The sequence below is a fragment of the Nicotiana sylvestris genome, chromosome 8 (assembly GCF_000393655.2).
Source record: "Nicotiana sylvestris chromosome 8, ASM39365v2, whole genome shotgun sequence".
NCBI lineage: Eukaryota > Viridiplantae > Streptophyta > Magnoliopsida > Solanales > Solanaceae > Nicotiana > Nicotiana sylvestris.
In genome coordinates, this window is record NC_091064.1 from 12417047 (window position 1) to 12489135 (window position 72089).

The 72089-nt window shown below is 37.6% G+C and overlaps 2 protein-coding genes and 3 non-coding genes across 5 annotated transcripts; 3 read left to right on the plus strand and 2 right to left on the minus strand.

The window, feature by feature from the left end:
* The first annotated feature begins 1637 nt into the window (after positions 1–1637).
* Positions 1638–1829, plus strand: LOC138876723 (U2 spliceosomal RNA). The gene has a single exon (XR_011402060.1). It is a non-coding gene; the product is annotated as a U2 spliceosomal RNA (small nuclear RNA).
* Positions 1830–23825: 21996 nt separating this feature from the next.
* On the plus strand, positions 23826–24021 carry LOC138876718 (U2 spliceosomal RNA). The gene has a single exon (XR_011402055.1). It is a non-coding gene; the product is annotated as a U2 spliceosomal RNA (small nuclear RNA).
* A 10232-nt stretch (positions 24022–34253) lies between these two features.
* Positions 34254–34448, plus strand: LOC138876721 (U2 spliceosomal RNA). Its single transcript, XR_011402058.1, has one exon. It is a non-coding gene; the product is annotated as a U2 spliceosomal RNA (small nuclear RNA).
* A 448-nt stretch (positions 34449–34896) lies between these two features.
* LOC104231318 (pentatricopeptide repeat-containing protein At1g03540) lies at positions 34897–37365 on the minus strand. The gene has a single exon (XM_009784291.2). The coding sequence runs from the start codon at positions 37319–37321 to the stop codon at positions 35528–35530; it is 1794 nt and encodes a 597-aa protein (XP_009782593.1). The 5' UTR covers positions 37322–37365; the 3' UTR covers positions 34897–35527.
* Positions 37366–38775: 1410 nt separating this feature from the next.
* On the minus strand, positions 38776–40986 carry LOC104231319 (syntaxin-124-like). The gene is made up of 2 exons (XM_009784292.2): positions 40213–40986; positions 38776–39316 (listed from the first exon to the last, which is right to left on the minus strand). The coding sequence occupies exons 1-2, from the start codon at positions 40722–40724 to the stop codon at positions 38884–38886; spliced, it is 945 nt and encodes a 314-aa protein (XP_009782594.1). The 5' UTR covers positions 40725–40986; the 3' UTR covers positions 38776–38883.
* Between the last annotated feature and the right edge of the window lie 31103 nt (positions 40987–72089).

Sequence of the window (72089 nt, forward strand, 5' to 3'; positions counted from 1 at the left end):
GATGTTACTTTCTTCATTTTCAGGTTAGTATTCTCATTTTAGGTTGTTCAACCGTTTTGATTTAGATGGGTGGGTCGAAATAGTTAGGGTTTATTTGGCTGAAATTGGTTCCTTTTAATATGAAGAAGATGAAAATGGTTGCTTTTAATAAGAAGGAGATGAAGAATTGGGTGTTAGGGTTAAGAAAATGGGCCCAATTCCAGTAATTAGCCGTTGTAATTTGTCAAGTGAGGCAGAAAATAACTTTTCACGCGCCGCATTGGTCGTGTTTCACACGTCCCAGAGGCTGGTCAAAAGTAGTGTGTAATTGACACACATTTGAAAGGTTTGTTGTGTAAAGTTATACCCGTGGTCAACAGGTGTGTAACAGGGATTTGAGTGTAAGTTGGATGGGTAAACTATGTATTTCGCCTTTACGTTTTGGGAATGACAGTATACTTTTAATCTTTTATAGTTGTATCAAAGTTTCATGTCGTGAAAATAATTATGTTACACAATTAGGTCACTTATAAGATAATTATTGATAAATTTCTATGATAAAATGAATCTGATGACATGATAAAAATGATGAGTAATATGTTATAATACATTAAACTACATCGGTCGTGCAAAAATTTAATAGGAGTCTTAAATTCTTCAAGATTAGATATGTTTACTGACTACCTAGTCCTTACATATTATGTCATCTGTGTACCTAGTCAGGGTGTGTGTATCTTCTTTGTTGTAACTATTGGTTGACCAAAAAATATAGATCTTGGTTCAAATAATTAAATTTAGGTAAATAGGGATTAATCTTTAACTAACAATAATATCCTTAGATGGGTTTTTAAAGAAGCAATAGACACTGTGCAAGTACGGTGGACAGTGGCAGTGGTATGTAGTGAATATTCCACAAATCAGAAATAACAACGTAGCATTTGATAACAATAAACAGTAATAACGCTAATGTTGAGAGTTTGTGGTGCCTGAGATGCTAACCATTCTGATACAATTTGTAAGGTTTAGATCGCGCAAGAACTCTAATGTTGAGAGTTTGTGTTGCTCTATAGTCTGCAGCATTTATCTCGAACTCACTTAAGGGAAGACGGCGAGGAGGAGCTTTCGACTGTATACAATCAGGGAGAATGAGCTTTGTAAAAAATTAAAGATAGTCAATATTTTGCTACACAGATTCTTCATAATTTCCTAGATGACTGTTTATCAAACTCATAAGGTACTTCCCTATTTCCCGGATTTTTCTACGCATGGTTATTTGATTTTGGTACCCAAAGGAAGGCTTCTCCTCCAGTTTGAGAATCATTGGTCAACTAAGTTCTTCAATGGAAGCTTGTGGAGTGCTAAATGTGCTACATATAGTATAAAAGAGATCATTTTAAGTCTATCCTCAAAGATGATAATGGACTGTTTTGTGTCTTTTCTCTTCTATTTACATCAGCACCTAGTAATAAGAAATAATAGCTGTAATTTTCAACAAGCTGCAGTTTGCCCTTTGGTATCCTTCAGAGAAAGCAAAGGAGTTCCTTTCTGGGAACTAAAAATAGTAATATAATAAGGTTTGTCAATCCCACATCGATAGAAAATGAAAAACAAAGAGTTGAAAGCAGTATAAAACAAGAGGCCTATGTACGAACTAAAGCATACCTTTCTCGGCCTTTTGGCTAAGATCAAGTGTAGTATCTGTTCTTATCAGTTTAATATTTGATATGTGAGTCATCGACTCACACGATATTAACTCAATTTTTTAAGAGGGAAGGCTCATCATGGTAGCTTGCTACTTGGGCATTCGTCGCCCATGTGTTGCACTATTGCATGGGCCTGGCGCACTCCACCAAATTAAGTTCAAACACCAGTACAAGCAAACTATTAGTAGTTCAAAGGGATAGTAATATGATTATGAAATTGAAATCTAGGGCAAGGCAGCAGAACACCCTCTTGTGATTATCTAATGCAAAATCAACGTGTAGAAGGAATAAAAATGATATGAAGATTATGAAGTTGTTTTCTTTCGGAAATAGCATCTTTACTCCCGGTTTGTTGTTGTTGTTGTTGTTGAAAGTAAGGAATTGTTTTATGGATCTTTAGATGATAAGTCTGCTGAAGATAGTAGATTGAATAATTCAGTTTCTGAGGAGGAAAATGAAAAAGCCCTCCAAGATGAATATATTGGTACCACAAGGGCATCCTTATGCTAGGATTTTGATGAGAATTTGATTGGAACGAAGCTTTTTGCGTAGAAAGTGGAGAATGAGAGATATGGATGAAAGAGTTAACTAGATTGAGGCTTCTGATTTTGATTGAACCTGAGATTGGATGATTGTGGTATGTTGGAATTTGGTTACATTGTAAATTTGCACTATTTCCATATCATAAAAAAATCCTGTTCTCTGAGCTATTCAAATAATCTCGAGCTCAATGATTAAAGCTTCACATAGCAGAGTACAATGCAGTAATACATGATTATGGAAATACTAACAGGCATGATCTTCCTGACTTGGTTATTGGGCTCTCATGTTTCTTGGAGCTGCAAATGTGCAGCCAAGTTGAACATGATATAGTAAAAGAGGGCTACGAAAGGCTTCACACCCCCCCCCCCCACACACACTATATTTTTTTAACATCAGCAACTATTAGGGGATTGTTTCGTTGGGAAGCAAGTTATCCCAAGATTAATTATCCTGGATTAGTTATATAGTTCAGAAGGATGTAATTAAAATCTGGGAAAGACTGGCAAAAATATGGATGAGCACCTTCTTCCTGTTACTGTGTAATGCTTTGGAATAAGCATGAGTAATCAAAGCTTTGATAAGACTCGTGTTGTGACACGCAAAATATTCTGAGGTGAGTTATTTAGGAGAGAAATAGGATGGTTTATTTACATTACAAAGAAAGCAAAGGAGTTCCCTTCTGGGAAGAAGTGTAATAGTATTATAAGGTTCATCAAAGCCCAAATATAGCTTAAGACTTCTTTTTAGGCCTAATCATGATTATTTAAGACTTTTTAACCAGAAAAATGAAAGAAAAAAAGGACTTTTTAACGTGTCAAAACTTGCTCCAAAATTCATACTTTACCCAAATCAGCTTTTTCAGAATTTTTTTTGAAAATCTATGTTTAAACGGTCCTTAATCTTTCCTGTTCAAGTTAGGCTTATCGACATATGTTCAAGCTGTTTTGGTGGAGTATACCTGCCCTTGTAGTAAGATTTGATGCAAATGTTCACATATATATTGTCAGAGGCCGGATCTAAACTTTATGAGTTCAACCTTTACGGTTCCTATTATTGAACCCATTATTTTTTAAAAATTATGGGTTCATATCTACTATTTATTGCAATTTTAGTAGATTTTTACTTGTACATTTCTACTTTGTGCCGAAAGTACTGAGTTCAAATGAACACGGTATCAATGCTCTACATCCGCCCCTGTATGTTGTCTAGTAAAACTGGTACAAATTGATAGAGTTGTTCTCTGTTGCAAAACAGAGAACACGCACGCTCTGGCTTTTTGTTAGACCTGTAAATGTGCAGCCAAGTTGAAAATGATAGTGGAAGAGGGTCTTAGGTGCGTGTTGCGACAATTAAATGTCTTCATTCTCATGTTTAGGTGATCAAAGGAATCATTACACTTTTTAATATCAGGAATGAAATGGTTCAGGAAGAATGAGCTTTCCAAGAAATTAAAGATAGTCATTAGAAGTGTACTAAGTTCTTCAGTTCCTCAAAATGGAAGCTTGTGGTTTTGCAGATATGCTCCACTTTTGGCTTTTGCACCTCACTTTCCACTAAGATATCATGGTTTATGCTTGAGAGTGCTAAATGTGCTCCATATAATATACTCCAAGGGATCATTTTAAGGGCCCGATTGGCCATAAATTAAAAAACCCACTTTTTTCAGGTAAATTTTAATTTTTTTTCGAAATCAACATTTGGATATGAAAATTTTAAATTTCACTTGAAGTTGAGTTTCGGAATTTTTTGAAAATTTAAAAAATTCCAAACGAATAGCTACTATGTGTCTTTGTCTTTGATCGTTTTTGCGAAGAGAGTAATGTTAGTAAACTGTATTTGTAAAATAATTCTGGAAAATATAAATGAACATAAACAGAAATGAAAAACAGAAACAGAATTTGAATCCGAGGCTACTAAATTCACAGTGTTTCCTTAAGGAATTTAATCCCCTCCTAGTACCCAAGGTTATGAATTATTTCCTCCCAGGATAGAACGAAGGTGTAGTGGTACTTCAAACCCCAGTGTTTCAGCGAACGCAAAGTTCGGTAGCAAATCACACTTACTGTTGCTTTGTTTGATGTTAAAAGTATGCATAAGAAGGAGGAGAAACTCAGAAAATCGTATGGAAATTCTGAGCAGAATAGACTTGTATTTATAGCCAAAGTTGGGCTGAAATCTGAAGAGGTGCAACTTTTCAAAATGGTTGTTTATGCAAAACGGCCACATCATAAATGTCATAACATAAATGGCTATTTACTCAACAATAAAGAGGGAAAATAAAGAGGAAATATTGAAGAGGATAGTTTAATTTTCAGTTACACAACTGAAAAACGGATTGGAGGATTTAATATTAATATTTATTTTAATATTAATATTCTGTTATTAAACAAATATTTAATAATATTTTTGTTAATATTTTACTATTAACAAATAAATTTGGTCCAAAAAATTAACCAATCAATCGATCATTTGACCGAATCTGAATCCGAAGCCGAAGTCGAGCCGAGCGAGCGACGACGGCGACGGCGCAAGACTTGCCTTTTTCTCAACTCTTTAAGAGCTAGAAGAAGAGCAATTGCTTATATACCCATAAAAAACATCTTCCTCTTCCAATATGGGACAATGTCCCTTTGCCAAGGAGGGATCTGAATCCGAATCTGAAGCCGAAGACAAAGCCGAGCAAGCGACGACGACGACGGCGCGAGGCTTGCCTTCTTCTCAACTCTTTAAAAGCTAGAAGAAGAGCAATTGCTTATATACCCATAAAAAACCTCTTCCTCTTCTAATATGGGACAATGTCCCTTTGCCAAGGGGAGAAACTTAAAATTTCACTCAAAAATTTCATTCCCCTCAATTTCCCATTTAACCTCTTTTAAGTATTTAATATACTTAAATACATAAAATCCCAACAATCCCCCACATGAATGGGGAATTACTATATCACAGAAACATGCATGGAAAATTGTGTGATTCGCAAGCAAGGATTAATTGCATCTGGATAAGTAAGTTTCCCTTTGAACTTTCTATAGTGAACTTATGTCGGATATACTCGATCAATCGGCAGATTTGATATCTTTGAACTGTCGAACTTTTGTGTATACCTAGACAACCACAAGTCACACAACCAACCCTTAACTGTCTTTGGTTCTCATTGTTGTGTTCGTTTCAGCCATGAATACCGCCTGGTTTCATGAGTGCATAGAGAACTGGCCTTGCAAGATTCTCCTTGAAGCGGCTAACACTTCACACTTACATAGGTGATTCCTAAACGTGTCATCCCGTAGATACACTATTTGATATACCCCGTATCAAATTTAGAAATCATTAAAAAGCCTTAATGCTTTATCCTTGGTACTGAACATTGTCTCATCACGAGAATGGACCAACAATTTAGTTGATAATGTTGAACCGTCATTAATGACTTTATTTGATTTCCTTAAACCTAGATCTTGGGATCTCCAGTCTTCTAGGTAGAGTTACCGCCACTATGACTTGTTCTCGGCCATAGTCTCATTCTCCTTGATGACTTCTCAACTACCTCTCTAGTTAGGCCTTTTGTAAGTGGATCCGACACATTATCACTTGACTTTACATAATCAATCGTGATAATTCCTCTAAAGAGTAATTGCCTAACGGTTTTATGTCTTCATCATATATGACGAGATTTACCATTATACATAACACTCTCAACCCTTTCAATTTCCGCTTGACTATCACAATGTATGCATATTGGTGCCAGCGGTTTGGACCAAATGGAATATCTTCCAAGAAATTTCGGAGCCATTCAGCTTCTTCACTGGCTTTGTCTAAGGCTATGAATTCAGCCTCCATTGTAGAGCAGGCAATACAAGTTTATTTGGATGACTTCCAAGATACCGCTCATCCACCAATAGTGAATACATATCCACTTGTGGACTTGGAATCAGTTGATCCGGTGATCCAATTTGCATCACAGTATCCCTCAATGACCACAGGATATTTACTATAGTGCAAAGCAAAGTCCTGAGTATGTAGTAAATACCCCAAAATTCGTTTCATGTCCATCCAATGAGATTAACCTGGATTGCTCGTATATCGGCTCAATTTACCTATAGCATAAGCTATATCTGGTCGTGTACAATTCATGATGTACATTAAGCAACCCAACACACGAGCATAATCCAATTGTGATATGTTTTGGCCTTTGTTCTTTGCTAATGCAAGATTTACATCAATTGGAGTCTTTGCAACTTTAAAGCCCAAGTACTTGAATTTTTCAAGTACTATCTTAATATAATGAGATTGTTGTCACGCCCCTTTTTTTTACCAAACCTGTACTTCACCCCTCTTAAAAAAAAATAAAAGAGATTTGTAAAGCTCGAAAGGGGTTTTCAATAAGAAAGTGACAAAAATTTGTGTTCAAAAGGAAATAACTCTGAGTCGCCACCTGACATTGATTTCGGTGTGCCAGGCCACCGTTTTTTTTTTAAAATGATTTTTTCCTTTAAAACACTTTAGACTCCAAAACTAAATCTACACCAGAGATTCATGTAAGAGGGTTCATTTGACTAGGGGAGAAGGTGTTAGACACTCCCCAAGTCCCGTAACTACTACGGTTGCATACTTGATCAAGTCGGCTTTTAAGATATTCAAATTGAGGTAATAACACACAAAAAGAAAATAAACAATCAAAAGAGGCTCGAGGTTGTCCCCACCTAAATGAAAGAAAAATTAAAGTTCTAAATTATCCTACGCTATTTCTTCTACGATGTTTGCCACGATCTCCAATTACATTCACTTCGGGGCATGCCCCTACAATAAAATATATACAAATCCCTCGGGGCATTCCCCGGATAAATTTAACTAAGGGAACGACCCCTCGTCTCGAAACTAACAAAATCCAAAGGCTTGCCTACCCGAGTATGGTCGGCCTAAGCATGCTACTAGCAATTTCAAGCAAACAAGATAAAACTATTAACGTGATGAATTTAATTTCCCATTCTATATGTCCAAAACCCCATATTCAATACAGAACTCCAATCAATCTACTTATATATGTATAATTAATCCTTTTGTCATCTAAATAGTAACTGTAACAATTAAATATAGAATCAAAACTCACTCTAACTATCAAAATTCATCCAAACATATTAAACTAAACAGCAATAAAATGACATTCAAAGACAAAACAATAATAGATTAACCAAATAATAAGAGCATGATGTTAAGCAAACAAGGAGTAGAAGGGAAATGAGAAATCGACCTCAATGAACCTGAAGTTTCATTGTATGGCAACTTCACAATGCAAATGCCGGAACCGCAGACAAAAACTCGAATCGGCGTCGGAATCTCGAAACCAAAACGACTTCCATCAAATTTAGTCAGATTCCATGGTTTCAAGATCAGAAATTAGACGAAGAAGCTAAAATCCAACATCGGACTTAGGACAGAACTAAAATAACGACTAGTTAACTGACGCAGCCAACGCTTCTATTTTCTTCAGGATATGCTGCAATGATGTAATATTACAATAAGTTTATCTTTTGTTGTTCACTAATCTTACATATGTGACCAAAGAAAATGGCTGTCCAAGGTTGAAGATGAAGACAGATGGTTTTTTTAGATTTTGATCTCTGATGGCTTTTTGTTCAGCTATTGTTGATTCTTTTCATGTTGAAAAAGAAGCTTGGGTGGTCGTTGATGGCGTTAGGCTGGCGGGCGGCTAGCTAGTTGACTGGTTGAGAGTCGCCGGCGTTGTTGTGGCTTGGAGATGAAGAAGAAGATGAAGGAGTGGCTGGCGGCGGTTTCCGGCGAGCTGCTGGTTCAGTGAAGGTGGGTGGAGATGCGGCTGCTTGTGTCTTGGGTTCAGGGGTCTTTGTAGTATGCTCAGGGGTTGAAGAAGGCAGTCATGGGTCCTAAAGTTGTCCTCTAGGATTTTGTCTTGTGTAGGTTATGAAGAAGAAGGGTCTTGAACTTGGGCCTTTGGTGGTGGATTTGAAATTGGGCTCCATTTGGACAAGAAGAACTGAAAATTTCATTAATAAATCCAAGTTTCTTCCAAATTAGCATAAAATATTTGTAAACACATAAATCACTCCTAATTGATTAATGTAAGAATTAAAAATTAAAAGTGAAATATTTTTTTTGGTATTTTCAAATATTATAAAAGTAGATAAACATAAGTTAAAACATAATAAACTAAAATAGTACTACTACAAGAATATTAATGATCTTATCTTAAATATAAAATAAGACAAAGCAAAACTATTTTTTGTATTTCGAATTTAAAGTAAAAGAGTCAAAATTAGTTGAAATAAATATATTAGGCCTAAACTAAATATTTAAATACTAAAATATGTAAAATCTCGAGGAGGATCAAAAATCACATGTCTACAGCTACCCCTCTTTGACTAGAAATACGAAGTATTTTCAGACAAAGAACGACTAGACAGGTATTTTGACCCAACCCTTATTTAAAGAGACCAAAAATTTAAAAGAAGGAGAATGTGACCGAGCCCTGGTATCTGAGCTGCCTACATATCCTCGGAAATAAAGGAATCAGGCCACGTGTAGTTCAGAAGTAAATGAGGTGACGGAGTATACTGAGATGGAGAGCCGATTGAGGTGCCGTTCTGTCAAGGTTCCGGTCCGCGGTCCTGTTATTACATCAAAATCAAAAAATAAAAAAGACTAACTAAGCCTGTCAGCTATGAGTTACAAAATTCTTATCTATAAGTCTTCTGAAGTTTGATCTTGAGTCTTGAATGGTTCTTCATGCAGACTTTAGATTTGAACCTTGACGCTCGCTAATTGCAGGTGCTAATTCATTCTTCTTCAGTTTTTTAGATCAGAACCGGACACACCATGCTTGTGACTTTAGTCATGTCTTGATCAATCCACCTCTTGTCTGCTTCTGCATTTTGGATTCATTTCCCTTTTCTTTTTTTGTTTTGTTTTTTCTTTTTTTATTCTGGATTGAGATTACTTCTGTTGATCATCTCAGACTGTTGACTCGCATTCTTGCCACGAGCTTCTGCTACTTCTAAGTTGAATTGGATTCTGAAATGACTTCCCTTGTTCTCCAGGTGGGTGCCTGCTACTGACTTGAAACTTGAAATGACTCTGAAATGAACCCTAAAATGTCTTCCCTCGTTCTCTATGTGGGTGCCTGCAATCAAAATAACAAAACAAATAAAATTTCCTGCCCTAGTTTGCACTAGGAAGATTTGTAAATTATTAGCAAAACTGTAAATCACCTATGTCATTGATGCAATGATGAGAGCAAAACTAAAAACATGACTGGGATGTGCATCTCTTATGAGTAAAACCAAGAACATTTGACTAGCAAATTCATCAGACTAAGTCTTCTATTTTAGGAGAAAGATTCATCAGACTAAGATTTTGATCCTAGGAGAAAATTCATCAGAATAATTCCTTTTTCTTTTCTTTTTTTCTTTTTGTTGTTATCTTAGGAGAAAGATTCATCAGACTATGATGTCGATCCTAGGAGAAAATTCATCAGACTAGGTTTTCTATCTTAGGAGAAAATTCATCAGACTAAAATTTCGATCCTAGGAGAAAATTCATCCGACTAGGTCTCTTATCTTAGGAGAAAGATTCATCAGACTAAGATTTGATCCTAGGAGAAAATTCATTAGACTAGGTCTCTCTTAGGAGAAAGATTCATCAGACTATGTCTTTTTGTTATCTTAGGAGAAAGATTCATCAGACTAAGATTTTGATCCTAGGAGAAAATTCATCAGACTAGGTCTTCTATCTTAGGAGAAAAATTCATCAGACTAAGATTTTGATCCTAGGAGAAAATTCATCAGACTAGGTCCCTTTTTTGTTATCTTAGGAGAAAGATTCATCAGACTAAGATTTTTGATCCTAGGAGAAAATTCATCAGACTAGGTCTTCTATCTTAGGAGAAAAATTCATCAGACTAAGATGTCGATCCTAAGAGAAAATTCATCAAACTAGGTCCTTTTTTATTATCTTAAGAGAAAGATTCATCAGACTAAGATTTTCTATCTTAGGAGAAAAATTCATCACACTAAGATTTCGATCCTAGGAGAAAATTCATCAGACTAGGTCTTCTATCTTGTTATCTTAGGAGAAAGATTCATCCGACTAAGATTTCGATCCTAGGAGAAAATTCATCAGACTAGGTTTCTATCTTAGGAGAAAGATTCATCAGATTAAGTCTTTTATCTTAGGAGAAAGATTCGTCCGACTAAGATTTCGATCCTAGGAGAAAATTCATCAAACTAGGTCTCTATCTTAGGAGAAAGATTCATCAGACTAAGATTTTGATCCTAGGAGAAAATTCATCAGACTAGGTCTTTTATCTTAGGAGAAAAATTCGTCAAACTAAGATTTTGACCCTAGGAGAAAAAATGTGAAGAGCAAAAGCAACATTTTATGCACACTAGCAAAACAGGTATGAGAAAAGATTTGAGAAACTTCCCTTTGTCGATTCTTCTCTTTTTTTTTCTTTTTCTTTCTTTTCTTTTTTTTCTTGTTTTTGAACCCACTTACTTGCACTGCTTTGTTCCTGTTTCAAACAAAGAAAACTTGTGAGTTTAAATGTGGTGGTTAGTTTGTGGCCTTGACCTTGAGAGCGGCTGCTTCTACACTTGCCAAGATAACTTTGATTTCAACTTGGACAACCTTAACTGTTATCGACTACCCATTTTCTTTCAACCCTTATCACAGAAAACACCTCTACTCCATTCGATCCCAATATCCTCTATTTGTTGTATTTTGCTTATGAATTGACATTTATCGAACCCTTGCATTTCACATGAATCCCAAAGCATGTTGATTGTTACCAACTCAATGCGCATACCAATTTTCCTTGACTTATGCCACTTTGATGTGCTAGCTAAATTCGTTTTGTGCAATTAGAAAATTGATAGCAAATTTTGAAGTCATTTCTCACTTGTTCTGACCAAACAGACTCAAGAAGGGACTCAAACAAAATAAGAGGAACAAAATAAGGGACAAGGGAAAGAGATGATACCTAACAAGAAAATTACAAAGTAGAAACTTATCAGATGGATACCAACTCTAATGACCATGACATGCACCTTTGAATTAAATGGCCTAATATGTCAAGCAAGTCTAATGTTCAACTCTTGTTGTACCTTTGAGCCATGAAACTGGGCTTCAGCGCTTCAATTATCCCATCTGATCCACAATCCTCAATTGACTTATAGTGCCCTGAAGGTTTTCACCATCAAGTCTCTCTCATTTTGTTCTTTTCTCAACTCATCGTCGCCTTACGGTGCCCATGAGGGTTTTCACCGATAAAACTCTCTCATTTTATCATTTTCCCTCTTTATACTGAGAACAAGGTATTACCCATGATGCAAGAAGGTCATACTTTCGCCACACACTTGATTTGACATCCTCAAAAATTAGTCGGAAGGTCTTTCTTTGGACCGTAATGTAGGCTTTTGGACAGGGTTAGAAAGAAAGGGTGACATGAAGTCTCAAAATAATTTAAGATGAAAGGGTTCAAAATTAAAACTTTTGGAATCAGGTCTTTTGGCAAAATTAAAACTTCTGCCCCCGTTTCTTGGAGTATGGGGATTTTTTTTATGAGATTTCTAAGAAAATCTGCCCACTCTTGATTTTGGGGGATTATGAAATATTTTATTTGGTGTGACGGAATCGTAAGGTTGCCGACGTATCTTGTAGTGACAAGAATCAGGTCGAACGTAGTTCAAACACAAAAATAATTTTTTTTCTTTTTCTCCTTTCCCCCCCCTTTTTCTTTTTTTTCTTCTTTTTCTCTTTTCCCTTTTTTCTTCCTTTTCTCTTTTTTCTTTTCTTTTCTAGTTCCTAACTCTATTTCTGATTCCATAAGAGGGGTATGAAAGAAAAAATTAGGGCTCAAAAGGAGGTAGCAAAGGATAAAAGTGTTTGGGTAGCAGAATAAAATGTCTTCATCGTACCGAACTTTAAAAATGCCAGGTACAAGCATGAAATTAAAGATAAGCAAAGAAATCATACACAATATTTATTGATGGCATCAACACAAACAGAAAGCGCCAACGGGCAATACCTTTGTCTCAATGAATGACACTGGCCAGTTCGAAGCAGACTTGACTCAACCTTACCTTGATGTGAAAGAATGCATTTCAGCAGTGACTGATTTATCTCAAACTGCTTGAGAGACATTTTCTTGTTGCATGCTCTTATCAACCTCTTGATTTCCAAGACTTACTGCCTCAGTTTTACTCAATTCAAGCTTCAAGTCATCTAAGAATGCGTGAATCTTTACATATTCCCTCAAATGCATCCTTTTATCATATTCAAAATTGTGCCATTGCATCATGATTAGACTAACTTTCAAGATCAGGCTGAGAATTATATGTGCGTGTCATGTCACTAGAGTCAGCATGAAAAGAATTATAAAAGAGAAAGTGACCTAAATAAAAACTAACTAGAACTAACAGAAAACAGGAGATTGCATTAGACGGATGTTGAACAGGGTTTGAACAAAACAAGCAAAATAGACATGGGTTACAACCCTGGAGCAATCCTAGATAACACTAGACTAGTTGCTACAACTAAACAAACTAGGCAAAATAAGAAGAAGAAGAAGGGCTTGGGTCATAAGACAATATCCGGATTCCAACCCTGAAATAACCCGGACAACAGAAATGACAACAAAATAAACTACCAAAACTCCTTCCTGGCTAGCCAAGAAAGGAGTGTCTTTCCAATTACTAGGCTCGACATCTTAGCCACTGGGTTGCACATCAAAATTACTAGGACCTTCACCAATTTCTATCACGTTGACCTTAGCAAATAGCTTTTTGGTCCCTTTTGCCAACTTGTCCTTAAGATCAACCTCTATAACCGAGACTGATAGCGCTGAAAACTTTGCAGTAAGTGGCCCTCCAAGGGATTCAGAAGTGTTCTCATATTCCTTTTCCACACAAATCATGTCCACCACATGCGGCTCATTATGAACAAATAATGGACTTTGGCTAGTATCTGTTGCTTTTGGATTTGTACGGTAATGTCACCTGCATTAATAATCTTCTAGACTGCTCTTTTCAGATGCCAACCCTTTTCTATGTTGTGCCTCGGGGCATTAGAGCAATATGCGCACCTTTGAGAAAAATCAAAATTCTTTGGAAGGATCTTCGACATTTTTATCTGAATTGGCTCCAACATGTCCAATTGCCTCAGCCTTTGGAGCAAACTAGCATATGATTCTCCAATAGGAGTGAAAGACTTTTCTCTTTGCTGTTGCCTTCTTATTTTGTACTCTGGCCTTTGTTGGAACCTCTTTCGGGTAGGGGGTTGATATGCTTGTAGAGGTGGGTAAGACATTTGTGGAGGCGGTGCAAGCCGTTGCGGGTTTTGTGGATGTGGAGCATATGGCGGTACATTGTGAATAGAGTACTGGGAATGTGAGGTATGACTTTGGGAATTTTGTGGAGGAAAGTAGCATTGGTGAGGATTATCTGGAGTACGAGGATATTTATGGGGTCGGTATTGAGGCTGAAAGCGTTTAGCAGGAATGCCCCCTGGATCATGTCTTTGGCGGGGCTCAGCAACATCTTTTCTATCAATTGGAGAACTGACCCGAGCAACTTGTCCGTTCTATCTTAACCAAAACTCCTTAATACTTTCCTTGGGTCTCTTTCCTTAGGCATCGGGGACTTTGAACACAGTCTCGCTAGAGGATCGAGGAAGAGTAGCTAGTGGAAGAGCTATAAAAGTTGGAGCAGATGTCGGAGCAGGGTATGAGGTTGTTTTGGCTGGTGGAGCATGGAAAGTTTGGAAAGGAGTGCCAAGGTAATTGTGGTAAGAGGTAAAGCCCGGTGCATGTTGAGGAGAAAGGTCAACGGTAATGGGAACCTGGGCTTGTGACAGTGGTGGGATAGTTGTAAGGTTTTCAGTGTAGTTAGTGGGGAATGAAGGTGGAGAATGTCTCCTGATCCAAGACTGATACATTTCTACCATCTGTCGTTTCAATCTTTGGACCTCCTCTTTCAATTCATACTCCGACTCCACAAACTCCCTCGAGGGGTCAACAACTCCTGTGTTCAAGTCTTTGCTATCCATGTCTACCTTGCTCTTTGACCTTGTGTTGTACAGATGACTCGCCAAAGTGCCACAAACTAACCACCCTCTGTTATGATCACAATGAAAGTAACAAAAAGGGAGCAAAACAAAGCCAACATGTTAGCGTTATGACATTTATCAGATAGAAATATCACATTGCGTGCAATGCCCCTAACAACAATTAATGGTTCTAGAATGACTTCGAGGGTCACAAGATCATTTGACATCATCCCAATTTTGCTCATTTCAACCTTCTCTTTTCTTTCTTTTCTAGCACTTCTTGGCTTGCTCATTTTCCTTCCTATCTTTTTCTTTTTAATTGTCTCTCTTTTCTTTTCTCTCATTCCTCACATCCACAATTTCATCTCTCTCTTCTTTTTTTTTAAAAGATGCTTCGATCGAACCCTATGTAGGTTGCCCACGTATCATGTCCCTCATGAATCAGATCAAGCATAGTTCTGGAAAAGTGATGGATAAAATAAACTAAAATAAATCTTTTTGAATTTTCCATTTATAACTTTTTTTGTTTTTCAAATACAAAATAGGAAGTACTATAACAAAAGACTCGAAAATCTTAACTAGACTGACAGACTCGATACTACTGTACAAGACAACATAAAATAGACTAAAAATAAAAAGTTTCCTCAAGCAACTCGTGCATGGAATGGTCTTGACTAGAATGGTCCTGGGGTATTTGTCATGCTCAAACTCTAGCAAATTGATCCATACCTGAATGGGAAAAATAAGATCAAATAGAGTTAGTGACTCAAGATACATGTGACGCCACGACACCTTCTATTGGACACATGCAAGGCATGATTAAGGCTTTTTGCAAAATGACCTATGTGGCCAAGATGACTAGAAATGTAAACTCAACAAAGGTGACCTCAAAGACATGAAAATACCTCACTAAAGCATATATGGATTCAACTCCCAATAATCATGGCCCAAAATCAATTTGTAGAAATGACCCATTTTGCAAAAACGGCTGATATGGCCAGAAGTGGCCAAAGATGCAAACTCAAAAAGGATGAACCTTAAAGTATTATGACACCTAGTTGTGGAATCAAGATCCTAAGACATGGGTTATTGAACCACTTTTGCGAAAATGACCCCATTTTGCAAGAATGACCGATGTGGCCAAAAGTGGCTAAACATGTAAGATATGGCTAAGACCCCGCAAAGCCAAGAACCTAAGACTTACTAGGAAGATCGAACCCTATGTGGGTTGCCTATGTATCATGTCCCGAAAGACGAGAATCAGGAATGCGTAGCTCGGGAAGATTGGACATGGGAGAAAGCTTAAAAAATGACACTAATTTGGAAAAAATATATTTCTTTGTCTTTTTGAGAAATGATGGAAAATGTAAAATCTTTTTGGATTTTCATTTTTTGATTTTTTGGAAAATGAGGGGAAAGTGCAAAATCTTTTTGGATTTTTCATTTTCGTTTTTTTATTTTATTTTTTGAAAAATGATGGGAAAGTATAAAATCTTTTTGGATTATTCATTTTCATTTTTTTTGAAAAGGTTGTGAAAACAAATATAACTGGGCCCTACTTGCATCATTTTTCACCCTTCTTTCCCAAGCATCGGTCCGCCAAATGACATTTTTACCCTCAAAGGTGCAACATGTATCACATAGGGATGATTGATTGTATTTTTAGGCCACGGGCCCATTTTTGACAAAATTTGGATAGGCTTCCTACAAAGGGACACGGTGCCTGGGATCGAGCCCTACTAGGTCCAAATGACATGATGCAAATAAAAATGACCTACAGGCTGACCTAAATTTGGGGTTCACTAGACAAGGCAATTCGTGGTGGCACGTGGTCGATGGCGGCTGCTCTAGCTGTTCGCCCACTCCACGCTCCCATGCCACCCTCTAAAGACACGGGTCACTCAAAAAAGGACCGTGTACGCTCAAACGTACTCCGGAAGACTTGTTGCAAAAAAAAAGACTCAGGGTTATGCAACTGATGACAATTTATAAAGCAGTAACACATAAAGGAAAAACTGTAAACGAATAAGCAACTAGCAAATAATAAAACGACATAAACAAAAATAAAAATCAAATAAAGCAAACAAAACACATAAAAACCTCAACCGATTATCCTTAAAAGCCAACAAGATCAAGTACTAGCTCGAACCTGCAAATCCCCAGCAGAGTCGCCAGAGATGTCACACCCCCTTTTTTTACCAAACCTCTACTTCATCGCTCTTAAAAAACAAATAAAAGAGATTTGTAAATCTCGAAAGGGTTTTTCAATTAGAAAGTGACAAAAATTTGTGTTCAAAAGGAAATAACTCCGAGTCGTCACCTGACATTGATTTCGGTGTGTCAGGCCACCGTTTTTTTCAAAAATAATTTTTTCCTTTAAAACACTTTAGACTCCAAAACTAAATCTGCACCAGAGACCGGGCAAGGGGGTTCATTTGACTCGGGGAGAAGGTGTTAGGCACTCCTCAAGTCCCGTAACTAGTACGGTTGCATACTTGATCAAGTCGGCTTTTAAGATATTCAAATTGAGGTAATAACACATAAAAAGAAAATAAACAATCAAAAGAGGCTCGAGGTCGTCCACACCTAAATGAAAGAAAATTAAAAGAAGAAAAATTAAAGTTCTAAATTATCCTACGCTATTTCTTCTACGATGTTCGCCACGACCTCTAATTACATTCACTTCGGGGCATGCCCCTGCAATAAAATATATACAAATCCCTCGGGGCATTCTCCGGATAAATTTAACTAAGGGAACGACCCCTCGCCTCGAAACTAACAAAATCCTAAGGCTTGCTACCCGAGTGTGGTCGGCCTAAGCATACTACTAGTGATTTCAAGCAAACAAGATAAAACTATTAATGTGATGAATTTAATTTCCCATTCTATATGTCCAAAACCCCATATTCAATACAGAACTCCAATCAATCTACTTATATATGTATAATTAATCCTTTTGTCATCTGAATAGTAACTGTAACAATTAAATATAGAATCAAAACTCACTCTAACTATCAAAATTCATCCAAACATATTAAACTAAACAACAATAAAATGACGTTCAAAGACAGAACAATAATAGATTAACCAAACAATAAGAGCATGATGTTAAACAAACAAGGAGTAGAAGGGAAATGAGAAATCGACCTCAATGAACCTGAAGTTTCATTGTATGGCAACTTCACAAAATGCCGGAACCGCAGATGAAAACTCGAATCGGCGCCAGAAGCTCGAAACCAAAACAACTTCCATCAAATTCAGTCAGATTCCATGGTTTCAAGATCAAAAATTAGACAAAGAAGCTAAAATCCGAAATCGGACTTAGGACAGAACTAAAATAACGACTAGTTAACTGACACAGCCAACGCTTCTATTTTCTTCAGGATATGCTGCAATGATGTAATATTACAATAAGTTTATCTTTTGTTGTTCACTAATCTTACATATGTGACCAAAGAAAATGGCTGTCCAAGGTTGAAGATGAAGACAGATATTTTTTTTAGATTTTGATCTATGATGGCTTTTTGTTCAACTGCTGTTGATTCATTTCATGTTGAAGAAGAAGCTTGGATGGTCATTGATGACGTTAGGCTGGCTGGTCAACTGGTTGAGTGTCGCAGGCGTTGCTTTGGCTTGGAGATGAAGAAGAAGATGAAGGAGTGCCTGGCGGCGGTTTTCGGCGAGCTGCTGGTTCAGTGAAGGTGGGTGGAGATGCGGCTGCTTGTGTCTAGGGTTCAACGGTCCTTGTAGTGTGATCAAGGGTTGAAGAAGGCAGCCATGGGTCCTAAAGTTGTCCTCTAGGGTTTGTCTTGTGTAGGTTATGAAGAAGAAGGGTCTTGAACTTGGGCCTTTGGTGGTGGGTTTGAAATTGGGCTCCATTTGAACAAGAAAAACTGAAATTTTCATTAATAAATCCAAGTTTCTTCCAAATTAGTATAAAATATTTGTAAACACATAAAATCACTCCTAATTGATTAATGTAAGAATTAAAAATTAAAAGTGAAACAAATTTTTTGGTATTTTCAAATATTATAAAAGTAGATAAACATAAGTTAAAACATAGTAAACTAAAATAGTACTACTACAAGAATATTAATGACCTTAGCTTAAATATAAAATAAGACAAAGCAAAACTATTTTTGTATTTTCGAATTTAAAGTAAAAGAGTCAAAATTATTTGAAACAACTATATTAGGCCTAAACTAAATATTTAAATACTAAATATGTAAAATCTCGGGGAGGGTCAAAAATCACATGTCCACAATTGTGACAATGCCGGACCTTGAGAAGTCTTATGGATCTTAATTCCTAAAATTAAATCAGCAACTCCTAAGTCTTTCATATCAAACTTGCCAGTTAGCATGCACTTAGTCGCATTTATGTTGGCAATGTCATTACTCATTATCAGCATATCATCCACATATAAGCAAACAATGACTATATGATTTGGAACATTTTTAATGTACACACATTTATCACATTCATTTATTTTAAAACCATTTGACAACATTGTTTGGTCAAATTTTGCATGCCATTATTTGGGTGCTTGTTTTAGTCCGTAAAGGGACTTAACAAGTCTACATACCTTATTTTCTTTACCTGGAATCACAAACCCTCTAGGTTGTTCCATGTAAATTTCTTCTTCCAACTCTCCATTTAAGAATTCTGTCTTAACATCCATTTGATGAATTTCAAGACCATAAATGCAGCTAACGCTACTAACGTTCGTATGGACGTAATTCTTGTAACTGGAGAGTATGTATCGAAATAGTCAAGACCTTCTCGTTGTCTATACCCTTTGACCACAAGTCTTGCCATAAATTTGTCAATAGTGCCATTATCTTTCATTTTCCTCGTAAAGATCCATTTAGAACCCAACGGTTTATTTCCAGAAGGAAGATCAACCAATTCCTATGTATGGTTGTTCAATATGGATTCTATTTCACTATTAACTGCCTATTTCCAAAACAATGATTCCGAAGAAGACATAGCTTTTTTAAATGTTTGAGGCTCATTTTCCAATAAGAAAGTCACAAAATCTGGTCCAAATAAAGTAGACGTTCTTTGACGTTTACTACGTCTTGGATCCTCCTAATTAAATGTACTTTCTTTTGTTTATTCCCGAGGTCATTTAAGTCCTTCACCAATGGACTCACATTCCTTTTTATATGGATATATATTTTCAAACAACTCAGCATTATCTTATTCTATAACCGTATTATCATGAATGTAGGGATCTTCTGATTTATGAACCAGAAATCGATATGCTTTACTATTGGTCGCATATCCTATGAAAACACAATCAACAGTTTTCGGTCCTATTTTTACCCTTTTGTGTTTAGGAACTTGTACTTTTGCCAAACACCCCCACACTTTAAAATAATTCAAGTTGGGCTTCCTTCTTTTCCATTTTTCATATAGAATGGATTGTGTTTTGCTATAGGGTACTCGATTTAGTATTTGGCTAGCCGTAAGAACGGCTTCCCCCCACAAGTTCTGTGGCAAACCAGAACTTATCAATAATGCATTCATCATCTCCTTTAATGAACGATTCTTTCTTTCTGCAATCCCATTGGATTGGGGCGTGTAAAAGACCGTTGTTTGATGAATAATTCCATATTCTAAACATATTTGTTCAAAAGAAGATTCATATTTACCACACATATCACTTCTTATCATTTTTATTTTCTAGTTAAGTTGCGTTTTAACTTCATTTTTGTATTGCTTGAATGCGTCTATTGCTTCATCTTTACTATTAAGTAAGTAAGCATAGCAATATCGAGTACTATCGTCAATAAAAGTTATGAAATACTTCTTTCCACCGCGAGATGGTATTGACTTCATGTCACAAATATCTGCGTGAATTAAGTCTAAAGGATTTGAATTCCTTTCAATTGACTTATAAGGATGTTTAACATACTTAGATTCCACACATACTTGACATTTTGATTTGTCACATTCAAACTTAGGCAATACTTCCAAATTAATTATTTTCCGCAAGGTTTTATAATTGACATGACCCAAACGTATATGCCATAATTCATTTGACTCAATTAAGTAAGACGAAGCTGAAATTTTATTATTATTTTCAACAACCATTACATTCAACTTGAAAAGGCCCTCAATAAGGTAACCTTTTCCTACAAATTTTCATTCTTACTTATTACAACCTTATCAGAAATAAAAACACATTTAAAACCATTCTTAACAAGAAGTCCAACAGAGACTAAATTCTTCCTAATCTCGGGAACATGAAGGGCGTTGTTCAAAGTCACAACTTTGCCAGAAGTCATTTTGAGAAATATCTTCCCACATCCTTCAATCTTGGCCTTTGCAGCATTTCCCATAGAAAACATCTCATCGGGTCCAACATGAGCATAAGTAGCAAAAGCTTCTCTAACAGCACAAACATGGCGAGTGGCTCTAGAATCAATCCACCACTCTTTAGGATTGTCCACCAAGTTGCATTCGGAAAGCATGGCACATAAGTCATCAATATCATCATGCTTTTCAACCATGTTTGCTTGACCCTTCTTCTTGTCTTTCTTCGGAGCACGACACTCGGTAGATTTGTGTCCGGCTTTTCCACAGTTGTAGCAATTTCCACTGAACCACTCCTTGCTTGGGTTGCATTTCGGTCCAGAAGCTTTCTTCTTCTTTTTATTCTCTTCAACAATATTTGCTCCCATTATTGTTGAGTTTCCACGGCCTCTCTTTTCAGTAGCTTTGTTGTCCTCTTCGATTCTCAACCGAACAATGAGATCTTCAAGGGACATCTCTTTTTTAAGTAATTTTTGAAGTCCTTCCACAAAGGAGGTAACTTCTCAATCATCACTGCTACTTGGAATGCTTCATTGATGACAAGACCTTCAATGAAATTTCTGTTAGTAAAAATACTAAGATTACTACTTTCAACATCAGTATTAATTTGATTTATACCTTCAGCAAGGAGATCGTGAATAATCACTTGCAATTTCTGGACTTGGATAATAACAGACTTGCTATCTACCATTTTGTAGTCCAAAAACTTTGCAGCAACGAACTTCTTCAACCTGACATCTTCGGTTTTGTATTTCTTTTCAAGCGCAGTCCACAGTTCTTTTGACGTTTCCAAGCCACTGTAGACGTTATACAAAGCATCCTCCAGCCCGCTTAGAATATAATTCTTGCACAAAAAATCTGAATGCTTCTACACCTTAATCACGAGAAAGCGTTCAGTTTTTGGAGTTTCATCGGACAGCACAGGAACATCTTCCTTGATGAACTTCTGGAGACTTAGAGTAGTCAAATAGAAGAACATCTTTTACTGCCAGCGCTTGAAATCAATCACGAAAAATTTTCCGGGTTTCTCCGCCGGTGCCAATGCTGCCGGTGTTGTTCGGCTCGTTGAGGCATTGACAGTCACCATTGGAACAACTTGGTTCACATTATCATTAGTCATTTCTGTAAAAGAATGACACAAACGTTAAAATCACGTAGATTTTAATTTCCAATAGAGTACAAAATCACAAAGGTTTTACTCTCCAGACACAGTGAGTACAAATACAGAAAATATATAAAATCCTTAAGCTTGTTAGTAAACTGTATTTGTAAAATATTCAGGAAAATATAAATGAACATAAACAGAAACGGAATTTTAATCCGAGCTCACTGAATTCATAGTGTTTCCTTAAGGAATTTAATCTCCTCCTAGTACCCAAGGTTATGGATTATTTCCTCTCAGGATAAAACGAATTACACACTAGTGTAGTGGTACTTCAAACCCCAGTGTTTCAGCGAACACAAAGTTCGATAGCAAATCACACTTACTGTTGCTTTGTTTGATGTTAAAAGTATGCAGAAGAAGGAGGAGAAACTCAGAAAATCGTATGGAAATTCTGAGCAGGATAGACTTGTATTTATAGCCAAAGTTGGGCTGAAATCTGAAGAGGTGCAACTTTTCGGAATGGTTGTTTATGCAAAACGGCCACATCATAAATGCCATAACATAAATCGCTATTTACTCAACAATAAAGAGAGAAAATAAAACTGAAAAACGGATGGGAGGATTTAATATTAATATTTATTTTAATATTAATATTATGTTATTAAAACAAATATTTAATAACATTTCTGTTAATATTTTACTATTAACAAATAAATTTGGTGCAAAAAATCAATCAATCAATCGAAGCCAAGCGATGATGGCGCGAGGCTTGTCTTCTTCTCAACTCTTTAAGAGCTAGAAGAAGAGCAATTGCTTATATACCAATAAAAACCCTCTTCCTCTTCCAATATGGGACAATGTCCCTTTGCCAAGGGGGAAAACTTAAAATTTCACTCAAAAATTTCATTTCCCTCCATTTCCCATTCACACTCTTTTAAGTATTTAATAAACTTAAATACATAAAATCCCAACAAGTAATGCCAAGCAACTCATCCGTAAAGAAACAATTAGAACAATTCTGAAAATAAAGAAAGTCTTAGAGCTGAGAAACTATCTGTTTAATTTATATTCTTTGCTTACCCAAAAGAAAGAAAGATATCAGGTGCAGTGCTGAATCTTTTATTGGAGAACCTATTGAGACAATAAGTAAAAATGTGAAGCTAATTGCTGGTGCAAAGGGACAGCTTGAACATTTGGTGAAAAAAGTTAAAAACCTCAATGCTTTCCTAGCTATAGAGGATGCTGCGGAAACTTAAAGCAACAGCAAGCACTGGAAAAGGTTTGTCAGAAAAGCTCGTATTAATATATAGTCAAACTTCTCTATAATAGCCTCGTTTGTTTCAGATATTTTTAGTTGTTATAGCGCAGTACTATTATAGAACATATATTATAACATAACATACAAATTGGTTCCGAAAAAACTTGACTTTTTTAGTAAATGATTGTTATATGGCGATGTTGTTATATAAAGGTCCGACTATAGTATACAAAGTTGAGGATATCTATTAACCTTGATAAGCTCTTCTGCACGTAGAGAAAAATATAATTAAAAGAAGGTTGATCATCGCCAACGTCAAAGAGCTCGAAAATCAGGTGAGAACCGTCATTGAATGGTGAAGAAAACTTCGTTAGGAAAACCTCGGCAATATCCCGGATGTTCCAAAAGCCAATTTGGTTTTCAAAAAATTCAGCTGCTCTTGGTATTACTCTCTTCGTAAAAAACGATGGAAGACAGAGAGACTGATAGCTAATCGTTTGTAGGGAATAAAAGGCGCGTAAGGAGGTATCCGTTAAAAAAATGTGTGTAGGGTTATGACTAAAATTGCACTATTTTGTTAAAGTAAATGGGATATTGGTGCTCCATGTGAAAGAATATGTATGATTTTGAGTCTAAAGCCAAAAATAATGTATGATTTTGAGCTTTTTCTCCGCTTCTCAACAAGTTGCAGTTTGCCCTTTGGTATCCTTCCAAGAAAAAAAGAAGTTCCTTTCTGGGGACTTAAATGAATAATATAATAAGATTTGTCACTCCCATATCGGTAGAAAATGGAAAACAAAGAGTTGAAAGGCATTATAAAACAAGAGGCCTGTGAATGTAGTAAAGCATACCTTTCTCGGCCTTTTGGCTAAGATCAAGTGTAGTATCTGTTCTTATCAGTTTAATATCTGATATGTGGGTCATTGACTCACACGATATTAACTCAATTTTTTAAGGGGGAAGGCTCATCAAGGTAGCTTGCTGCCTGGGCCTTCATGCGTCGCCCTGGTCTTGCACTATTGCTTGGGCTTGGCACACCCCGCCAAATTAAGTACTAATCTTTGTGTTCTGCTCTTTTGGTTTTCACTATATGTTGTCTAGCTGGTATGAATGAGAGTTCGTGCAAAATAGAGATCATTTTATAATGGACTGGCTTATATGCTGTTGGGCAAATTACAACGAAATACTTCCATTTACATCAGCACCTAGTAATAAGAAATTAGTTGCACTTTTCAACAAGTTCAAGAACAGAGTGCCCCATTACATTTAGCTTGCTCTTGGTTCATATAAGAGATTCGTTTTCAGTTAATACAGAGAAAGATAGAGATGCAGCCTCTAGTAAAAGTATCAGCTTTGAAATTCTGATAAATACTTCAACTTAATCTGTCATCCTGAAACCAGCGGAATAAAAAGGGAAGAAAGCTTTGAAAAAAATCTGTTTTTCTGCTGTCAACGTTTAAAATAATCTCAAATAATTTGATAATTCTATTTCTACAATGTTGCGCATAGCTGAAAACATTCTCATGATTTTGGTCACTCGTGTTGTCGAAAGGCTTGTTGTTATTAAAACTGTATTGCTGTAAAATCAATAAAACAATAAACTTTCTGAAAAACAGAAATAGAAAGTTAGTAAAACTAGAACGTCAAAATAAATTCTGAAAACAGTATAGGAACGTCAAAATAAATTTTGAAAATAGTATAGAAATAAATCAATTCCATTGAATACACAGTGTGTCCTTAAGGAAATTATTCCCCTCAAGTACCCGAGGTTCTGGAATATATCCTCCCAGGATAGAACGGTTTAACTCACCGGAGTGTTGGTACCAAAAACGTCGATGAACAAAGAGCCACTCGAAGGCTGTAAAACACACTGGAATTTTTTATGTGCAGAAGAAGAAGAAGATCAGAAAATTTTGTAAGTCAAAATTCTAGGATTGAAGGAATATTTATAGCCAATTTGGCACTGTTTCTCAAAAGGTTTGCAACCTTTCAGAACAACCATAGTTGTTGGAACAGGTGGGAAAAAATTGTGGGAAAAACAAACGGATTTAAAATTAATCCGGGAAAGAAGACGGACCAGATCGGGTCGCGGGTCATGGGTTATTTCGAATTGAATTTTTTGTTAATTAATTTAATTAATTAATTAAATAATTGAAAAGGATTTTGTCCAAAAAGATTAATCAATCAATCTTTGACCGAAGCCAAAGCCGAGTGACGACGACGGCGCGAGACTTGCCTTCTTCTAACTCTTTAAGAGTTAAAAGATGAGTTTCTCTATATATACATAAAGATTTTCTTTCCTTCTACCAACGAGGGACAAAGTGCATGAGTAAAGTGGATTAATTCAAAATTTCACTTCCCTCCATTTCTTTTGCCACAACTTTCCATTCACACCTCTTTAGTTATTAATAACAAAACCCAACAATCCCCCACATGAATGGGGAATGGCTATAAACTTAAAGGAATGCATGAACGCGTGTGTGTTTTACATGCAAGAATTAATTGCATCTTCAAGTATGCATCTTCCGTCTTGTACTAGTGCGTCCCATAATTCTTTTGAAGTATTCATCGCACTGTACACATGATTGTAAGTTAATTTTAACTCATTTCTTTCAATCATTAACATCTTTTAACATGATTTCAACTTAAAATCAATGGTTTTCATGGGAAAATTGGGTGTTTTGGGTAGAACCTAAGTTTTTTAAAAATTGGGGATTTGGACCTCGATTTGAGGTCCGATTTAAAAAAAAAATTATATATTTGGTTTCCTAGGGGAATGGGTAATCGGGTTTTGACCATGTGGGCCCGGGGGGCCATTTTTGACTTTTTGGGTAAAACTTTAGGAAATTCATTTCATGCATTGGGGTTGATTCATTTAGCGTTCATTGACGTAATTAAGTAACTTGTGACTAGATACGAGCGAATTGGTGGTGGAATCAAGGGGTAAAGCTATAGTTGAATCGTGAATTGTGTTTGTGTCATCGAGGTAAGTGTTTGGTCTAACCTTAGCTTGAGGGATTAGGAGTTGTGTCTTATGTGCTACATGTTAATTGTGGAGTACGACGTATATGCATGGTGACGAGTATCTATACGTTGGTGTCAAGCATGCCCGTGAGTCTTGTATTATAATTGTTATGACTCTGTTGTGGTTTATTGCGCTTCATATGTTATTATCACCATTGTTCCCTTGTCGGGATGTTTGTTTGATATTAATGATCCCTTGCCGGGATGTTTGTTTTGATAGTATTGTTCCCTTGCCGGGATGTTGTTGAAATATCATTGTTCCCTTGCCGGGAAGTTGTTATATTGTTCTTGTTCCCTTGCCGGGATTCCTTGTGATTATTGTTGGCTTGTAAATGGGAGGGGGTGGTACGCCTACCACAAGATATAATGAAATGGGAGGGAGTGGTACACCTACCACAAGATATAATGAAATGGGAGCGGGTGGTACGCCTACCACAAGATATAATGAAATGGCAGTGGGTGGTACGCCTACCACGAGATAAATAAAATGGGAGCGGGTGGCACGCCTGCCACGAGATAAATGAAATGGGAGCGGATGGCACGCCTACCACGAGATAAATGAAATGGGAGCTGTCACACCTCCTTTTTCCGCCCCCGCGAGGGGCGTAGGAGTTTTTCCAGTTAAAGGACAATCGAAACGGGATTTATTTATTTATTTCAGAGTCGCCACTTGGGATATTTAGGGTGTCCCAAGTCACCAATTTAATCCCGAATCGAGGAAAAGAATGACTCCATATTACAGTCTGCGCACCAGAAATCCGGATAAGGAATTCTGTTAACCCGGGAGAAGGTGTTAGGCATTCCCGAGTTCCGTGGTTCTAGCACGGTCGCTCAACTGTCATATTTGGCTTGATTATCTGATTTAATACATGTTGAACCTATGTGCAAAATTTAACTTTTAACCGCTTTTATCATTATTCTTATTATTATTTTATACAAGAATTGCAACGTCGTGAAAATGCATCTCGAACCACGTCACAACCAGTGTACACGTGATTTGTTGACGCATTTTGACTCCGTCAAGATCGGGATTTGGGTTACATAAATGCACACCCATATTTAAGAAAATAACCTTATTAAATATGCGCCAAAAGACTACGCGTTATTATACTTTTAGGTAGGACCGTGAAATTTACTAAACGGCCCATCCCGGGATCTAAGTATTTTTTTTTTAAAAAAAATAAATAAATAAGATTGGAGAATCCTGCAAATTTTTGTATTGTTTACATCTATTTATTTTTAACGACATCCTTCCTTATTTTATGAATATCCTTTAATGACTACATTTTTATCATTACTAAGTTTATCTATAAATATAAAATCAATCTCTACATACTTAAAAATAACATATTAAATAGAAGAGAAAAACAAATATTAATGGAAAGTAATAAAAATTATAATTATAAATACAACAGGGAATTGTCAAATAATTTATTTTTTTTTTAAAAAAACTAATTATCCCATAGTCGGATTAAAAATCATATTGTTAGATGACTTGAGCTATTGAAATTAATTATTTACAAATACTGAAAATTAGAAATAATCTTGATTACTAAACCGTATTTCTAAAAATTAAATAATTTAACCTTAACTAACCTTGTTTTAATTCAAATCCTGTCCTAATACTTGATTCGCAAAATTAATTCATGTTTTAACTGAATTTAGCTACATGATTCCGATTAACTTAACGTTGGCGATACTAAAACCCTTATGAATAAGGAACTTAATCAATTTTGCCAAACTGATTTAATAAAGCCATTTTTACGTTATTTTCTTCTATTTTAATTATTTGACAGTTTAATCAGTAATGAACATGCTTAAATATATACTACCTAATAATCAGGTTAAAGCAAAGCATTATTTAATATATCGCTACAATATGCCTAATTATGCAAAACAACGGCGATTTACAGAATAATAATACATGAAATAACATAACTGCAATTAATAAAAAAAAAACTAAATTGAAAATTTAAACTTCCATTCTTCATTTTCAGCTTACAAAAGGCCAAAATTACAGTTGTGTACCTGGTATTGTCAATATAAGAAGAAGAAAGTCAGCCACATAGTACGTAACATAGCAACAACAATAATAACCAGCAATCCAGTCAACAGAAATCCCATTGACAGATTTGAAAATCAAAATAAAATCCAGAAACACCAACAACAAACAACGGACAGAAACCAAGGGAATTTTCAGATTTTGAAAGGCTAATTAATGTTTAACCCTTCTTTTCTAAACCCATATATCAGAATATTTATCAGGTGTGTACTATTCTCTCTTCTAATTTCCAGCCCCCTTTTTTATTTGTATTTTTTTTTCTTTTTTTTTCTTGAAAGTTTTAATATTTTTCGTAATTTTCTTTCTCTCTTAAATATTCAGCTCTTTTTTCTCTCTCTATATCTCTGTCCCCCTTCAAGATCTGATTCAAGTCTTTTATTTATATCTCATCCCAAAACTCTTTAATCAATTAATAAATCAACCACTTTCTCCTACCAAACCCATTATCTTCCCACTTATTCCCCACTACATTAAACAAATATATCAACCCCACCCCATTACATCTTGTCTCCCATGTCTAACATAAACAAATACAATATTCCCCTCCACTACATTATATCTTGTCCCCCATTATATTAAACAATTATATCACCCACACCCCATTATATTTTGTCCCCCATTATTAATTACTTTAATATTATCTTAATTTTAATGGAAAGAACACTCAAAATAAATAATTATTCAGAATTTAAATTCCAAAAATACCCCTCTGCCCTTACTGAAATTACCATTTTATCCCTGAACGTACTGCAAATTACCAAACTACCCCCATCAGCTATAACCACTTCATTTAATCAATTTCAACCAAAATATAGCAAATATGACCAATTTCTAACAATGTTCAACAACAAATTCAAACTAAATGATGAACAACAAAGAAATAACTAAAATTATCTTGATTGAACAACATCTTTAACAACAAACAAACCTACTTTCAGATTCAACACCAACAAACATGTATATTCAGATTTCTAAATTCAATAATCATTTGAACTTAAAATTAAATCTAACAACATTACAACCAACAATTTCTATATTAAAACTAAACAAAATCATGAAGCAAACTGAAGAAATAATCAAAAATGATAATCAACAAACAAGAAGATCAAACTTATACTAATTTCGGATTCAAGAACAATCAAACAAAGTATGGACATAAATGAAAAGATTCATCAACAATAACAAGCAAGTTTTATTCAAATTCGAATTAAACTCGAATTAAGTTTAAACAAAACAAATAAACTTATTCAAATCACTAAACTTCAAATAATCAATTGATCTTTTTAAATTAACTCCAACAAAATTATAACAAAGATACATGATTCAAAAAAATTAAAAACCAAAACATAACTTCACATTAAATCACTGAATTAAAAACGAACTTTAAACAAAATGAACACGAATTTAATCTACAACAAACAACGGATTCAAGCGATTTAAACTAACATTCTTTTATATTAACATTAAATCCTTTTAAATTAATAAAACAAACTGAAAAATAATCAAATGAATCTTCAATTTAAATCTTAACAACATTATAATTAAACTAATCAATTTTTATCTAAAAATAAATAAGAAAAATGAAACAAACTTATACTAATTTCAAATATGAAAATATCAAACAAATTACGGATGAAATAGAACTTAAACCAACTAACCGTAAATGACCAACGACGAACTCGAACGAACTTTAAACGAATCCAACGAAACTTTGACAAAAACGGACTTGAAGACGACGAAGCGACGACCTCGACAAAACTTCGAATAAACTAAATGGTGGCAGCGGCACAGCTGAAACAAAATAGATGCTTGTCGAGCAGTGACAACGCAGCAGAAGCGAGGTGCGTTTGGACGTAACAGAGCTTGGAGTCGAGGTTGTAGAAGACGATGACAGAGGCAGTAAGAAGCAGCTTGGTTGAGCAGCGGCAGCAGCAAGAAGCAGAAGCAGCACGACGCAGCAAGAAGCAGAAGCAGCAGTGGACGCAGCAAGAAGCAGAAGAAGCACGACGCAGCCATGGCGAAGGAGGTGGTGAAGCAGTAGGGTGGTCGCTTCAGGTGGTCGGCGATGAGGAAGACGACGCAATAGTGTGTGTGTGTGTGTGTGCGAGGGTGTATGCGTGAGTGTGTGTGTTGTCAATGGGGAGGGGGAGGTCGTGTGAGGGTGGATGGGCAACAGCCATGGGAGGGGACTTAGGGTTGTACGGAGAAGATGGAGAGAAAAGGGGGGGGGGATGAGTTTAGGGTTTTTTAGGTTTTTTTTGTTTTGTTTTGTTTTTGAAATGCAAGATAGGGGGTGTTGGGTTATGGATTGGGTCAACCCGGTTTGAAATGGACCGGGTCGCGGGGAAGGTTAGACAATTGTTTGGGCCTGAGGTTGAAATTTGAAGAAGTGGCCCAATCCGATTTTTCTTTGTATTTTTGCTCTTTTTCTTCTTTTATTTTTTCTAGAACTAAATTATAAAAATACTTAAATTATTATTAAGAACTAAATTAAGTTATAAAAGCGCAAATTAATTCCCAATAACAATTAACGCATAATTAAGTAATAATTAAGCATAAAATTGTATATTTGGACATTAAATGCTAAAAATGCAAAAGATGCCTATTTTTGTAATTTTTTAATTTTTGTAAAACAAACTTAATTACTAACAGTTGTAGGATTAAATCCTAAATGCAAATGCGACATATTTTTGTATTTTTTATTAATTTAACAAATAAACATGCACAGACAAATACAAATAATTATCCAAAAATGTCACAAAAATTCTCAAAATTGCACACCAAGGAAAATCATTTTATTTTGAATTTTTTGGGAGTAATTCTCATATAGGGCAAAAATCACGTGCATACAGGAGCGGGTGGCACGCCTGCCACGAGCTACAGGAAATGGGATCGGGTTGCACGCCTGCAACAAGATGTGAAAAGAAAGTGAAATCTGCCTTTGTTTTCCTTACTCTTGTTAGTGGTTGATTTTGATTCCTTTATAATTCTCTTAATATTCTGTTTTACCTGTTATTCCCCGAAGCATGTTTCCCCCTCCCATCTTTATTTGTTTATTTCTGTATTTCTTTTCCCCTGTATATATATTTGAACTGCACAAGTTTATTTGGTAGTCTGGTCATAACCTCGTCACTACTTCGCCGAGGTTAGGCTAGACACTTACCAGCACATGAGGTCGGTTGTGCTGATACTACACTCTGCACTATGTGCATATCCCGGAGCAGCTCTTAGACCGTAGTTGGAGGCTACCTTCAGTCCACGTGGAGATCCAAGGTAGACCTGCAGGCGTCCGCAGGCCCTGGCGTCTCCCTCTATCCCTATTTCCTGTTTTATTTTCCTTTTATTCAGAAACAGTGTACTGTTATTTCTTCAGACTTTGTATATAGCAAATCTTAGACCGTCTGTGACACTGTGACACCAGGTTTTGGGTGGTTAAAGCTTAAGTATTTGTAATAGATGCAGTTTTCATAAATCATATTGTTGTCTTCCGCTTAAATTTGAATATTTTTCCGTTGTTACCACGTTATCGTCTTATATTTGTTAAACAAAAATAATTGGTTAATGAAGTAATTAGATTAAAGATTTGGCTTGCCTAGCTCACATTAGTAGGCGCCATCACGACTCCCGAGGGTGGAAAATTCGGGTCGTGACACGAAGCCAAAGCCGAGCGACGACGACGGCGCGAGGCGTGTCTTCTTCTTAAATCTTTAAGAGCTAAAAGATGAGCTTCTCTATATATACACAAAGATTTTCTTTTCCTTATACCAATAAGGGACAAAGTGCATTAGTAAAGTGAACTAATTCAAAATTTCACTTCCCTCCATTTCTTTTTCCACCATTTTTCACTTACACCTCTTTTGTTATTAATAACAAAACCCAACACTTGTGTCATTAGTAAATCTCCTTTCCTATTAGAAAACCCCAAGGCAATCAAATTATGGGTTGAGAAGTTTCTATATCATGTGCCAGGACCCGTGCACGTGTTTATAATGCTGGATACTCAGACAACAAGCTGTCATGTAATCGAAGAATACATGACAACTGTGCTATGTATCTGTATTATCATATTGAGCACTTTCAGGGATGTTTCTTCGTATGGGCATCCCGGTAGTTCTTTTCACTGAAAAGGCTATAAGCTGTTAGTATTCGTTTAAATCCAGCTCTTACCTCAAACAGATCAAATCTTTATTTCGCGATGCTCTTGTCTCTCGACACATCCTCCAAATACTCCGAATTTATTCACAATCAGTACAATACCACCAATTTATGCTAGAGGAATGAATTTCACAAGAAAACTATCAATTTAGACCCCAAACCCGAAATTGGCTCAAGCCAGGGTCCCCGGGCCCACGTCTCAAAATCTGACCAAAGTCACAAAATCCGACAACCCATTCAATTACAAGACTAACCATATTAGTTTTACTCAATCCGACTTCGAATTGACATTTAAAACTCAAAAATCCATTTTATGAAGTTTCTACAATTTTCCCCATTGTTTCATCCCAATTCAGTAATCAAATGATAAATCCAATGATATATTCGTGTATTTTAGCCAAATTCCGAGTTAGAATCACTTACCCCGATGAATTTCTTGAAAAACCTTCGAAAAATCACCAAGATTCGAATCCTTTAGGTCAAAATATGAAATAAAACTCCGAACCTCGTATTTATAGTGCACCCCTCCAGCTCCTGCGGTCGCGACCAATTTTTCCGCTGTCCGCACCAGCCTCCATTGCTGACCGCAGAATCCTGCCGCCTCCGCGAAATCCTTCCGCTATCCGCATAAATTCTGCGCGGTCAGCGCTCCCCAACTTCAAAAACCCGACACCAGCAACATCAACAGCTCTTTCAACAACTAAACTCACCCGCTAATTATCCGAAACACACCCGAGGCCCTCGGGACCTCAACCAACTATACCAACATATCCCATAATATCATCCGAACTAAGTCGAACCTTCGAATCACCCAAAACAACATCGAAACACCAAATTACCCTCTAATTCAAGCCTAAGAACTTCTCAACTTTCAAATTCCACAAATGACGCCGAAACCTACCAAATCACCTCCGAATGACCTGAAATATTACACACACGTCACAAAATGACACTAGGAACCTAATCCAACTTCCGGAATTCTATTTCGATCTCGATATCAAACTTTCCACTGCCAGCCGAAATCGCCAAGTTTCTAACTTTCGCCAATTTAAGCCTAGATCCATCACGCACCTCCAAATCACATTCCGGACGTGCTCCCAAGTCCAAAATTACCTAACGGAGCTAACCAACTCATAGAAATCCCGAGATCGAATATTAAAAGGTCAAAACTTGGTCAAACATTTCAAATTAAAGCTTTAAGTTGAGAATCATTCTTTCATATCTGATCCGATTACCCTGAAAACCAAAACCGACGATTTACATAAGCCATAATACATCATACGGGGCTAGTCATGCCCGGGAACTGGCAAGCAAAGTGCAGATGCTTAAAACGACCGGTCGGGTCGTTACAATTATGTACTTTACCAGTTCCCGGATGCTTCTATGCATGGTTATGTGATTTCGGTACCCAAGGGAAGGCTTCTTCTCAAGTTTGAGAATCATTGATAAACTAAGCAAGATAGAAGATAGCATTCCAAAAGTTCCTGGCAATTTTATCAATCCCTTCATCAAGTGTACTTAGAGGACGATGTAATGTATCGGCGCCGGTTCAACTAAATTAAGTACTTTTGACGCGGAACATAAATTTATGTGTAATAATTCACTAATATTGCAATAAATAGCAATATGAACCCCTAACTTCAAAAATATAATGGGTTCAATGCTAAAAATCTTAAAGGTTGAACCCATAAAACTTAAATTCTAAATCTGCTTCAGTGTACTAAGTTCTCCGGTTCCTCAATGGAAGCTTGCGGAGTGCTGAATGTGCTCCATATAATATACAAGGGATTATTTTAAGTCTACTTTCAAAGATAATGGACTGTTTTGGGTTTTTTCTCTTCTATTTACATCAGCACCTAATAATAAGAAGTTATATCTGCACTTTTCAACAAGCTGTAGTTTGCCCTTTGGTATCCTTCAAATAAAGCAAAGGAGTTCCTATATAATAAGGTTTGTCATCCCACATTGATAGAAAATGGAAAAAAAAGAGTTGAAAGGCAGTATAAATGAAGAGGCCCGTGCACCAAGTAAATCATACCTTTCTCGGCCTTTTGGCTAAGATCAAGTGTAGTATCTGTTCTTATCAGTTTAATATCTGATATGTGGGTCATTGGCTCACACGATATTAACTCAATTTTTTAGGGGGAAGGCTCATCAAGGTAGCTTGCTGCCTGGGCCTTCATGCGTCGCCCTGGTCTTGCACTATTGCTTGGGCCTAGCGCACCCCACCAACTCAAGTGTTAATGTTGTATGTTCGAGTTGTGGTTATGTTGGCATATTCTGCTGTTTTGGTTTTTACTATATGCTGTCCTGTAAAGCTGTTATGAATTTATAGTTCTTGCAAAACAGAGAAAGTTGAAAATGATAATGGGAGGGGGCTTCTGAGCTGTTGTGCAAATTACAATGAAATACTTCTCTCCTACCAAACCAACATCTTTCCCCCCCCCCCTCCCCCCACAAGCATTTGGGCATAGATTTTATTGAAACTTGAAAAAGAATTTTTAATGAAACTTGAAAAAGAATTTTTAAAGTTGTGTTGAAAAATAATTTTTGGAAGTTGAAGTTGTATTTGGGCATGCATTTGCCCATTATAGTTTGGTCTTGTATGAATTCATTTTCAGTTAATATGGGGAAAGAAGAGATGCAACCTAATAAAAGTATCAGCTTTGAAACTCTGATAAATTTCATAGTGATTGACAATACAATTTCAAGATGTAACAGGATAAGTTCAACTAAATCTCTCATCCTGAAACCAGCGGAATAAAAAGGGAAGAAAGCTTTGAAAAAATCAGCTTTTTTTTTCTGCTGTCAATGTTTATAAATAATCTCAAAGAATTCGACAATTCTATTTCTACAATGTTGCACATAGCTGAAAGCATTCTCGCGATTTTGGTCACTCGTGTTATCGAAAGGCTTGTGTCACTAGTAACTCTTCCTTTCCTAAAAGACTCAGATCAAGATGTGTCAGGTCCTACATTTTGAACTATTAGGAAACCTTAAGGCTATCAATATTATGGGTTGATAAATCTCTATATCCAGTGACGTGTCCGCTATACACGTCTATAATGCTTATGCTGGATACTCTGACAATTGGTCTTCATACTGCATGCTTACCCCAGTCCAAGGAATACATATAAGCGAGGACTACAAGTTGCAGTTTGTAACAAGGGTCATCCTGAAAGGAATAAAATTGATAAATGTGCTATCATGTATCCGTGATATCATCTTGAGCGCTTTCAGGAAAGTCTTTGTAGGGGCAACCTGATAGAGTTCTTCACTGAAAAGGCCATAAGCTGTTAGTATTCGTTTTAAATCCAGCTCTTCCCGGTTATCTTATTCACTCTTTTTTCTTGCATCTGCCGCCGAATCTCAAGAGCATCAGCCCACCGACCTACTGCTCTGTACACATTTGCTAGAAGAACATAACTCAAATGATAATCAGGATTTAATTCCATCATTTTCTTTGCAATACGCTCTGCAACAGTAGGATTTGTACTACTAGTACAAGCACCAAGTAAGGTAGCCCAAAGGGAAGAATCATTTCTGAATTCTGCACCAAGAATCAAACTTTCAGCTTCTTCTACCTCTCCAACCCGACCTAGAAGATCAACCATGCAACTAAAATGCTCAATATGAGGTTTGATACCATACTCATTAATCATTGAGAGAAAATATTTTCGCCCTTCGTCAACCATACCACTGTGACTACAAGCAAAAAGAACCCCGATAAAGCTGATATAATCTGGTTTGACCCCTTCACTAATCATCTCCTCGAATACTGCAATGGCTTCCGCACCTTTCCCATTCTGAGCAAATCCAGATATCATTGAGTTCCAAGTAACCGAATTCCTAACCTTCATTTGGCAAAAAATGACATAGGCATAATTATCAAAGCCACATTTTGCATAGAGATCAACAAGAGCTGATTCCACAATAACATCGCTCCCACCACCTCTCCTCAAATACTGGCAGTGAACTTCCTTCCCCGACTTCAAAGCTACCAACCCTGCACAAGCACGAAGAACAGTTCCAAAGCTATAAAGATCAACTTCCCCCATCATCCTAAAAAGCTCAATTACAGCGTCAAAGTCACCCTTTTGACAGTATCCGCCCATCAACGCACACCATGACACAAAATTCCTCTTAGCCATTTGGTCAAAAACACGCTGAGACTCATCAACCAGCCCACATTTTGCATACATATCAACTAAACTACTATCAACAACAACATTCCCACAAAGTCCACTTGTCACAATCTTAGCATGAACTTCTCTACCTTGCCTCGACCTACCCGAATTACCCAATGCAGTCAAAACACTCCCAAACATAAACAAATCCGGTGACAACCCATTCTTCCTATGCATTAAATAAAACAACCTCAAAGCCTCCTCATGCAATTCACACCTCGTAAGACCCGAAATAACCGAAGTCCAACAAACAGCATCTGGTTCAGGCAATTCCTCAAACAGTTTAACTGCATCAACAGAACAATAACTCTTACCATACATATCAATCAACGCACTCACAATCACATTATTCTCATAAAATCCACGGGTAATCACAACACCATGAAACCCACGGCCCAATTTCAAAATCCCAATTTCAGAACAAGCTTTAATCACAGCAGATAAAGTGAACCCATTTGGCTCAAAACCCAAACCGATCATTTCCCCATACAACTTCAATGAAACATTGGGCTTTCCTAATTGAACATACCCAGTTATCATCGAAGACCAAGCAACAACATCCTTGTACAACATGCCATCAAAGAACCTACGAGTCTCCGAAAAAGTGGGACCCAATTTGAAATACAAAGCAAGCAAGCTGTTCCCGACAAAACGGTCATTTTCGATGCCCGTTTTGATGACGTGGGCATGGAATTGAAGCCCGTGATTGAATGAATGAGCTTTTGTACATGCTTGTATTAATGTGGCGTATAATATTGGTTTTGAGGAGATTTTGTTTATGGTGCTGAGAAGGTTTAGAGCTTGGGATAGCAAACCTGACCTGCAAAGTTGGATTATTTCGGATTCTTTGGAAGGAGGATTTGTGAGGGAAGTAACAGAGCTGTAATGGCGTTGGATAAATAGTTTCAAGAACATGACAGAGGAAGAATCAGCAGTTTGAGTCGTTTTATCGAAAGAAGTTGGCGCTTCTCCAACATTTGTTGGTGCTTTTATCAGAAAAAAGGGAAAAGGGCATAATATACCTACATAGTATTACAAACGGTTTAAATATACCCCTCGTTATACTTTGAGTCCAAATATACCTTTATAGTTATACTATTAGTTCAAATATATCTCTTTTCCGTCAAATTTGTCCAAACATCTAATCCTACGTGGCACTGACATTTGCTGAGGTGGATGCCACATGGCTTGACACCTCAACGCCCCTAACTCATTTTACCCTTCCCTTCTATTTTTTTTCCACCACTAAAATTTTCTTCTTCTCCATCAGTATTGCCACCATTATCGCTACTATGAAAAATATTATATTTCAAATTTTAGTCTTTTATATATGGATTAGGGGGCGCTGAGGTGGCATGTCACGTGACATCCACCTCATAAGATATCAATGTCATATAGGATTGGATGTCCACTTTGGACAAACTTAACAGAAGAGGGGTATTGAACCAAAAATATTACGGCAGAGTTATATTTGGATCCAAAGTATAACGAATGGTATATTTAAACATTTTCTCATAGTATAGGCCACATGGGTACGTAGAAAAAATGACTAAATGGTGCCTTATCTCGGCGATAAGTTCAAAGTAGTCCTTTAAATATACCCTTGAGTAATTTTGCCTCTAAGTTTGTCAAGAGTGAGTTATTTTAATATCTGTCATATCTTTAATAAATTCTAATGGTGAGATTTAATGAGAACTATGAAAAAATGATTAACTAGAAATACTAGGAAAGTCCTCTCAAATCCTAGAAATCGCATTACCAAATACTTTATCAAACACTAGAAATAAATTTTAAAAAAAAAAAAAAAAAGAGAAAAAATTGCACCTCAAATTTTTGTACCACTCTCCAGAAATAGACCAAAAATGGCAAAAATTGCACCTTTAAATTTGAATCCATATTAAATCCTTTTGTTTTTCACAGTTCTCGTTAAATCTAAAAACCAAAGTTTGTTTTATATTTGATATTGACTAAAAGTGTACAGTTTTAAAAAGCTTGAAGGGCCAAAACTACTTAGAACTATATTTAAGAGACGATTTTGTACCTACCTTCGTCCTTCAAACATGAAGGAATAATTCATTGTCACTTAAAAAGTTCAGGTTCAATGGGGTATGCAAAATACTACACTCAAAAAGTGGAGGGGATTCAAAATTTAAATATGATAGGGTTCACTTTTTAGATTTTTATTATTTAATTCATTGTATTTTTGCTCGTTCAAATTTTAATAACTGCATGTGCAAAATTCTGCGTACATCACTATTCACATTCAAACATATCGCACCATTTGCTCTCTCGCGGCACATTGATTACAAAGATTAATATAAGGATTACGACATGTATGTACATAATGAAACAAGCCATTAATATGACAGAAGTTACTTCTATAAGTATTGTCACACAAACAATGAATAAAGAAAAGAAAATATTCTGACAATGAATATTTCCAAAAGGGTCTTTTCTTTTGTTGTTAAATATCATTTCTACAATCGGCTAGTAATTAAAGGCGACCAAAGTGGAAAAGTAAGGACAACAATAAGCAGAATGATAAGGAGAATGGCAATGCAAGTACATTTTCTTGAGCTTTTTTGTAACTCTCTAGCCTCTTGGAGTTGATCAGTACCTCTTCTAACAAATGAACTTGCATGTGCCACATGACTCTCTATATCATTCAATTGTTGTCCTTGTGCTTCCACTAGTGCAGCCATGTCTAGGAAAATTTGGTGTAGCTCAATCAAGTTCTTCTCTATTTCCTTCACAGCATCATGTCTTTCTTGAATTTCTGATATGGTGTCCATAATTTGTCCCCTTCCTTGTTCTTGAATTGCCTTCTGGAGAAACGACTCGCTCTCTCCGCTTGATATCAAATTCTCTATCAGATCATCGTCTGCTTTCTCTCCTGTCACGGTGAAGTACCTATTGAAGACATAAATAAGTAAACAAATAGTTCTATTGAGAATGGATATTGATCTAGGTTAGGATCTTTGAACAAGGGATTCCTAAATGTCCATTTGAGAAAATAGAAAGATAGGGTGAAGCAAGTTGGCAAGGTAGCAGGCTAAGTTGCTCAGACTCAGGTGCGGATGTCCGATACTGGTGGGGATTAGTGGTCACATCCTTCATGATCTAAATGTTAAGATTCGAGGGTACAGATATTGGTGTGGGGTTCCGGCTAAAAAAATATTCAAACATCTAAAAATAGAGTTATAAAAAAATATCTAAATTATGAGACATTATATGATCACTTACAAGGTATTCCGAGAAAGAGATATTAATCAAGATGAGAATCCAAGAACGAGATAAAAGGAAAAAGACTAGCATAGAAATTTCTATATACAAAGTATTCCATTTCCTGCAGTTTCACCCAGCTTTTGTTTTGATTTAAAAAATTATTGTATTTGTCCCGAATTTCTCCGTTGATTTTGGTGAAAGTGCCCAAAATCGATTGAGCAGACGATACGGATCCCTTACCCCTACTCACACTCATGTCGTATCGACATGTGTGCAATATCGAAAGTAAAGAATCCGATCAACTTAGGTTGCAAGGTCCTTCATTCTAAACTAAAGGGGAAAAAGTTGACTTTGATATAAAGCATGTACGGGTTTCTGTTTAGATTAGTTTCTCAGTGGCAAATAAGGCATGAAGTAAGGGTGTAGCTGTTGTGCAAAAGCCATTGCGCCTTAACGCATTTGTTTTCATGCTTGTTACGCCCATATCCTTGTTATTTATATTAGAGTTATAAAGGACCTAGAGTTTGCTCTCTCGAATAGTTCAAACTTTTAGATAAGATTGTTGCACAATTTAACAGTACCTTCTTGCCACCGTCTCCTTGTATTCTGAATTCATTCTTGCTCTCAATGCTTGAAAATCATCCATGAGAACTTTTAATTTCTTCCCTAAACCGCTAACTACAGAAGTCCTCGTTCGATCAGCAGAGGATCCTGGACCACAACCTGGAATTTTCCTATGAGCTGCATTGGATCTTTCCAAAGCTTCAAGCTTTCCTTTGATGATCTTAACTCGTTTCAATACCTGTGTCACTTCATTATCCATTCGAGACCTAATTTCCTTCACAGTTTTAGCACTATGCACGGTTTTGCTCTCTTCATTTGATTCTTGTAATCTTTTATAAAGCTTCTCAACATCCTTCATATCTTCTTTCACATTCTCTACATCTTCAAAGAATTTAGCAAGATCAATGCTTTCATTCTGGGAAGGGTCGAGGCCGGACCCTCCTCCGGCCCCGGCTTCCAGATCATCCATCTGGACCTGTTGTTTCAGGTCCTGATATTTTTTTAACGAAGGAGAAAACAAGTCATTCATCTTTTCGCCAGTTAAATAATTTCCTTTCCTCTATTTCTTCAAAATGTAATCTAAACTAGCTTTGAATTTCTCTTTTCTAACCCTTCTCTCTTCAATCCTTATAATATTTGCAATTACAATGATAGGTTTATGGCCATGTCCAAAGGGGTGATGAATTGGTAAAGGAAAAAGAAGAAGAAGAAGAAGAGAAGGTGACAAGAGAAAAGCCTTCATTAAGAGACAATAACAAACCAAATTCATTTGTTCGGTGAAGATTTGAAAGTCATATTATTAGAGGTAAATTCCACCAAAACAAACTTGAGGACGGTCGATAAAAAAGGAAGAATTTTTTTTGTTTTGGTGTTTTTGGCCACTTGACCTTTGCCTCGTATAAACATATATAGCCGAAGAACTTGCGTTGACCTGGTCTATATTTGGCCAAATAGAAAATTAAATATGCTCTTTCTGCATGAAGACATGCTTGATAATAGTCATTAACAAAAGATATTTATAGACTTGTTTTACATTTTGGGAATGACAATACACCTCTAATCTTTTATGGTTGTGCCAAAGTTTAATGTCTGTAAAAAAAAAAATGTTACACAATCACGTCACTTATAAGATAATTATTATTAAATTTTTATGATACAAATGAATTTGATGACACGATAAAAATGATAGTGGTACGTAGGGATGACAAACGGGTGCGGATCAAATCGAATATGGGTGGGCCGAAAACGTATAACGCAAAAACGGATAAAATATCTGACCTTCTCATATTTAATACGGATAGAAAATCAGTCAAATGATGGATAATATGGATACCCATTATCCATGACTTCTTGAATGTGATCAATTTTGGAAGAATTTTTAGTCTCCCAAATTTGAGGAAACCCCAATTTGACTCTTTGCAAATACAAAGTTAAACCTATTGGTTATCCAGTAAGTATTCATTTTTAAGTGGTGATTCATTTTTATAAGTTCATTATCCAATCCATTTTTTTAATAAAAAATATGAGTAAATAATTATCTTTTTTTATCCATTTTACTACCAATAGTGTTACGTTACAATTAACACATCAAACTACATTGATCAAGTAAAAAGATAATTTTTTGCACTGTTAGTATATATTATTTTAATTCTTCAAGATTGGATATGTTTACCGACTACCTAGTCCTTACATATCATGGCAGCTGTGTCACTAGTCAACGTGTGTGTATCCTCTTTGTTGTAACAATGGCCCTCTATGTATCAAACGACGTGACTGTTTGACCAAAAAGACAAAAAAGTAATACTCCCTTCGTTTCAATTTATGTGAACCTATTTGACTGGGCACGGAGTTTAAGAAAAAATAAAGACTTTTGAAATTTGTGGTCCTAAACATGTCAAAAAGGGGCCCAGAGTATTTGTGTGGTTATAAAAACTTCTCATTAAGAGTAAAATTGTAAGTTAAGCTAAATTGTTACCAAATTTAGAAAGAGGTCATTCTTTTTGGAACGGTCCAAAAAGGAAATAGGTTCACATAAACTGGAACAGAGGGAGTATATACTTTCGATTAAACTATTAAGTCTTATGTAACGAAGGGTTAAACCTAATTAATGATAATGTCTCTAGATCTAGAACTTGAAGCAAATCCCAGAATATTTGAACTATATTCTCGGATCTGATGGAAAAGTATGAAATAACGTGAGCAAGAATCTTGATGAAAAGTTAGAATTTGTATTTTTGCTAGAGAGAGAATCTTCCTCTCAAAAAGTGTTCTTATCAAATGAATATTATATGCCTTATCCACTTATCTCTTTTTCTATTTATACAAGGCCTATCCCTAACAACCCTAATAGTACTAATGAAGGGAATATCCCAGGGAATATTCAATGTCTTATTTCAAATAGTGATTGTTACAGCTATTGGCACAACAATCGACCTCAGCCATGGTTAGCTTCTCGATCACAAACCTTGATGCTTCCTAATTGACCTCCGCCGATCTCTTCTGTGACGCCACTTTACACTTAATTTCCTCAAGACAGATTTTGGCATATATAGTTAGTCCCTCCGCTTAGTGAGGCCGACCCTGGATGGCCTCGATGGGCAGGCCCTATTTGTTGTGGTTGGGAAGTCTAGGCGAGCAGGTCGAGTAGTGACATTTCAGACGAGGTGGTAACGTGGCCTTTTGTGAGCCGCAACCTAAGGTCACACTGATTCAGAATGATGTCATGAAATCATGCGTCATTATTATGCATTTTCCCGATGCCCTACGCCGTTTCTCGTGACTTTGTTGTTTCAATTCTTGTGCCTGGTAGTGACAGTTTGATTTCTCGAGTCTGGCTTTTGAACTCTTATAAATAGGGATATGGAATCATTTACCTATGTTTTGCATTCTTAATATTGAACCTCTGTGTATTCTTCCTCATTCTTCATTTTAGAGTTCTTATCCTCTTTAGCTTCACTACTGTGTATCTGCCTTCCTCGATTCCAGTAGTACCAACTACTCACAACCCTTCTTCACTTGCAACATCCTCTTCTTTAAGGAAAAAAATATGGTTAATGTATCTTCTAGTTCTGGTAGGGTATCTGACCCTGTTCCTTTAGCGGTACGTATGCCTCCCCATTATAATAGTGTTCCCGTTGCCGTCGAAAATGAGAATTTTCCTACGGTTGATGAGATAATCCCTCGTTGTGAAAAGTTTAGATCCGGTTTTTCGAAGGTGCCCGAGGACGACCCTGAGATCTCGGAGTCATTGATGAAAGAGGCTGAACTTGCTGACTTTAGGGTAAAGTTCGAGATTTCTGCCCACATCGATTTAATTCCAGTAGAGCACTATGTGGTACAAATACACCGCCTTGGGTATTGTGCTTTCTATGTGTACCCTTTCCACGTCAGCTACTCCTTCCCTATTATCCCATTGGCGGAGGAATTCTGCCGCTATTACGGCGTTTGCCCGATCCAACTTTCTCCATACATCTACAAGCTTATCTGCATGCTTACGAAATATGTAAATCTAGTCGGGGTCGAGGTTTCACTTCGTCATTTGATGCATCTCTTCGCCCCTAGTTTCCATAGGGGGACAATGTTGCATCTTCGCCACCGAGGGGCAAATGTTTGGTGGTAAAGATGGACGATAAGGCGAATCGTCAGTTTTAGCTCAACTACTTCTTTGTCAAAGTCGAGCACGTAGTGGCCAACTCGGACGGGTTCCCTGAGGCTTGGAATTATGCCCGAAGTATTTTTCTCTCTTTTTTTAATATCAAGCGTTTGCTCTACCTGTTTCACCGTGTTCTGACATTTCGTTCCTTCTTTGTGCAACCGAGATTGAGCCTCCTCCTTTGGTCGAGGATATTCATGACTGTGTTAGCTAGGTTCTGCCTCATATGGTGGAGATCCGCGAGTGGCCGGCCTTTCTTAAGAAGTTCGGGCTGGCATCTTCCGCGGCCGGTAAGTTCATTTATTTTTACTTGAAACTGTTTTGACTTTGTGGCCCCTTGCTTGTTACAGTATTGTGGTAAGTGAACTTTTCAACCTTACTTTTTCAGCTCGAGGACCTTCGAGAAAACCGAGGGCTCCTCCTGTATTTTATAAGAGGAAAACTACCTATTTGGAGTCCGCTTCTGTAATGACCGCGCCCAGGCTTGCCCGGTCGTCTGCTTCCATTCCACCTTCTATTGCGACTAGGTCAGCTCGGTCATCGAATGCATCAGCAATAGAACTCCCGACTTCCCCCTTGCATCATTTAATAGATGAAGAAGATGAGTCATCGCCAGGCGATGAGGGTTTGATTTCTTGCAAAAGGAGGTGGATACATGTTGGCAATGGGACCGTCCGAGTTGTGGATCTAGTGAGGGGTGGTCATGAGCCGGTGATCGTCGTGCTTGAAGATGATGCTTCTTTGTCGTCCGAGGTCCCGCCATCAACGTGGTCCATAGATGGTGTACCCCTTCACGATATCGAGGCTGAAACTGGGGGGCCATATGTGGAGATTCCGAATGTTGAGTGACGTGATGAGCCATCGTCCTCGCAACCGGTTGGCATTCCTTCCTCGTCGGTCGATGGGAGAGATAAGGGTGTTGTAGTTAGGGTCGAAAAACTTACCCTAAGGGCGAGCCCAATTTGTTCCTAGTTTTCCTTCTCGCGGGTCTTTGCTTGCTTGTGTTTTAGCTTTGAGCACGTAGTCCCCAACTTTGAGTGGTTTGACCTTTGCCTTTTATTTATAATAGTGTTCTGCCTGTTGTGTTTGGGCGATCATCCTTACGTAGGCCATATCTCCCTGTTCTTCGGCTTCGTCGAGCTCTTGCCTTCTGCTTTCATTGTTCCTCGGCTCGCTCTCGTGGGAGTATCTCAAACTAGGCTCTCCGACTTCGACTATTATTACTACATCAGTCCCATACACTAATGAGTAGGGCATCTTCCTATGCTCGTCTTCGGCGTTGTATGGTAGGCCCAAAGTACTTCTGGTAGTAACTCTAGCCATAGTCCATTGGCGTCCTCAAGCTTTTTATTCATGATGTTCACTATTGATTTATTGGAGGATTCCGCTTGCCCATTGCTCGCGGAGTGATACAGTGTTGAGAGTATTCTTATGATATGCCACTTTTCAAAAAACTCAGGCGACCTTTTTCATGTAAATTGAGGTTCGTTGTCACAACTGATCTCTTTGGGGAGGCCGAAGCGGCATACGATGTTTTTCCATATAAAGGAGATCACTTCTTGTTTGCATATTTGGGTGAATGCTCCTGCTTCTACCCATTTAGAAAAATAGTCAGTTAAAACCAAAAGAAATCGAACGTTATCTTGCGCCCCCTTTTCTCGCGAAATCGGGTTTCGATATTTTGACAACTCCTTTTTGAGAAAGTAGGGAAAGGAATTGGTTATTAGAGTCGCCACCTAACGGATTAAGGTGTGTTAGGGCACATATAGCAAATAACTCAGATTATACCAGTTTGCATCACCAGATATCGGGTAAGGGCTTAAATTACCTTGAGGGGAAGGTGTTAGGCACCTCTCGAGGTCCACAACGGTGGCTCCCGGCCGAACTTAAATTATGCGAATTAGTCTAAGAAGGCAAATAAACTATTTAATAAGGATGGGGGGTCCTAAATATTTTAGCTTATAGGATCACCCAGTGTAACATAAATAATACTTCGTAACTCCCCAAGACGGGGTGTTACTCATATTATCTTGCGGGCACAGACTATCATCTCCTACTACCCGATTACTATCTTTGATTTTTTACCTAAAGCGCTCTAGTTAACTCTAACTCGTGTCATATGCATGCATTACTCGTCCCTTTCCTAAGGTCTTGGAGGCATTAGGAACTCAATTTGGGGAAGTTCTAGACTAGGCCTAAGGTTCTCAAAATTGCAAAATACTAGGTGACAAGCAAAACAATTAGGACTTCTCAAATAAAGATAGATATGGGCTCATGTTGACCTCCGCATGTAAACGCCAAATGCACGTAACTGATTTAGCAGGCTTTATTAATTTTAGAGTCTTATAGGCAGGACATCTATGTGATGAACATGCTATAGAGACAGCTCTTAATGCGGGTGTTAGGGCCTATGTATATTGCCTACTGATTTTAATTCAGTATCATATCTGGGCGTTTCAGGCATTAATGGATCACAATCATAAGTCCAGAATTATTGTTAAAACCTATGGGCATGTTGTCTAAGTGATTGGTAGTGATAATCACAAAAACATATTCAGAATCAGTTAATAGGATCCTATAGGCATGACTTCTACGAGTGTGATGATTATTACCCTATAAGCATGATTTCTAGATTTGAACTGGTTTTAACTCTATAGGCATGATTTCTATCATTGAACTGATTTTAATCTTATAGGCATGATTTCTAATATTGAGATAATTTTAATCCTATAGGCATGATTTCTAGCATTGAGCAGTATATGAGTGGGAATTTATACACATTGAGCAAGAAAACAATTGAGCCAAATATAGATCCTATAGGTGTGATTGCTAACATACGAATACGGGACAAGCTAATATTCCTGAAGGCAGGATTTCTAACAGATCACAGTGCGAGTCTTGTAGGCAGGATTTATAACATGTAAACACAACATAGAACCTATATGTAGGATTTCTAACACACAACAACATAATATGGAACTTATAGGCAGAATTAACAAATAGAGACTCTATAGGAAGGATTTCTACCCGACTTTGAAAATAAGAAACCCTTCTCAATTTACTAAATACCCCAGAATTGTTTGTTACAAAATTATTATAGACCATATTAATGAATGAATATAATGATGAAATAAACTATAGAGAGCCTACAACAGGCCCAAATACTCCTGGGCAACTCAGACCTTCAAACCATAGCAGCTCCAAGGCCCACTTTCACAGGTACACAATAATTGGTGGTGAATGATTCACCCATAGCATACAAAACCCAAATCTTTAGTGTGTCAAAGTTTCCAAGGGCTTCAAGAACCCAGGGCAATGCTCACACCAAAGAACAAATACTCAGAAACAGTTCAAAGGATATTAGAAACCAAATCTCAGTGTGTTAGAGTTCACAAGAGTCTTACATGGACCTCGAGCAGTGCTCACACTGGGGAGGTGAAGGATAGAACCTAAACGATCTAAGAATAAGAGTTTAAGGCAGCAACACATAAGGAGACAATAGTAAAGGACAGATTTTAAAACAAGTTTGATTTTAGGAAAAAGCCATCATAACAGAGTTCTAAGACACAGAATACATAGAGGCATAACTGTATTAAGACAAATTGGCAAAATTTGCAAAGTTGTTTATGCACAGGTGCATAGTACTTGATAAGTTAAAGCCCGAAAGGTCTAATTAGGCTAAGTATACATGCTAACATTTTAGGACAAGTTATGTTTACTCCCAATCAGTATTCAGATATGGTATGAAACCATAAACTAGTTACCCTAGAGTCAAACAATCATATGAATTAAAGACATGCTAAAAGACAGGTTATTAGGGTACATGAGTGACAAAATAGGGGAATAGTACTGATAAAAAATATCAGGACAAACTTGTAAAGATTCAGGATGGGTGAACTAACCAGTATTCTAGTATTACCCTAAGAGATTACTAGAGATTCAAGGCAAGTGCAGAACTAACAAAACTGCATACAGGAAGCAAATTTCAAAGTATTAAGCTAACACCTAAGAGGATTCATATTATTCAAAACAAATAGTCTCAGAACTAACAATATTAATTAGAGGACTAAGGAGACTTATATAAACATGAAATTGACAGAATCATGCTCAGAAATAGACTTTAAACGTGCTGGATCATAAACAGAGGTCACAAATGCATAAAACTAAGATGGCAAAGTACAGTAACTCACCAGTTAGGCGAGAAAAGCAAGAATAATACTACAATAGTCGAGAACCCAAAATGTTTGTATCACGACCCAAAATTCACTAAGAGTCGTGATGGTGCCGGACACCACTGTCAGGCAAGCCAACACCAAATAACTAGTAATTTCTTATTTTAAGATTTTTGAAATTATTTCTTTTTAGACATTAAATAATAAATGATAAATTTCAATGAATAAATAATAATACCTTTAACAATCTTAAAATACCAAATAATCCCATAAACATCCTAGAACCCGGTGTTATAAGTGCATGAGCAATTTCTAGGAAAACAATACAATAACTATTTGGGAACAAGTTGGACAATAGAAACAAAATACAATAAAATACTCTGAAGGAGACTCTACTGGTTGCGAATCGTCTCTAGAAGTGTAGCTCACCTAAGTCTCCGTGTCAACCATGTTGCTGCGGCAAACCAGGCCACTAGATATGCATGTGACTGTGCAATAAAAATGCACAGCAAGTGTAGCATGAGTATGAAAACAATGTGTACCCAATAAGTATCACATCTAATCTCGAAGAAAGTAGAGCCGAGAAGTCGACTTCGACACTTGCTAGTGGTCCAGTAATGATATACCAATAATATAATAAATCGAAGATTTTATAAAAATGGTTGTAACTCAATAGCATGAAGCAAGCAAACAATTCTTTTATTCATAGGAAATTTCCAAATTCATTTTCATCATTTATACATTTATTCTCATTCTGGAGAAGCAATATCCTCATTTATAAATATCAAGGCAAGCAATACAAGCATGCACAAATCATGTCGAGGACGTAAGACCCGATTCAACAATATTTAAACTATATGATCGGTGCCAACCCTGCACTACTACAAAGTAGCGAGAGTAGTCGAAGTAGCTTTTACCTGAGATGGTCGGGGTCGAATTCCACAGGGAGCTAGAAATGGGAATTGGGTTCCTATCTAAATTAGAGATGCATAATTGCTCTTCCAAACATCATTGGTCTTTTGATTACTTCTAATGTTATGTTAATAAGATGCTAAAGTAAGATAAGAGTAAGAGACTTGAAAGATTGTCTAAACAGTTAAGGAGACACTAGGGAAATGACTTTCTCCTAGGTGGATACTTGACGGGTTCTCGAGTCTAAGGCTAGGTTGTCATGTTGGGGATTACGATATAACCAATGCACGGAACTTCTCACTCTATACTTCTCGGTAGTTTGAGTGATTCTGCCCTAATTGACTTTCTCAAGACCAATTGGTATGATAATTTGTGCAAGCAATTGAGGTTCAAGTCGGGTATTACTATCTCTAGGTTTAACCCTTTAATTGGGGCTATCAATCTCTTGAATACGTCTCAATTCCTTGTTGGACTAATTTTCCTAGACTCAAGCTCTATTTCTCAAGAAGAGCCCAAGTCAAAAAGGCACAAATTAGTGTTTGCAACCACTAATTCAACATGGAAAATACAAATTAGTCCAAATATCAAACACCCATAGACATTCAAGCCCTAAAACTCAAGACCCATCAAATACCCATACTAGGGTTGAGCCACAACCCTAGCTAATGGATCTAGCTACTCATGATAATAGAAGAAAATAAAGACATAGATGAAGAAAATCCCATAAGATTTAATTACAAGCTAATACTTGAAGATTCAATGATAAAACTACTCTAAAATTATTCAAAATGGTTAAGAACTACTGTTCACGAGCGCAGCTAAAAGTCAGATTACAACTGATGACCTAAATATGAAAAAAAAACTATTTATACTATGCCAAATTTTCTGGACAAAAATACCCCTGCGGGGGTAGTGCGGTACGCACAAAATCGAGTGCGGCCGCGGTGAGGCTTTTAGCTTTAAATCTCTGCTCTCTGAACTTGGCCACCGTGAGCCGCATAAAATGCACCGCGAACGCGGTGGCTTCTTCTGTGATCCGCACAAAGAGGACCACGGACCACATTGGCAATAAATCTCCAAACTCCAACTCTCTGAACTACATCATTGCAGACTGCACAATATCTAATCCGGTCGCGGTGAGTCCATTGTGGTCCGCATAAAATGCTTTGCGGCCGCAATGCTTGAGTTTCCAAATTATGCACTCTCCGAATCTCCTCACTGCGGACCACATCAAATGGAATGCGGCCGCAGTGGATCTATTGCACTGTGCCTAGACTTGTTCTTGGTACTTGTGCATGTTTCACTCCTTTTTGAGTTGGTTTTGACTGATTGTCACCTTTTTGACCAAACCCAGCAAACAAGTACAACATGTAAGCCTTTAGAACTATTTTGTACACATTTTTAATCAAAAATAAAGTAAGAAGGAGTGTGAAATGAACCATAATCCCTAGTTATCAACTCCCCCAAGCTTAAACTTTTGCTTGTCCTCAAGCAAATAAAATAAGACCCACCTCGTAAGAGTAAATCCAAGAAAATTTAGCCGACCTAAAGTGACCTCATCTAGCATCAATTGGGACTAACAATTGCCCTCAATTCAACTGAATCATTAAACACATTTGACCTTCTAAACACCATGGATTTAGTGCGACACAAGAGCATCAAGAGTTGACTCAACCCATCAAAGAAACTCTTTCTACTACTTTGGTCATTGTGGAACCCAAACTCATACTCCTCAACTCTCCATAAGCAAACCTCACTTTTAGATTGTAGCACTCAGAACGAGGATAGTGGAAACACACTCATCTCTCTCAAAGAAAGGTCACAAGTCCGGCTCTAAGTACCATAAGCCTGCTCCTTATGTAAGTCACCACTAATGTAAGCTTCATTTAACTCAAGATCATATAGGGCTTTTGTGGCGATATAGTGAAGGCTTTTGATTCAGGGTAGGAAGTGTTTGGTCTAAGTAGGTTCCATCTTCCCATTAGCACTTCAATTTGTTTCATTTTGGCACATATTCACTTGACTATTTAAGTCATTTAACTTCTTTCTAAGGGGTTAGAGAGACACACTGTCACTCTTTCTTGTTCATTTCAAATTTTTTTCTCCTTTCTCAACTTTCCACACCTTTCATATCTTTACTTTTATTTAATCCCTTTATTTTTTTCTATATTGATCATTCTTTTTGTCCTTTTGATTTTCTTTCCTTTTTCATTGCCTTTACTTTTCTTCATTTTGTACCTTTTTTCACTTTGTTGCATTCCTCGTCTCTCCCCCTAAACTTATGTTTTTGCCTTGTGCTAAGGAAAGATCGGATGCCAAGAGAGGGTAATTTTAGAACGGGTAAAGGCTTGTATCGTGGTTTGTGAAAGAAAAAGTCTATGGCTCAAAAGGGTTGACTAGGGATATTATCATTGGTAGGCTATGGAAGTGTTCAAGACATCATTTGGATCAAGGAGAGCCTATAATCACGTCTCAAGTCAAATTACACTTAGGATTTTGCCTAGACAAACATTCAGGGCAAGTTCTAGACTAATGGCTCGGGACTTGGACTTGCAATTCAACTTCTCACCACACAAGCTATGGGATTGCTAAAGAGATAGAGTTGGGGGCCCACAACAACCTTATCTAAGATTTGAGCAACACAATGGTCCCGAAAAAATCACTTGATGATTATCGGTCGACACAAGAGTCTCCAGGTCACAACTTTCACCATCCTATACACAACAATTTATTTTTGACCATAGGATCAAAGCCAAATGTGTTAGGCCCAAGTGAAGCTTTGCCTGAGGCTCCATTACTCACTAGCTACTATTTACACAAAAAGCAAAAGGAAAACAGACTCAAACCCTTAAGAAGGTTTTTATGCCATCCATCATCGGGAAGAGCCACCCGGTTCACACAAATTCCATGTTTAGAAAGAACCGTGGCATTAAGAAAACCAAAGGCTTATTGCATGCAAAAACTCAAACAAGAAGCTACGAAAATAAAATAAGAAGCTATGAAAGGAAAAATGTGGAAAGTAAAATGAATATATACAAGAGGGGATTAAGTCGAATATACATAAGGGAGAATGAATATATAAATTAGAATGTAACTTTATATACAGACCAGAAGTAAAAAGTACGAAAAGTGCAATAAAATGATAAAATTATATACATACCGAAGGTAAAAAGAAAGCATAAAGAAAAAGGTAATGTCATATATACAGTCATCCAAATAAGGCTACCCCCTCAAATGAAATCTAACATTGTCCTCAATGCTAACTACCCAAAATAAGCACAAGAAAAGATAGAGAGGAAAAAGAAACTCCCTATTGGCCCTCCGTCTGCATAAGATCCTGAGTTTGGGTCCCTAGGTCCTCGGTCTGCTCGGGAACCTGTGACTGGCTCCCTGTAATCTATGTCTCCACTGGGACCTAGGCCTGTACTGAGTCCTGAGCCTGTACTAGAATCTGGGGCTGGCTAGAGGAACCTCCCTACGGGTCCTCCAACTCTATAACAGCATCATCCGTACGGGGAATCACCTTCTTCCTCTTGGGTGGCCTCTCTGTATCCTGCTCTGGCTGAGGCTGGGCTGTTAGAATCGGGTCATGCAATAAAATATCCAGAGTCAAGTGATCAGCCTTCAACCTCTGTACCTCCACCCTTAACTCCTTCACCGACTCTTTTGAAGCATGAGTCTTTCTCATTTTCTTTGCCTCTTTAGCAAGCTCCTTTAATGCCTTTCCAGGAGAATCAACAGCATCCATGATCAATTTCTGGTTCTCAAGGAGCTTCTTCTGGTTGTTCAGAAGCTCTTTGAGAGTGTCCTCCACTGACTGTGGGACCTGTGGTAGAGGAGGTGCAGACTGGGCTGCCACCGAAGTAGATAGTAGAGACAACTTAGAAGTGGTTGTCTGCATCCAGTTGTTGATACTGGCAAGGGTCTGGCTCAGGCGGTGGGCAGTCAAAGGATATATTGTAGATGAGGGGATATTTGGAGCTAAAGAAGTGGAGGGTCCTGGGGCCATGTCTGGTGTGGCTGAAGGAGGCTGCGTAGGAGCCACTACTACTACTGGCTCTTCAGACTGGCCAGTTGAAGTAGTAGATTTTCCCTTAGGGTCCTTGGGATTGTCAGGACCCTTGGTGATGTACCAAGAAAACGGTGCCTTTGCTTTCACTTTCATATCAAATATCCTCTTCTCCACGTCTAGATCCTCAAAGTACATGGTCAAGAAATTGGGGAAGGGCTAGGATATATCACCTGCATTCACCACCCGTGTAATTACCCTGGACATCACATTCCCTATATTTATCGGGTACCCCGCCATGATCGATGCCACCAATATAGCCTGGGAGATAAGAAGTGAGTTGTCGTGAGTGGTGGGGTCTAGCTTGTTACAAACAAATGTTTCCCACCCTTTTGCTTCAAAGTTAAAGGTTCTCCTTAGAATTTTTACCCCCGCTGTCAACCATATTGGGGTGGTACCTGGGATTGCCAAGTACTCAGCTAGCCACGGACGGGCATCCTCCCCCAAATCTACCTTGTCTAAGTACAAGGTCTCATCCTCCTCCGGGAAGCCCAGGAAATCATTGATCATTTTGCCATCAAATTTTACTTTCAAGTTTCGCACCTTAGTCACTGTAGTGCCCTTTTTTATGTGGGCAACATTGGTGTAGAACTCCTTGACTAAGTACTCATTGGCATCCTCCACATGGCCTATGAAATAGTCCTAGCCTGTTCTCTCTCTGAACTGCCTCAACACATTGGGGTTGTGAGGCAAAAGATCCTGTGTGATAAATTTCCGCTCAGGTATTAAATTTCTCCCAGGCCATCATTCTTTGAGCTTGTAGTAGGCTACTTCACTCACAAATCTATCTTGCCATGCCTCCGGATTCCTGGTTCTCTCTACCCCTCCTACCTGGGGTTCACCCCCTCCTACTTTTTCTCCTTCTTCTTCTACGGGATCCTCCCCGGATAGTGAAGCTGTAGGTGAGGTGGAATATTCATTATCACTGCCTGCAGCTGAGCCCTCAGATGACTCAGAAGCTATATGCACTGATGCTTGGGCAGTAGGAGAGCTCGAAGGTGTATCCCTCAATCTGTTCCTCTTCGGCCAGTCAGGAACATATTCTGGCATGGAGTCTGAGTCGGACGCCTCCTGGGAGGGCACATACTCACTCCCCGAGTGGTCAATAGCTCTATCAGCAGCCCTTATGATCTTTCTGGTCTTTTTTATGGCTTGTCGGGCTTGCGGGGTCAATCTAATCATGCCTCGTCCCCTACCCAGGGAGGACTCTCCTTTCCCTTTTTGTTTATCGCCTCTGCCTCGTGATTTCACCATGATCTGCAAAGAGAATACATTCTATTCTTGTTAGTATCCCAGTAATAGATGAACATTGCAGAATAAAATTGCAGACGGTCAAAATTGCAGACCGCGAACCGCACAAAATGAAGTGCGGCCGCAAAGAAGCTACCGCGGCCGCAAAAATGTATTGTGGTCCGCATTGAGGCACCGCGGACCGCACAAAATCCATCGCGGCCGCAGTCCTCAATTATCAGCTTTCAGAAGTTTCACCACCATGGTCCGCACAAAATAACATTGCGGACCGCACAGAAGCACCGCAGACCGCACAAAATCCACCGCGGTCCGCGGTGAACACCCAATAGCAACACCAACTTAGGGTTTCAATTTTTCACATTTTTAGTCCAATTTTTCATCTATTATTGATCCCCTAGGTCTTGAATCAATGTTTTTAACTAATTAGTCCTAAATTAAACATGATTAAACAAACCTACGATACAAAATTGAAATAAAAACGGGAAGAAAAAGAAGAAAAACTAAGAAAAATAAAAGTTAAAAGAAAATAACAAAGTTAAATAACTAAGACAAAATTAAAATTACCAGAAGTGAGATGCTATGTAGATGAACGAGACGTAGCAGTTGAATTTGTGCAGTTAGATAAGATGAACAATGATTTGTTAGCTTTTGAGTGCAAAGGGTCGAAAAGTTTGAAATGAGGGCCTCAGATCCTATATATAGTAAAAGGAACGGGGGCCCATCTTACCTATCCATCGCAGACCGCACAAAATGGTACCGCGGTCCGCGATACTCAGAAACAAATGGCACTGGGGAGATGTCCACTGCGGACCGCAAGAAATGCAATGCGGCCGCAATGGTCCACCACGGACCGCAAGAAATGCATTGCGGCCGCGGTGGAAAACTTCAGAGACTTCTCATTTTTTACCAATCAACTCTGCGGTCCGCATTGAATTTTTGCTCCCGCACTGAGGCCCTTGCGGTCTACACAAAATGCAATGCGGCCGCAGTGCAAATTTCAGAGAGAGTGCATTTTTCCAACTTAGTCCTGCACTGCATCAAAACAATCCTACAACAACTCACAACCAGTTAGTCCAAAAGCAAATCCTATACAACAAAGAAAATCAAAGAAAAACAAAAGGAAAGACACATGGGTTGCCTCCCAAGAAGCGCCTGATTTAAAGTCGCGGCACAACGCAAGTTACCATCAAATTACATTAGATGGAGCAGTGTCACCACGTGGCTGTCATCAATCTTGCCCAGGTAGTGCTTGACCCTGTGCCCATTGTAGACATGTAATTTTTGACCCTCCCCAAGATTTTACACATTTTAGCGTAAATATTTAATTTAGGTTTAGTATTGCTATTCTAAGTAGTGTTAACTCTTTCACTTTATTTTTATCACAAAAATTAAAAAATTACAAATATAATAATATTTGTCATCTCTAGGTTAAAGTCAATTAGTATATTTATATTTATAGTATTATAACATTTGAAAATACAAAAAAAATAGTTTTACTCGTAGTATTTAGTTTTATATTAGTTTATTTTAATTTAGAGAGATTTTTACATTTTTATAGATACATTGAATTATTTGGTCTTTTTAGCCTAAGTTCAAGCCCAAAAGACATGGTCCAACCCAATTACCCTTAGCCCATTCTTCCCAACCTATTAGTCCACTTAAGTGCAAGATGTAATCCTAGCCATCTATTTTCTTCTAATCCAATGGTCATTATCCCTTCTCACCTCCATATAAAATACGCAATTATAGAAACTCTACCCTAAACTTTCAATTCCTAGACCTAAGACCCCCTCTCCCTGCCGTTCATCTCCTTCAACAAAAAATAAACAACTGAACTTTTCGTTCCATTTTTCATACATAGCAGATAGCGCTAAAACTCAAAAGGTTCCCTCATTTTGGATAAGGAATGTGAAGCCGCAGCAAGCGTAACAACAACTCTCTATTCCCTCTGCCATAAACAAATCAATCGCTTTCCTCGCCTAAATCCTGCCCCGAAGCTCTCCCTTTGAAACAATTTTATGATTTGGCCTAGTTAGCTTGTATCTCTAAAAAACTCTCTATTCTACTTTGTTAGAAATGCCTCTTGTACGTTCTTCATCCTCCACAGTTTCCCTTTCATGTGTTATTCCATATAAATTACACATGTAATCTACATAAAGAAGGTCAATTTGAACCCAAATGTCCATTTGGGTTACTGCAATCTCTCGTACGGTCATATTGTTGCTAGTGGACAAGGGAATGTTAGATTTAGGAAATACTTTCTTACTAGCTCAATGTTTGTAATTAGAAACCAAAAAAATAATTTTCTTTTGGAGGAAACCTATACCGATTTTCACTGGGAGGATGAGGAGCAAGGTGACATACAAGATGATGAGGGGTCGCCGTGGGAAGGAGCGGTTCTGTATAAAAGAATCATCAGGACAATCCTCTCACTTGGTTGCAACAGTTGTAAGATATTTGAGGTTTTAGTTTATCGTTTGACTAAGGTCGATTTGGGTTTTGAGAATTCCAGTGTCGATTCGAGGTTCCGGTTTGTAATTTCGGTATTTCGTCCAAGGATTGTTGCTTTGTTTAGCTCGATTGATTTTCAATTTTCAGCTTTGTTCATCAATAAAAGGTTCATTTCTCAATTTTCATTCTCCTTTCATTGTGTTATGATAGCTTGGTGCGCGTGTTGGTTGATTTGTGATTCTAAGTTGTTTGAGTAGTATGTCTTAGTTTTCATTTAAATTATTTTAATTAGTTTTATTCGATTGTGATGTGTGTAGTTTTGGTTCTTGAATAAATGCTTTTAATTGGGTAGATGAAAAAATCTGGGCCAAGTAATAGATCATGTTAGCTAGCCTATTTGCCCCAATAATATCTTGACCATAAATTCGGAATCACAACAATCTCAAAAGATTAGGAAATAATTAAATGCGCTAGTTGCTTTAGGCGTATTATAATAAAATTATCATAGCTACGGGTACGGTTCCCGTGACGTAGTTATGATACCTAATTTCCAAATCCGGGTGCACATTTCATGTGACCCGGCCACAATAACTAATAATAATAATAAAAAAAATATGTTGTAGATCGCGGATGCATTTCATGTGACGCGGTTTGCAATGTGTACCAAAACAACAAGTGTATGACAATCGTGCCTTGCTCCAGAAAATAATTCCATAAACACTAAAAGCGGTTGAAAGTTAAAAATGCACGTAGGTTAAAAATGTGTAATTAATTAGATAATTAGGCCAATTAATAGTAGTTGAGCGACCGTGCTAAAACCACGGAACCCGGGAATGCCTAACACTTTCTCTCAGGTTAACAGAATTCCTTAACCGGATTTCTGTGTTCGCAGACCATAAATAGGAGTCAAACTTCCTCGATTCAGGATTTTAAACCGGTGACTTGGGACACCATAAATTAACCCAAGTGGCGACTCTGAACTTGAATAAATAATTCTGTTTCGATTATTATCACTTTAATTGGAAAAACTCCCTTATACCCTTTCTGGGTAGAAAAAGGAGGTATGACAACTCTGGTGACTCTGCTGGGGAGAAGAACCCGCAATCTCTAGTTCAGGATTCAAGAATTCGAGCTTAGAATAATTATTATATTTGGTTTGATTTATTATCTGATTTTACTTACATGTTTGGTCCTAATGTGCTAAGTGTTGCTTTTTACCGCTTTTGATATTATCTGAACTGTATATAAACTGCTACGAAACCCTTTTTTTCTCATCTTCGGGGATGTGCATGCTGGCGTGACTCCTTTTCTATTAGTGTCATACCTTTAGGAAGCGGCTCGGACAAGTTTCAAAGCCGAATGGCCTTTTGGTTACCGGTACATTGCCCCTCCTCGGCTCGAGTTGTCTGCTCGGGTAAGCCAGATCTACAATAATACACCCAGGTTTTAAACCTACAATAACATAGCCTCATGTCGGATCCCTAGTAGGAACACTTGTTTGCATCACGTGCATTTGACTTTGGAGACTCAACACAGGGGTTGGGTCCGTCTAGGACAAGTGTACCCAAATTAAAAGACCGTCTTGATGCATTTTACGTGATACTTGCGTATCTGTTTGTTTCGGCTTGCATGTTGACTGGCTCCTAGAATAGGGAAAGAAAATGAAAAAAAGGAGAGAAAATTCAAGAAAAAAGAGAAAAAAGGAAAAGAAAATAGAGTGAGAAGTAGGTATTTGAATTATCCTGAAACTCTACCAAAATATTTTTTAAAAAAAGAAGAAAAGTCATTTCAAAATAAGTCAATTTTTGTCCTGTCAAAACTGGGCGAACTACGCGGGTCTGATTCTCACCGGATGTGAGATACGTAGGCAAACCTCATCGGTTCCGGCCCACAATTTTCAAAAAATCCACAAATATTTTTTCTTTACTTCCTTCTTTAGAAAGCCTTTCTTTAGACCACAATTTTCACAAAAACAAATCCAAAAATATTTTCCTTTACTTCTTTAGAAAAGTCTTCTTTGAAACCCCATTTTTAAAAGAAATCCAAAAAAAAAAATTCTTTTAATTTCTTCTAAAAATTCAAAAATATTTTCATTCTTCTTTAGAAGTTTTTCTTTCAAAAATAGAAAAGAAAATTCAAGATTAAAAAAAATATTTGTTTTAGAAGTATTTCCTTCATAAATTCAGAATAAAAGTCCAAAAATAAAAAAAAATTCTTTCTTCTTTAAAAGTTTTTCTTTCGAAACTCCAAAAAAAAGTAGAAATTCAAAAATAAAAATTCTTCTTTAGAAGTCTTTCTTTGTAAACATTCTGAAAAAAAAATTAAAATCCAAAAATATTTTGTTTTTTCTTTATTAGTCTTTCTTTCAGAAATAAAAAAAATAAGAGTCAATTTATTTACTTTACTCCTGATCTTGCCGAACTACACAAGATCTGATTCATGTTCCCACATGATACGTAGGCAACCCACATCAGGTTCGATCAATCATTAAAAAAATAAAAAATGAAAAAAAAAAGAAAGAAAAATGATGATAATAATAAGGACCGACTAATTCCATTCTAACGTGTCTTTTGTTTTGAATTGTAAAGAAAGTTTGAGGTGGTCGGTTTGTGGTAAGCTGGCAACACAAGATCCAAGGGAAAAATGTCATTTACAACTGACATCAAAACTGTTACAAATGCTCAAGAGACTCAGGGTCCGAGGGTTCAACAAGAGTCTACTGTGGTTGAGGAAATAAGAATACTGAAACAGCAAATGACCGAAATGTGTCAAGCATGTGCTAATGGTCAAGGACCGCCCTTTTCTTCTCATGGTTTTCCAGAGTTTACAACCATCTCAACTACTGCCATTCCGGTTTCATTGTCTAATCAATCCTATCCACATGGGTTCAGTCCTTATCCCAACTGTACGACTGTAGCTGGAATTTCTGTTTCATGCTCTCAAAGCTTGCCATTGACAACCAATCAGATAACCACCACTGTTATACATGTCTTCACCATCCCACATCCGACAGCGGTACAAAAGAAAAGTCATGAGTCACAATTTGCTACCCAGTAGGAACAATACCACTCTCCTGAGTACCACTCGTACCAATTTGATCTTCCAGCAAAGATTGAAAAGCATGTCTAAAAGATGGCACAGGAAGAAATGACCCAAAGAGTGAAAAACTTAGAAAAACAATTGAAAAACATGCAAGGGTTGGCAGGTCAGAAGAGTATTGCCTTCAAGGATCTATATATGTTCTCCGATGTCCACTTGCCACCTGGTTTCAAGACTCCCAAATTTGAAAAGTATGATGGGCATGGAGATCCTATAGCCCGCCTAAAAAGGTATTGCAATCAATTAAGAGGGGCAGGAGGAAAGGAAGAATTACTGATGACTTAGTTTGGGGAAAGCCTTACGGGAGCAGCCTCCTAATGGTTTATGGATCAAAATACCTCTCACTGTTATGCCTGGGATGATATGGCTCGGGCCTTTGTCAAACAGTTCCAATACAACATTGACACCGCTCCTGACCGCAATTCCCTTTCAAACCTAAAGAAGATACCAACTGAAAGTTTCAAGGAATATGCCATTAAATGGAGAGAGCAAGCGACTAGAGTTAAGCCACCCATGGATGACCACGAGTTAATCACTGTCTTCCTTCAGGCTCAAGAGCCATATTATTTTCAAAACATGATGTCCGAAGTAGGTAAAATCCTTCTCGAAAGCAATCAAAATGGGGGAAATGGTTGAGAATGGTCTTAAGACAGGCAAAATTAGAAGTCAAGCAGTTCTCAAAGCCGCAACTCAGGCTGTCCAGATTGAATCTAATAATTTTAGTGATACGAATGAGAAGGATGAAGAAATCATGATGACATCAGGGTCGAGAAGAGGTCCTAGGAGAGCATCTCGAAGGTATGACCAGTCTCGTCTGTTTTCCGATGACGCTCCTGAGCACTACTATCCACCTCAGAACCCGCAACACTCTGTTGCTCCAACTCAGTATGTTGTCCAGCCACCAAAACACCCCAAAAGGCGAGCACGAGCATCACAAAATCTTTATCAACCTCCACAAAATTTTCACGTACCTTATAACCCACATCCAAGCCAGGGGTATAGAGGGGAGCAAAGGTTGAAAGATAATTTTACACCAATAGGAGAGTCCTATACAAGCTTGTTTGAGAAATTAAAGCATTATAACATGATTGCACCTATTCCTCCAAATCATGTGGACCCACGTGCAAGAAGTTTTGACCCTTCTAATAGGTGTGAATACCATTCCAATGCCCAAGGGCACAATATTGAAAGTTGTCGGGATTTGAAAAGAGAAATAGAAAGGATGATCCAGGAAAACCTGATTGTGATCCAAGACAGTGACACCCAGAATATCGCGTAAAATCCTTTACCTGCACATGATGATGCATACTTTCTGGGGATGGTGCATGGTGACATGGAGTATGAGAATCCTCTCGGGAACTTGCCGACTGAAATTTAAGAAGGTCATGGTGATTTTGATGAGCAAATTTGTGGCTAAATGTCAAGCTTAGAAATTGAAAAGTCATCCTCTCCTTACTAGGAATGAATCTTGGTAGCTTGTTTTGATGTTTTTTCTACTATCTGGGTTATTTCAGGGTTGTCATCCAGATTTTGTTTTATTGAGTCAAACCCTTCTATCCCTCTATTCTGTTTGTGTGAGTCTTGTCTGTCTGTTCTATTGCTATTTTCATTATCCGGGTTATTTTGGGGTTGTAACTCAGATTTTAGGTTGGTTGTCTTGTTGTCAAACCCTTTCATCCTTTACTCAATGAAATACAGTTTGTCATTTTGTGTCATTCTGTTCTTAGTTCTTTTCTCGCTAGTTCTAATGACATGACATGCATGCGAAAATTTTGGCCAGATCATAGAATTTGATTTAATCTGGAATTGGATAACTGAAAAAAACACTTTTGAGGATGAATAAAGAGTTGAAATACTTTGGAATTAAGGTCGAGTAAAATTCACATTCAAATCATTATGAAGATCTGGCTTGATGATGTTTAATCAATTAAAGTTTGTTGGAAAGTTTGACATTAAGGGATGGAAAGTGTCTTGTGATCATGACACACCAAGAAGACAGACATGTTCGTCAATGCTGTGATCGGGAAAAGATACTATATTTGGCATTCTCGAGGTTGGGAGGCCCTTTTTCTGCTACCCAAACATTTTATACCCTTTGTCACCCCTTTTAGCCTGTGTTATTTTCTTTGACCACCCTCTTTTGGAATCAAGTTTAGAGTCAAAAGTCGAAAAAAATGATGAAAAAACAAACGAAATAACAATAAAAGTCCATGCCCCAAGAGTACAACTGGGGAAGATCTTTGAAAGTTCAAGTGAAAAAAAAAAGAAAAAAAAAAGAAAAAAAAAAGAAAACCAAGAGTATAAACTGGGGCAATTCTTAGAAAGTTCAAGTGAAAAAAATAAGGAAAAAAAAGAGAATTGTCGAAGGTCCATGCCCTCAGAAGACAGAAGCTTGGGCAAACAAAAAAAAAGAAAGAAAAAGAAAAAGAAAAAAAAAGATAAGAAAAGAGAAAAAAAAGACAGAGGAACAGAAAGAAAATTATAGTTAGGATAGATGTTTGAACTACGTTTGACCTGATTCCTTAAAAAAGGATACGTAGGCAGCCTCACAGTTCGGTCCAACCAAATAAGAATTAAAAAAAAATTCCAAAAATCCCCAATAGTTGAAACTGGGGCAAAGATTTTATTTCATTTTTGAAAGAGTTGATTCCAAGAGTTGTAAGTCTACAACCCCATCATTTTGAGTCTACTTTTAGCCTTCATGCCGACCCTTCTTTCCAACCCTATCCAAAAACCTTCCCAATAAGACCTCCCGCTAAGCCTTCAAGAATGTCAAGAGAAGCATGCAATGAGCAACAGTTGTCACATGACATAGAACACTGTCAAGTTTCTCACAAAAGAAATAGAAAAGAAATAGAAGAAAATGAGAGTCTTACTAGTGAAAACCCTCATGGGCACTGTAAGGTGACGGTAAGCAGAGATGAATAAATGAGAGAGACTTGTTGGTGAAAATCCCTCGGGACACCACTAGTCGAAAGTGAGTCATGAAGATGATGCAAAGGATTGACACGAACAAGCCCGACTTCAAAGGTCATAAAAATGATAAAAGGGAAGATTGGATTAGTTGGATAGATCAGACCGTTAAGTCCAAAATGCATGTCATGATCATTAAGGTTAGTTAGCGTAATAAAAAATGAAAAAAGAAAAAAAAACTCTTCCCTTGTCCTTCCCGACCGAGGCATTTCTTGTTAATATTTGTTTCTTTGCATCAATGTGTCCTTCATTCCGAATCAGTCCTTGTTAAACAAGCAAGAAAAGATTTCAAAATTTGCTACCAGCTTTTCAGTTGCACAAAGTAAATTTGGCCAGCGCACTAAGTTGTTACTTTTAACATGCCTTGAGAATTCATGCAAAAGCTCCCCCCAAAAGACTCTTGTCAGCCTGTTTGGCGCAAACAAAGATAACTTGTGATCCTCTCTGACAGACAAATTGCTCAAAAGTAGGAAGTCATTCAAGATATCAGAAAAGGTCACCTGAGCAAAGATCTATCGTTGGGATAAGGCTGATTGAGCCACAAATACAAATGATAATGAGTGTAAACAACCAGGGTTGATGCAGAGTAAAAGTCTTTTGAAACCTACTCAAGCTGATTGAGCAAAAGTCAAAGCAGCCCAAGGACTGAAGCCACAAACCGACCACCATTTTCAAAACTGACCAATTTTTCTTTGTGTGAAACAGGAGCAAAGCAGTGCAAGTAAAGTGGTTCAAAAAAAACAAAAAAAAAACAAAAAGGAAAAGAAAAGAAGAGAAGAGACTACAAAGGGAAGGTTCTCAAATTTTTGCCTTTATTTGTCTTGCTATTGTGCATAAAATCTTGATTTTGATCTTCACATTTTTCCTCCTAGGATAAAAAGTCCTAGTCTGATGGATTTTCCTCCCAATATAAATCTTAGTCTGATGAATCTTTCTCCTAAGATAACAAAATGGACCTAATCTGATGAACCTTCTCCTAGGATCAAAATCTTAGTCGGATGAATCTTTCTCCTAAGATAATAAATTGATGAATCTTTCTCCTAAGATAGAAGACCTAGTCTGATGAATTTTCTCCTAGGATAAACATCTTAGTCTGATGAATCTTTCTCCTAAGATAGAAGACCTAGTCTGATGAATTTTCTCCTAGGATAAACATCTTAGTCTGATGAATCTTTCTCCTAAGATAGAAGACCTAGTCTGATGAATTTTCTCCTAGGATAAACGTCTTAGTCTGATGAATCTTTCTCCTAAGATACAAAAAAAGAGACCTAGTCTGATGAATTTTCTCCTAGGATAAACATCTTAGTTTGATGAATCTTTCTCCTAAGATAAAAAACCTAGTCTGATGAATTTTCTCCTAGGATAAACATCTTAGTCTGATGAATCTTTCTCCTAAGATAGAAGACCTAGTTTGATAAATTTTCTCCTAGGATAAACGTCTTAGTCTGATGAATCTTTCTCCTAAGATAGAAAACCTAGTCTGACGAATTTTCTCCTAGGATAATTTGAAAAAAAAGGAAAGCCTGAATTTTTCTAAAAAAAGAGGGTCAATTTTTAGTTTTCTTAAGTTATCAATTTTTAAGTTTTCTCGAAATCAAGGGTCCCACCTGGAGAATAGGGTCAGTTTTACTTTAATCAAGCGTAGTTTATAGTTTTCCGGAAGTTCAACCTTAAATCTAGGAGACTCACTTCCTAGTTTGGGTCATTTAGGTTTTTGTTTTAAGCAGAGGCATTTGCTAGTCTAAGTTTTCTTGGTTTTACTCACAGAAGACGCACATCCTAGTCGAGTCCTCAATTTTACTCTCGTCAAATAGCATATGTGATTTATAGTTCTGCTAAGAACTCACAAATCTTCCTATACAAACTGGGGCAGAAAAGTTTCTTTTGTTTTGTCTGTTTTATTGCAGTAGCAGGCGCCCACCTGGAGAACAAGGAAACTCATTTGATAATTCATTTCAGAGTCATTTGAAGTTTCAAGTTAGTAGTAGGCGCCCGCCTGGAGAACAAGGAAAGTCATTTTAGAGTCCAATTCAAGTTAGAAGTAGCAGAAGCTCGCCTCAAAAATGCGGGTCGACAGGGGTCCGAGATAACAAAAAAAGAAGTCTCAATCAAGAATAAAAGAAAAAAAGTGAATCCAAAGTGTAGAAGTAGAGAAAAGATGTTGTCTTTTCAAGACATAATTGACGTCACAAGCTTTGCATGTTCCGTCTTGATCTGAATTGAATCAACATCTGCAACTAACAAGCATCAAGATTCAGATCAGAGTCCGCATGAAGAACCAACCAAGACTCAAGATCAAGCTTCAAAAGACTCATAGATAGGAATCTTGTAACTCGTAGCTGATAGGCTTAGTTAGTTTTTTCAATTTTGATTTTTGATGTAATAACGGGACCGCGAACCAGAACCTCGACGACACCTCAATCGGTTCTCCACCTCGGTATAATCCATCACCTCATTCACTTCTGAACTAAATGTGGTCTGATTCCTTTATAGCCAAGGATATGTAGGCAACTCAGATACCAAGGCTCGATCATATTCTCCTTTCTCTTAGTTGTTGGTCTCTCCAAATAAGGGTCGGGTCAAAAAATCTGTCTTGTCGTTCTTTGTCTGAAAACTCTTCGCGTTTCCAGTCAAAGAGTGGCAGATGTAGACATGTAATTGTTGACCATCCCCAAAATTTTACACATTTTAGCATAAATATTTAATTTAGGTTTAGTATCGCTATTCTAAATAGTGTTGACTCTTTCACTTTATTTTTATCACAAAAAGTAAAAAATTACAAAAATAATAATAATATTTTTCATCTCTAGGTTAAAGTCAATTAGTATATTTATATTTATAGTATTATAAAATTTGAAAATACAAAAAAATTAGTTTCATTCGTAGTATTTAGTTTTATATTAGTTTATTTTAATTTAGAGCGATTTTTACATTTTTATAGATACATTGAATTATTTGGTATTTTTATCCTAAGTTCAAACCCAAAAGACATGGTCCAACCCAATTACCCTTAGCCCATTCTTCCAAACCCATTAGCCCACTTAAGTGCAAGATTTATCCGCGCCATCTATTTTCTTCTAATACAATGGTCATTATCCCTTCCTACCTCCATATAAAATACCCAATTATAGAAACCTTACCCTAAATTTTCAATTTCTAGACCTAACACCCCCCTCCCCGCCGTTCATCTCCTTCAGCAAAAAAAAAACAACTGAACTTTTTGTTCCATTTTTCGTACATAGCAGACAGCGCTGAAACTCAAAAGGTTCCCTCATTTTGGATAAGGAATGTGAAGCCGCGGCAAGTGTAACAACAACTCTCTATTCCCTCTGCCATAAACAAATCAATCGCTTTCCTCGCCTAAATCCTGCTCTGAATCTCTCTCTTTGAAACAATTTTATGATTTGGCCTAGTTAGCTTGTATCTCTGAAGAACTCTCTATTCTACTTTGTTGGAAATGCCTATTGTATGTTCTTTATCCTCCATAGTTTCCCTTTCATGTGGTATTCCATATAAATTACACATGTAAACTACATAAAGAAGGTCAATTTGAACCTAAATGTCCATTTGGGTTACTGCAATCTCTCGTATGGTCATATTGCTGCTAGTGGACAAGGGAATGTTAGATTTAGGAAATACTTTCTTACTAGCTCAAAGTTTGTAATTAGAAACCAGAAAAGTAATTTTCTTTTGGAGGAAACCTATCCCGATTTTCACTTGGAGGATGAGGAGCAAGGTGACATACAAGATGATGAGGGGTCACCGTGGGAATGAGCGGTTATGTATAAAAGAATCATCAGGACAATCCTCTCACTTGGTTGCAACAGTTGTCAGATATTTGAGGTTTTAGTTTATCGTTTGACTAAGGTCGATTTGGGTTTCGAGCATTCCAGTGTCAATTCGAGGTTCCGGTTTGTAATTTCGGTGTTTCGTCCAAGGATTGTTGCTTTGTTTAGCTCGATTGATTTGCAATTTTCAGCTTTGTTCATCAATAAAAGATCCATTTCTCAATTTTCATTCTCCTTTCATTGTGTTATGATAGCTTGGTGTGTGTGTTGGTTGATTTGTGATTCTATGTTGTTTGAGTAGTATGTCTTAGTTTTCATTTAAATTGTTTTAATTAGTTTTATTTCGATTGTGATGTGTGTAGTCTTGGTTCTTGAATAAATGCTTTTAATTGGGTAGATGAAAAAATCTGGGCCAAGTAATAGATCATGTTAGCTAGCTTATTTTCCCCAATAACATCTTGCCCATAAGTTTGGCATCACAACAATCTCAAAAGATTATAAATAATTAAATGCGCTAGTTGCTTTAGGCGCATTATAATAAAATTATCATAGCTACGGGCACGGTTCCCGTGACGTAGTTATGATACCTAATTTCAAAATCCGGGTTCACATTTAATGTGACCCGGCCACAACAACTAATAATAATAATAAAATAAACATGTTGTAGATCGTGGGTGCATTTCATGTGACGCAGTTTGCAATGTGTACCAAAACGACAAGTGTACGACAATCGTGCCTTGTTCTAGAAAATAATTCCATAAACACTAAAAGAGATTGAAAGTTAAAAATGCACGTAGGTTAAAAATGTGTAATTAATCAGATAATTAGGCTAGTTAATAATAGTTGAGTGACTGTGCTAAAACCACGGAACCCGGGAATGCCTAACACCTTCTCTCGGGTTAACATAATTCCTTATCCGGATTTCATTGTTCGCAGACCATAAATAGGAGTCAAACTTCATCAATTCGGGATTTTAAACCGGTGACTTGGGACACCATAAATTATCCCAAGTGGCGACTCTGAACTTGAATAAATAATCCCGTTTCGATTATTGTCACTTTAATTAGAAAAACTCCCTTATACCCCGTCTGGGTAGAAAAAGGAGGTATGACACCCATTAACTCTAAAAACCTCCCCATTTTTGTTCTTCAAGTTAAGTGCACCAAACGGAGTCACAAATACCACTTCAAAAGGCCCCATACATCAAAAATATCAACTTCAAGAATGGTATTGAGAGGCATCTCATCTTTCTTCGAAATTCCACCCGCTCTTTGACATTCGTCACATCTCTTCACAAGTTCACTTGCATCTTTGTACAAAGTTGGACAATAAAATCCATAACTAAGAACTTTGGAAGCCATCCTCGCCCCACCATGATGGCCATCATAGGGAGAGGAATGACAAGCCTCTAAGATACTCAATTGCTCCTCCTCCGGGACACACCTTCGGATCACACCATCCGTGCAAATCTTGAACAAGTACGGCTCATCCCAATAGAAATCCAAACTATCCCGTTTGAGCTTCTTCCTTTGGTTAGAAAAGAGCTCATACGGGATTATACCAATCACAAGAAAATTAGCAACGTCCGCAAACCATATCATACCATTCATCGACACAGAAAGGAGTTGTTCGTCTATAAATGAATCATTGATCTCTAGGGCATCACGAGGCCTCCCCCCTTCTCCAAGCGAGACAAGTAGTCCGCCACTTGGTTTTCACTACCCTTCCAGTCCACAATCTCCAAATCAAACTCTTGAAGTAACAAGACACATCGCATCAGTCTAGCTTTGGAATCCTTCTTCGTCATCAAGTATCAGAGTGTGGCATGATCGGTATGAACTATGACCTTGTCACCCATGAGATACGGCCGAAATTTATTCATCGCGAACATAATAGCCAAAAGTTCTTTCTTGGTCACCGTGTAGCTCACTTGAGCATCATTCATTGTCTTGCTTGCATAGTACACCGGATGAAACATTTTGTTCACTCTTTGACCCAAAACCGCCCCAACCGCAACATCGCTCACATCACACATGAGCTCAAAAGGCAAGCTCCAATTGGGTGCGGTGATAATAGGAGTGGTGGTCAACTTGTGCTTGAGAAGTTCAAAGGCTTGCATACATCTCTCATCAAACATGAAATTGGCATATTTTTCCAATAACTTGCATAAGGGATTCACTACCTTCGAAAAGTCTTTGATAAATCTCCGGTAGAACCCCGCATGCCCAAGAAAACTTCTAACTCCCTTGACAGAGGCAAGGGAAGGGAGCCTTGAAATCACATAAATTTTTGCTTTGTCCACCTCTATACCATGCTTTGAAATTTTATGCCCAAGAACTATGCCCTCCTCAACCATGAAGTGGCATTTCTCCTAATTAAGAACAAGATCGGTTTCTTCACAATGGACCAACACTCTATCAAGATTTTTCAAACATTCATCAAATGAATCACCCACAACACTAAAGTCGTCCATGAATACCTCCAAAATATCTTCCATCATGTCGGTGAAAATGGCCATCATACACCGTTGGAATGTAGCCGGTGCATTGCATAACCCAAAAGGCATCCTAGAAAAGGCAAAGGTGCCATATGGACAAGTGAATGTGGTCTTCTCCTGATCTTCCAAAGCAATCAAGATTTGGTTGTATCCAGAATACCCATCTAAGAAATAGTAGAAGGCACACCCAGCAAGTCGATCTAACATCTGATCAAGAAAAGGCAATACAAACTGATCCTTGCGAGTCACTTTATTCAACTTGTGGTAATCCATGCACACCCTCCACCCGGTGACGGTCCTGGTAGGAATCAACTCATCTTGCGAATTTGCAACCACGGTCATGCCACCCTTCTTCGACACACATTGCACCGGCGAAGTCCAAGAGCTATCTGAGATGGGGTACACAACCCCGGCATTCAACCACTTGATCACCTCCTTTTTCACAACTTCTTGCATTGCCTCATTCAACCTCCTTTGATGTTCCAAGGAAGGCTTTACACCATCTTCCAGAATAATCTTGTGCATACAGAATGCAGGGCTTATCCCCTGAATATCAGCTAAGGTCCACCCAATTGCCTTCTTCCGCTTTTGAAGCAACGCCAATGTGACATCAACCTGCATGTTAGTAAGACAAGAAGAAAGAATAACTGGCAAAGTTGAACTAGGGCCTAAGAATTCATACCTGAGGTGTGGAGGCAACGGCTTCAACTCCAACACCAAAGGTTCCTCGATTGAAGGTTTTGTTGGTGGAGTCTTCCTATTCTCAAGGTCCAAAAAGAGTTTCCTAGGCTCATAAGAGTAAGAGCCCATTCCATGTAAAGCATTCACGCACTCCACTCGGACTTCATCGTTATATACATTAAGATTCAACAATACTGCCTCTAGAGGGTCCTCCACATTGATCATTGCACTAGTATCATCAACTATCACTGCCGTGACAAGGTCCACAAAAGAGCACACCTCAGAGCTGTTGGACTGCTTCATTGACTTGCACACATGAAGGACCACTTTCTCATCACCCACCCGGAAGGTGAGTTCCCTTGCTTCCACATCAACTAAGGCCTTCCCAGTAGCAAGGAAAGGTCTTCCCAGTATGATTGGAACTTCATAATCTACCTCACAATCCAAGATCACAAAATCAGCTGGCAAGATAAATTTGTCCACCCGGACAAGGACATCATCAATGATACACAATGGTCTCTTCATAGTTCTATCCGCCATTTGCAATCTCATGGAAGTCAGCCTCGGTTGCCCAATACCCAAAGTCTTGAAAACTGAGTAGGGCATCAAGTTGATACTTGCCCCCAAATCACATAGAGCTTTAGCAAAGTCTGTATTCCCAATGGTGCAAGGAATGGTGAAAGCACGAGGATCTTCTAGCTTCGAGGCCATTGAGTGCACAATTGCACTAACTTGGTGGGTCATCTTGATAGTTTCGCAATCGATGGATCATTTCTTTGCCACCAAGTCCTTCATGAATTTAGCATAACCCGACATTTGTTCTAGAGCCTCCACCAAAGGCACATTAATGGATAAGCTCTTCATCATGTCAATAAACTTTTTAAACTGATTCTCATTTTTCTGCTTCGCGAGCCTTTAAGGATAAGGTAGAGGTGGCCTGGGAAAAGGAGCCTTGGCTTTAGGCACAACCGTTTCCGGCATGTCTATTACATGTTCCCTAGACGGGTTCATGTCATTGTGTATCTCCACCTCGGAATCTTGAATATCAATCCTCACTTCCACATTTACGTTCTCATCAATCACATTTTCAACCACCAAAGGACTCTCATCTTCTTGCTACTCAACTTCATCACTCAAAATTTCTTTTTGCTTGGAGGCATTCGCATCACCGCCTCGTCCACTTCTTATAGTTACCGCCATAACATGATTGTTCCCACCCTCCGGGTTAACTACTGTATCACTTGGTAGAGCCCTCTTAGGGTGAGTATTCAAGGATTGTGAGATTTGGCCTAATTGAACATCCAAGTTTCTGATTGAAGTATTGTGGGAAGCCAACTGAGCATTAGAGTCCGCATTCTTTTTCATCATCTGTTCAAACATCATTTCAATTATCCCCATTTCATTGTTGGAATAACTAGGACCTTGGGATGGAAATGGGGGTGGATTGTTCGGTTGTTGATACATTGGGGGCCTTTGAAAGCCTTGCCCCCGATTTCCTTGATTGTCATTGTTCCAACCACCCTGATTGTTGTTACCACCCCAATTGTTGTTGTTGCTATTCCAATTTCCCTGATTGTTCTGATTGCCCCAATTGGAATTTTGGTTGTTGTCCCCCCAATTACTATTCCCTTGTTGTTGTTGATTGCCCTAATTGCCTTGAGGTCTCCATTGTTGTTGGTTGGAAGAATTGCCTCTTTGGCCTTGATAGTTGTTCACGTATTGCACTTCTTCATTCTGCCCATCATAACCATCATCTTGGAATCCACCACAATCATTGTCATATTGATTCGAACTCCCTTAGTTCTATTGACCTCTTTGTTTTCTTTTGTTCACTAGCATGTTGACACCCTCCATAGCATTTACTTGGCGCGGATTTTGAACCTGTAGCAACTGTGTCTTTGCTAGCTAGTTCATTGTTGTTGTCAGCTCTACTATAGCCTGTCTATGGTCATGTAGATCTTTGTGCAAGTGAGTGACTGTGGGGTCACCCTGTGGCACATTGGCTCTACTGCCATGCGAAGGATGTGTCAGCCATCTCATCAAGAATGTCACAAGCCTCATCATAAGACAACTTCATGAAGTTACTCCCAGCAAGTTGGTTCACTATACACTGATTTGTTGTGTTAATACACTGGTAGAAAGTTTATTGTATCATTGCCTCAGTCATATCATTGTTGGGACATTTCTTTACCATGGTTCTATATCGCTCCCATATCTCATGTAATGGTTTGGTGGGCTCCTGCTTGAAAGCTAAGATCTCATCTCTCAATGTTGCCATATGCCCCGGCGAGAAAAACTTTTTAATGAACTTATCCGCCAACTCCTCCCAAGTAGTGATGGAATGGTTGG

Bases quoted from the DNA above. Each gene is read 5' to 3' on its own strand.
- LOC104231318 (XM_009784291.2), bottom strand. From the start codon at position 37,321: ATGTTCTTGAAACTATTTATCCAACGCCATTACAGCTCTGTTACTTCC.
- LOC104231319 (XM_009784292.2), bottom strand. From the start codon at position 40,724: ATGAATGACTTGTTTTCTCCTTCGTTAAAAAAATATCAGGACCTGAAA. The intron at 39,317-40,212 runs GTACTGTTAAAT...TGTCTTCAATAG, and splicing joins AAGGAGACGGTGGCAAGAAG to GTACTTCACCGTGACAGGAG.